Source organism: Quercus suber, unplaced genomic scaffold (assembly GCF_002906115.3).
Source record: "Quercus suber isolate HL8 unplaced genomic scaffold, Cork oak 2.0 scaffold_379, whole genome shotgun sequence".
In the NCBI taxonomy this organism is placed as follows: domain Eukaryota; kingdom Viridiplantae; phylum Streptophyta; class Magnoliopsida; order Fagales; family Fagaceae; genus Quercus; species Quercus suber.
This window is the reverse complement of record NW_027069831.1, coordinates 311,976-384,064: the sequence shown is the minus strand read 5'-3', so window position 1 is coordinate 384,064 and position 72,089 is coordinate 311,976. Positions and strand designations below refer to the sequence as shown.

Here is a 72,089-nt window from a genome sequence, read left to right as displayed (position 1 = left end):
GCATCCACATCTCTGATGTTTGTCAGGGGTTTAGCTTCAACCCACTTAGTGAAGTAGTCCGTGCTGACCAGCAGGTATCTCTTGTTTCCTGCTGCCTTGGGAAAAGGGCCCACAATGTCTAAGCCCCATTGAGCAAATGGCCAAGAGCTAGACAGAGGATTAAGGACTCCCCCTGGTTGGTTATCATGTGGTGTTTCCGCTACATGTAGCATCTCACTCACATTATGTGGGTCCTACAATGAATGAGGCCCACACAAGTTGAGTGAGATATATAATTTACCCTTTCAACTAAGGGACCAGCAGTGTGGGATTTCCCCAACCTAAATTGGGGGCAGATGCGAGTATTGATCTATTGCCTTGAACCCATCCTTATCTTAGGAAGAAAAACATAAATTTTCTAAAAATTTAAAAGTATATATGTTATTTTCCCCAGCCCTATGTTTTACCTTTCACCCTATATATCTCTCTCTCTCGCTCATTAAAACCATCACTGCCGGAACCATCAATTGTCATTGGATTCTTAAGAGTTTTGTCAAATGAGAAATGGGTAATGAAATCATTTGTAGAAATTGTTTCAAATTCATACTTTGACTAGGTTTGGGTTTTCTTGGTAGAAAGAAAGTCTATTAGTTATCAAAAGTTTGCATTAACACCTTGAGGAGTAACTTTGTAAAGATTTCATATAGCATGTTCAAAACACCACTTAACCTAAAAGTTTAAACCAATAAATTTGGATCTAACAATGTTATAATAACCATTCACATTTATTATTATAACTTAGGGTTTGATTGCATAACGCTTATTGTTGAAAACTGAAAACTAAAAACATTGTAGCAAAATAATTTTTAAATGTGTGAATAATGTTGTGGAACCCAGTTTTAAAGTTATTTTTACCAAAAAAAATACTTATGGGTCCCGTGAACAGTGCACGGGACCCACTAAAAAAAAGGCACCGCTGGAAAGCGCAAAACACGCTTCCCAAACGGAGGCTCAATATGGGAATTTACATTTAATCACACATTAATATTTCAAAACCACTTAATCCAAAACCCAATCACCAAGTAAAATAATTCAATGAAAAAACTCAATGAAGTAATAAGTTGTTTTATATTAACAAGTAAAATAATCCTACAATAGGATGGTCGCTAGTTCCATTAAGTAAAAAACAAAAGGAGCAAAAATACACTTTAGCCCATTATACTAGGGGTAATATAATTTGCCTCACAAACTTGTTCTTCTTCTTCTTCTTCTTTTTTTTTTTTTTTTTTTTTTTTTTTTTTTGGGAACTGCCAAACTTTTCAATGTTACCCTATTGTGTATTTTTTTTTATAGATACAATAGAATTTCAACTTATGACTTTTGCTTTATGATGATTGCTCTTTATCATTAGGCCAAAACATCAATTAGTTTTTGGTGTAAACCAAGTTTGAATCACATCTCTTTTTCGTTGACAAGATACTTTACTAGTTAAACTAATTAAAACTTAGTAGAAGTTTTTCCAACATAGTCAATATCCAATAACGCAATAAGTGATTCTTTTGCACAATATGTAATAACGTATGGTGTTGATGAATCCAAATTTCTTTTATCTAAAAATAATGTTGAATTACCGATTGTCCGAAAAGTTTAAGTTATTGGGATATGATAAATTTAATCATTTAACTACATACTTCTAACACTCTCCCTCACGTGTGGACTGAAACTACCTTTTAATAGGTGAGGCCCAACATGTGGGAATTTAATGAGAGGTAGAGTGAAAGAAATAAGGATTAAACTCAAGATCTCCTACTTTGATACCATGTTAAATTACTGATTGTTCTAACTTTCAAAAGCTTAAACTATTAGGATATGGTAAATTTAATCATTTAACCACATACTGGGCATCAAAAATATTTGGTGGTTAGACAGAAAAGTCTAGAGGATCAGGAGCAACTATAGAAGGAATATGTGGCTCATCTGGAAAAACTTCTAAGACAAAGGAGGTAGTCAAGGAGGCACTGAAGTGAGAGAGCTCAACAAAGGAGCATTGTTCCCAAAAGACAAAATTTCGGGATACACGAAGACAATGAGAGACGGGATCATAACTCCGATACCCCTTTTGAGTTTCGCCATAGCCAAGAAAACAACAAAACCTAGATCAAGGCTTAAGTTTATTGTGATCAGGTCGAAAAAGAATGAAACAAGTAGAGCTGAAGAAGCATAAGTGGTGATAGTCAGGAGGTGATCCAAAAAGGTGCTCATATGGAGTTTGATTTTGGACGACAGTGCTAGGAGTGCGATTAATAGCATGAACAACATGAAGAGCGGTCTCGCCCTAAAAAGAAGTATGAACTTTGGCAGAGAAAATGAGAACATGAACAGTGTCAAGAATATGACGAAGTTTTCATTCGGCTTTACCATTTTGCTAAGAAGTACCTAGACAAGTTAGGTGATGAATAGTGCCATAGGAATGCAAAATAGCTTGGAAAGCATGTTGAGTGTATTCAAGAGCATTGTCAGATAAAAAAATTTTAATGCGTTTAGAAAATTGAGTTTTAACAATTTTTGCAAAGTTACAATAAAATATACATGAATACTTTTATATAAGAGGCAGAACGTGTAGTATAAGTATGTGTTTATATAAGATAAATAATGTGGGCCTAATTCTCACAGCCTATTACGCGTTAACCCAAAAAAAAGGGTACTCACCAATCGATCAACCTTCTATGAGTTACAGGAGGGTGACAGATTTCCAAAAGATTACTTGACCAAACCAGTTTTTACTTTACTTTTTAGTTATAGGGTAGGGAGGTGGAGGGTTTATTAATTAATTAACACACACATGACCAAAACTAGTTTTTACGGCAAGAGGTTTCCAAAAAGATTTCCTGAAAATTCAATATATGTACGAGTAATGTTAGGAACATATAAAAATGCATAATTTTGTGCCACAACTCACCACGTGATGAGTTGTGAGTGGTAAAAGTGTGTCCCCTTATAATCCACCATCACACATCTATCAATCATAACTCACCACGTGACGAGTTGTGGCACAAAATTGTCCATTTTTATGTGTCCACAACATTACTTTATATGTATATATGCCACCCACGTCATCATTTTATTGACGCTACCTAACTAACGGTCATAGCTTAATTAAATCCTCAAGACAAAGGTTTTGTACTAGATCTGAAACTTCTCTTTTCTATAGTGGATTGCTTTTCGGGAAGGTTTCCCCCCAGGTTTTTTACTGTGAAACTGGTTGGTTTCATTGGTTTTCCTGGGTCATCATATCTTGTCTTATTTACTTTTCCGCTGCATTCATTATTGACATGATATTGATGTTTGTTTGTTTTAACAAGGTTTGTTCATAATAAATCTAATTAACAACTTGGGTTTAAAACTTGTTAATTCTATCAACCGGGGTCTATATTTCCCAACAAATACAAGTGCATATGGCTTAAAATGATCTTGTTTAATTTTAAATCAATAAACTTAAACTTGCTGAAATTTCAGATCAGTCAAAAGATATGCTTGCTAGTTGCTACTAACAAAATTACATATTTTACAAGCTAAATTAGTCATAAGATATGCTTTCTAGATGTTCCAGGTCTGTTGGTGAGAATGTCAAACTAGGATTGATGATGATAATAATAATAATAATAATAATAAAAACTGTCAGACTAGATTGATGACAGCAAGCATGACTAAAAGTTCACCATGAAGTTTGATATTTCTATTGCTTTGTTGTGTAGTTGTGCCCTTCGTTTTGTAATGACTTCTCAAGATTCAAATGGGTTTTTAAGTGTTTTTATTGTCCAGATATTTCTGCTAATGTTTGCTGCAGCTTATTCTCAAAGTTTTTTCCACAGATAAATGGTTTTGAATACTTAAAAGAAAAACTGCACTACCATCTTGACTGAATTCTTGGGAGTATGTGGCCAGAGTTGGTGAACAATCTGTCATTGTTTGCCAACATGGAAATGAAGCCTAAAAATCCTGTATTTTGGAGAACAACTGAATTATGAACAAGGCAGTTTTTATGGCAAGGTGAAGGGTTTCCAAAAGAAGTTTTTAAGAGAAGTTATTGCCTTAATCTGTAGAACAAAATGATAAGCATCAGCATCAAGTCTAATTTCGTAGTCATTCCAAGCGAGCCTAGTCCAAATGGCATATTGCAGTTATCTGAGAGTGATCAAGTAGCGCAGTGGACTCATGCACCAGCCATATACATTTACAAACCCAACAACAACATCCCATTTTCATTCGAGAAGATGAAAAATGCCTTAAGTCGTGCATTGGTTCACTTCTACCCCCTAGCTGGGCGGCTACGCTGGATAGAAGGTGGCCGGCTAGAACTTGATTGCAATGCAATGGGAGTGCAAATATCGAAAGCTTATGCTGACGCGAAATTGGATGAACTTGGTGATTTTGCACCAACTGGTGTAGTCGAAGATCTTGTCCCCAAGATTGATTATACTACTCCAATTGAGGAGTGGCCTCTGTTCCTGGCACAATTGACAAGATTTAGCTGTGGTGGCATTTGTGTTGGAACAGCCGTATCTCATACCATGGCCGATGGACTATCTGCAACTAACTTCATCAGATCATGGGCAAAGTTGGCTCGAGGATGCGATTTGGAGGACGATGAGATACCATTTCTTGATCGAACTGTGCTGAGATCAAGTAAACCGCTTATGAAGCCGCGCTTTGATGACATAACATACCACAAAGTCACCACTCGTGATCGGGAGCTTGGATGCCAAGGAAGGGCAAAAGAAGGAAACTAGTGTGACCTTATTAAAACTTACAAGAGAGCAAGTTGAGGGACTAAAGAACAGAGCCAATAATGAAACCCCATATCAAGAAAATGGGGTGTCGACAATAAGGCTCTATTCTAGATACGAGGCTATTTCTGGCCACATGTGGAGGTGTGCTTGTAAGGTACGTCGTGTACCTGACCATAACAATCAACCTACAAGGCTTCGCATTTTAGTTGACGTTCGCAACCGGTTAAATCCACCTCTCCCTCAACAATATTTTGGAAACGCAATTTGTGCTACAGTGACATCAACATGTCTCTACGGCGACCTCTTGTCCAAGCCACTGAGTTATTCTGCTGGAAAACTAAGGGAAGCCATTGAGACAGTGACAAATGAGTATATAAGGTCTAATCTTGATTTTATAGCAAGTCAGAAACATGTTGGTGGTCTGAGGAACAGCTTTCACATTCGAGGACTCGGTACCGAAGCACCTTTCTTAGGGAATCCTAACCTTTCTCTTGGTAGCTGGATGAATCTACCAGTCTATGACACAGATTTTGGATGGGAAAAGCCTACATACGTGGGTCCAGGGTTGTTAAATATGGATGGTAAATCATTTATTTTGCCAAGTCCCCTTAATGATGGATCTCTCATCATATCATTTCGTTTACAAACACAACATATGGATTCTTTCAAGAAATTCTTCTATGAGGATCTTGCTATATGAACCGAAATATCTGTCAGGACAACACAGGACCAGCTGTGGATGTGCAAAGTTGCATGAGTGCTTGGACTCAACAAAGGATAAAAGCTGATGAAGTGGAGTTGGATGTGCTGGACTAGTTCTTAGTTATTTCGCAAGGATTGGTAGCAGTTGATTAGTTGATAGGATTTGTCAATAATGCTTCCTATCTTCTAGGAAGAAATGGTAGCAGAAGATTTAACACTAGTTGTTAATCTGTTGCTATTTTAAATTATTAGATAGAACGGTTCCTTTAATTTAGAAGTAGCTGGATGGGATACATCCTATCTTTGTAGTTCTGCTATTTATGTAAGTTGATGTGCAAAATAATGGCAAGCAAATTTAAACCAAAATTTCTCTCTTTTGGAGGCCAATTGATGATTCAAGATTTAGTTCTGCTATTTATGTAAGTTGATATACTTTGTCATTTGATATTTAAAAATATTTACTTATAGCGTTATACAAGCAAGAATAATGTTCATATTTTGGAAGTCTTTAACTCTTGACACCTAGCTATAATCTATAGAATTTATTACAAACTAATCGCAAACTCACGCGATGCGTAGGAATAGATAATTTTATTTTAGTTATGGTATAATATATAATTTTTTCTCTAAATTTTGAGGAAAATAATTTGTTCTCTCAAAATCTCAAACAATTTCTAAAATTATTTTTCATTTATCTATCCCAAAAAATATATCATAATTTTATTATTTGGATTTATTTTTCCTGTACAACTAAACTGTTTGAGTTTCAAATATATTATTCAAAAATTTTATTGTCTTAAAAAGAGATTATTATAATTATAATTTTTCTCATCTTAGGAGTAGCTTCAAACTATCAATTGAATTTTGTTTACTAATATAGATGCATGAGATTGGAACTGAATATTTCTTAGACATTTCTAAGAGACTATACCATATTATAAATTTAATATTTAAAATAATATGTAGGAAAAAAGTAGAATTTATGTCTAAAATTGAACACTTCCCCTATCGAAATGAAAGAAAATAATATGTATAACAACATAAAGAGAACATGATCTAAATTCTTTTTTTAATGCATACACATTTATTTATTAAGATTTAATTGTCTTTAACTAGATTTTCATATCGCATTTTTGTTGCTACGCTCCTGTTGAGTGTTCTCATTCGTTACATCATTGGCTGCATCACTATTCTTTTTATTATTTATTTTTTACTTTTAATTTTTTGACAATATTAAATATATAAATATATTAGCTTTACAAATTCCTCTTAGGCAGTTTTAATTTTACATATTCATTCACTTTAATTTTGATGTTATAACTAAATAATAAATCAATGAAAAATAAAAATAAAAATATTGTCTATACATATTCATCTTGGGCGGTTTAATTTTAATAGTTGATAGACACATTCAAATACATAGCCAACATTGTACATGTATTTTGATATAAATTCAAAATCTCACTTCCAAAATATCTAAGTATTATGTCAAAAAAAAAAATCAAACAAAAGCTAAAAGAGGGAGAGAGAAGACTTTTGGCGAAAAACTTAAAAAATCAAACATACTACCAAATCGTATTCACCAATAATATTATATAAAAAATACAATGATTCATCAATCTAAAGTAATGTTGCAAAAAAGAATAAATAATATATATATATATATAGAGAGAGAGAGAGAGAGAGAGAGAGAGAGAAAGGAGGAGAGAGAGAGAGAGAGAGAGAGAGTAATCACCTTTTTTGGGAGAGAAATAGAAAATAAATTGAGAAAAAGAATCATAAATATATATATATATATACTCATAAGTCAAACACCAAATTATCCAAGCCATGATATATAATAGAATAACATTATGTTCTTGTAAACTATATTTATATGCAATAAAATAACATTTAACAATCATAAAAAAGAAAAAAAAAAGATAATAACTTAAAAATACAAAACCAAATTGCAACCCAAAGTAAAATTCCAAAGAACACATAAATAATCAATATAAAGTAGAGATACCAAAAATAAAATAGCAAAAGCATATATATATATATATAGATATATATATATATATTGTTTTATGTCAAGTCAATTCATCAACTTGCTTGTACTACATGCCAAATGTTAGGACATATGTGGTTCACTTGTTAAGAACATATGTCATTCTTTTATGTAATTAGCTAATATTTTGACAAAACGCACTTTACTTATAATTAGGTAGTTCTAGGTGTTTTTAATACTTCAAGAAACTGTGTTTCAAGATCAAGTGTTGAAGTCATCAAGTCTGTCCAAGAAACAAGCAGAAGAAGTGCAAGTTCATTAAAGCTCGACAGCTAACATATGTTGAGGTTTAGAAAGCTACTCAAGCCCGTGTGCTTGACACCTGCTTGACAACTGCTCGACACCTCTTATCTATCAAGGTTTATGAATTTCAGAATTTTGATATGACTTTCTTGGAATCCATGAATGTGTCTTTGAGCCTTCTTTTCTCCTAACCCTAGACATATAAAATGATTGTTTTAAGGGTTGTCAAAGAGTACACAAGTTGCACAAGTATTAAGCAAAGTTTGTTTAAGCAATTTGTGACCAGAGACAAATTTTGCCCTAGTTCATCATTCTTGAAGAAGTTGCTGTGTATGTACACCTTTAGGTTTTGTGACTAAACATCTTCCTGATCTTCATCATGGATGAACTGAAGAATTTTATAGCCAACAACTCTCTCTAGTTGGTGATTGAAGTCGCGTACTGGAATCCGCACAATTGATTAGTCACGTACTTGGAAGCCGTGCATCAAAAGGGAAAATTGTCAGTACAGAACAAATCCAATTGGGTATTGGGGTAAGGGTTCAACTGTAGGTTAGTATAAAGTACTTAAATTCCTTTACTTATAACCGCTTGTTGTGATAATAGTGGAATTTCAAGAGTGGTGACCTAAAAATCACCCAGTGGGGTTTTTGCCATTAGGTTTTCCCCATTTGTAAACAAATCACCATGTTATTTATTTTTTGTTGCATTATTAGTTATTGATGATTTGTTTGTGTTACTACATGTTTGCATATTAATTAACTAATAAATTCACTTGACTAAAATTTGATTGTCCTTCACCTCCTCCTCGTGTCAAGCTCTCCATTCTCTTTATGCCAATAAAGGCACGAGTTGACACTTCCTCCTTCCTGTTCTCCCCGGGGCGGCTTCACCTGGCCTTCTGATTTGTAGGGTAGCTAGGAATAGCAGGTGGCTATTAGCTTGTAATTTCCTTGTACACAGGCTTACCTGAGCCTCTGATTGTAGTATGTAATTTGTTTTATGTTTGAATCAATAATATCAGATCTTTTGTTTTCTCTTTCGTTTTTTTTTTTTTTTTTTTTTTTTTTTTTTTTTTTTGTTTTTTTTTTTTTTGGCGCAATAAATACTTAAAATGAACTCTTATCTTATTCAATCTATGTAGTAAAACAAATACTTAGAACTTACAACTTTATCTCATTCAGTCTACTGTAAATCAAGTCTTACAACTTGGAACATTTACCTTTTCCAATCTATCGTAAAGCAAACACTTAGAAATTAAAACTTAGAACTTTATCTCATTCAGTCTACTGTAAGTCAAAGTCTTACAAATTTGAAATTTACCTTCCAATCTATCGTAAACAAACACTTAGAAATTAAAATTAGACTTTATCTCATTCAGTCTACTGTAAATCAAAGTCTTACAACTTGGAACATTTACCTTTTCCAATCTATCGTAAGCAAACACTTAGAAATTAAACTTAGAACTTATCTCATTCAGTCTACTGTAATCAAGTCTTACAACTTGGAACATTTCCTTGTGCACCGGCCAGCACCCTAATCCTTCCCCAGACGGCGCCAATTGTAGGACTCAATTTGAGTTGAATGTTAGTTCCCGGCCCAACAAGCCCAAACAATACATTTATAGAGAGTGGGTTGAAAGGCTTAGGTGCTGGCCGTTGATCACCATGGCCAACTTATATTAGAAAAGGCTATGTGTGTTTCTTACAACTGAGGGATTGCTCCTCGGACTGTGGCCGAGGAGGCCTTTTCTTTCCCTCCCCTTTTTTGGGGTTACTAACTCTTCTTTTATAGTTTTCATCTTCCTATCTTCTGCTGCCATTTGTTGGTCATCTATTCGCTTTTCTTCTGGTTGTCCGTCCCATCAGAGGCCTTATCGGTACTCAAGTGGCTCGCTCTACCCAACGTTATCCTGTCAAAGGGTTACCTCCCCATTAATGCGGCCAGGGGGGGGTTAGTTGAGTGCATTCAATGCGATGGTGACAACCTACTTTGGGGTTAGACTCTCCCCGAAACCACCCTTGTCAGGCCGAGGACAAGGTATCCTCGGCCTGGTCCTAGGAAAGTAGGCTTCCCCCCCTTCTCCTCAGAAATAGTTTGCACTCCTCGGCATGGGCCTCGGGCTTGCTATATGATGGGCCGAGGTTATCAGGCCCACGGGCCCCACAAAGGGTTATAACCTTTCAATAAGTACCTTTTGGTATATCCAATTTAAAGGGTTATAACATTTCAATAGACACGTTTTGGTGTGTGTGTATGTATATATATTAATCTATCTTTTTTTTTAGAGATAATTACAACATACTATTAACCCCGTAACTTGAATTCTTTCCCCCCGTGACCCCCAAGCACTTTGTGCATGTGTGTATTAATCTATCTTGTATATACTTATATATACAACATAAACTAAACTATAGACACAACATTCTGTCTCTTATTTCTTTCTAAAAAAAAACTAATAAATAAAACAACATTACTTTCTTATTTCTTTCAATATTAATTTTTTATTTATTAATTTCATGCATTTTTGCTTACTACTCTAACTCAAAAATAATACTTTTTTTATTTATTTATTCTTGAAACTCATTTATTACTTGTTTTATACTTTTTACTAACGTCTTTATCATGGTTTCTTCTTACGTTGATCCCAAAAGGAAACCAAGTCCTCCAATTCTCCTCTTCTACCCAATCAAAATAGGCATCAATCCTTCTTTTTCCTTGCTTCTCAAATCCTTTTCTATTCTTTCCTTCCAACCAACCAATCACATTCGCATGTACGGTTTCGTGTGTAAAGTGTCATGGCATTGTTGTGGAGGATAATCCTATTGATTACCCTATAAATAATGCAAATTAGATGGTAGTTTTTAAGAAAGTGATTTCTAGACAACAAACACCAAAATTTCAAGTCATGGCCCCTGAAATCGTGGACCCCAAGGCCAACCTTGCCGATGAGCTCGGTATGATCTCTTTCCTTTCCCAAGATTATTTGACTCTATTATTTTTGTTTCTTATTTATTTCATTTAAATATTCTAATAAAACAAGATCAAGATTGTCATACTCCCTAAACCCTATGCAAACACATCAAACAAATGAATAATATTTCAAATTTGCTCTTGAAAAAAAAAAAAGGATTGATATCTCAACTACAGCTAGCCCTTCGTTTATTTCGACATCAAATTTTTCCTAGATTTTTACACATTAATTTTTAAAATATTTTAAAACACCACTTTAAAATGTTTAATGTAGAACAAAAATCAACCTAAACATAAGCACAATCAAACACAACACAGCTACAAACACCACACCCCAACCGTAGCCAACCACCACACCCAACCTCCACTGCCACCACAATCACAATCAATCTCATAGGAAAAAGAAAAAAGAAAAAACTCAACCACAGCGCAGCAGCCACCACCACCACCACCACCTAAAAACCGACACCGCCACCAATGCCAAATCCATACCCACAAACCCAAACAGACCGGACTCCACCACCAAACAGACCAGACTCCACCACCTAATGACCCACCAAAACCCAAACCCACACAACCCAGCCACCGATTCCCACAACCCAGTCACCGATTTCCATAACCCAACCACCGATTCATCAATTCCACAGCCCAGCAACCACCGTGACCCACACCTCAACCTCGACCACAAACGCCGATGTCCACCACAGACGCCGATCCCCACAAACCCACACCCTCAACCACGCCGATCTGAGAGAGATGGACCGAGAAAGAGAAAGGAGAGAACAAAACAGAGAGTGGGGAGAGAGGAAGAGACGAGAGAAAAACAGAAAGGGAGAGAGAGTAAACTGAGATGTGGGCCCGGGTGAAAAAATAAAAAATATTAAACAAGTTTGCAACTCAGCTACAAATTTTTTAGAAATAGGAACCGGATGAAGGGGAAAAAAACCTATTTGAAAGTTTTTTTCCCCAAAAAAAAAAAAAAAAAAAAAAAAAAAAAAAAAAAAAAAAAAAATNACATTATTACTGGCCAAATTGATAAAAATAGAAGCGTGATCCCACCAACCTAATATTTTTTATACACATACCTAATCACATCTACCTCTTTCCTTTTATTACCTTTCCATGTCAACGGGTGCAAAGACTTTTCCCATTTGAATAAAGCTCGTTGAATTGCCAATTTTGCTCTTCTTTTGGGACTCAATATCATCAAAATCTTCTCCTTCTTGTTCCTCTTCTTTTATCAATGAAGCATACTCCACCTTCTCTCCATAAGCTTTAACCAAAAATACATAGAAGAGCACTGCTAAACTGGTGACTCCAACAACGTACCAGCTAAATTGAAGGACTATCAATGATTTAGCACGATAAAGTGCTTCATCCCCTGAACATCTAGCCACCTTGTGACCCTCTTCTAGGTGCAAAAAGCAACCTTTAGGTAACAATTCTGGTATCCACAACATGAAGCCCATGACCATAAGCCACACACCTTGAAAAGCTATACTGACTGACCTTACAAAGCTGATTATGAAACTCTTTGGGCTACCAATTCCCATAAGAGTGGTGGCTAGAGAAATAACAATAACAAATTGTAGAAGTAAGTGGTATTGGCCTTCTGGGCCCATGTGGTCAGTTGAGTGAAAGCGAAAAAGAAGAAACATTTGTGCAAAGGCTACGGCACCAATCAATTGTGTTAGCCCATGTTGAGCTTTGGTGCCAACTTTGTCAAGAGCTATAGCAATAGCAGCATAGACAAAGAAAGCCAGTGAGATGTTGGAGTGTTCAAAGTTGTGGAGATGGTTGGAAGGGATGGTTCCATCAGAGTCAAAGGGTTGGTGTCTATCAGGGCTTATGAAGAGTTCCATGGCTATGGAGGCAACACAGCCTCCCATGATCAAGAAGAGCTCAAAGTACCTGATTTTTGAGGTGGGAAACCATGGTAAAGAGGTATAAGAATTTGGGTACTGAGCATAGAGCTTGATGTGGTTATAGAGGTGCCATAAGCCAATGATGAAAAACCCAAAGCCTGGTGCCACATGTCCCACCAAAGTGCCCATGTTTTTGTGAGACAAAGTTTTCACTTCTTGCTTGGTTGTCTCAGAAAGGGGGTGTGGTTTTGTTGTTGGGAGAAGAGGGGGGAAATCACAAAAGCAAGTGAGAGGGAAAGAGAGAGAGAGAGAGTGTGGTGAAGAAGAATTGGGGGGGAGAGGTGGGGGGTTTAAAGAGAATGGATGTGGGGTTGAAATTCCAATGGGTCTAGAGGCTTCTAAGGGGGGTTTCAAGTTTGAACTTGTTTTCTGTGACTTGGGGAATACGGCTTAACATGACCAAAAAAAAAATGTGACCGAGAATAACATTAACTACAATTGACCGATTGATTCCTTCAGCAATGAGGTGAGCTTAGCCAGCCTGGTTTCTAGAATTATAAAAACAACTTCTATTTTCACCAATATTAGAGTAAGATCTTAGGGTAATTTTGGTAATGAAGATTACTAAGGAGTGATAATCTTTGTTACTGCGAATAAAAGTTGTAATGATATAGCTAAATCTTTTAACTATTCACACGTATGTTTATCAGATTCACTTCCAAGTGCTAAACTTAAAATAGGCCTAAAATAGATAAGTAATCTAGAGATACCTCTATTATCACATCCAAATAGACACCCTATTTGTTTGTCAATTTCTGATTGGATTTCAGCACTTTTACATGGGTCTACCATATATACTTGAAGATGCTGAAATCTAACCTAAAGTTTAATTTCTTTTTCTTCTAAAAAAAAAAAAGTAAAATTTCTTTTTAGCAACAAGAATAGGCTATGCAAATATAGCCGGCTGCCCCCATCAAAAAACCTCCTACTATATTATGCAAGGAGATCATAACATTTTGATAGTAACTTTTTATCATTATATTAATTTTTTTTTTTTGAGAATGTTATCATTATATTATTAGTTGTTAGAACTATCTATAAATTAAATGATTTTTTTTCCCTTTCTTACCATGGGAGTTTGCGGATTTAGACCTCACGTTCTCCATCATAAGAGTTTGTCAATATCATTGAATTATAAAAGAATTTTAACATCTTTAAATTAAATGTTACTTTCACTTTTATTGAGCATCTTTAGCTTGACTTGAAAAGTATCAATTGGCTTTTCGGATTATTAGAACCTCTTTTCTCTTCTTTTTTCTTTTTTCTTTTTTTTTTTTATGTAGGAGTTTTTGGGGTTAAATCTATAAGAATAAGACTCATCTCATTTTTATTAAAAATACATCTATCTTAAGTTCGCTAAACCTGGAAACTTGTAGGTTGGTGTAAAGATGCGGAGAGGAAATTTCTATTGTCAATTTTTATTAACTGTTGAGAGTTATTGAGTGTTGAGCCCACTAAATAAGAAGTTTCCCTTTGTTATTTTTATAAACATACCAAATGTTGGGTTACGTTTTGTGCATTAACAAACACATGGTACAATAAGTCTCTTACTTCTCTCAATTAAAGTAAGCTAGTTAGTACTGATATATACTTCCCATACCTTTTGTTTATTTGGAAAGATAAGAGGTAAAGCATGAGTTTATGTAAAATTATTGATATCCGAGTATATTAATTTAGTCTTGTAAAATAAGAATGACTAGTTTATTGAACATGCTCATTTAATGGACATATTTTCATCCAAAAATAAAAGTAAATATTTTTCTCATAATTTTATCACTTTGGTTACGAAGAGTTATGGTCATAACTAAAGCGGTCCACATTCAATGGGCCGTCATTGACGGCGTACGGCGAGTGGAGCTTGACTCATAAAAAGTTAAAAACTGAGGCTCGTGGGCCATCCCTATGAGTCTCTTTTTTTGTCTCTTTATGATATAATTAGTTAGTAATTATTATAATTTTAAAACTACTTTTTTATTCAGCTAAAAAAAAATACTAATTTTTAAAGGTTTGTGTTTTATTCCAAATGGTCATGATTTGATTTCTTATAGTTAGCTACAGTGGTTTTTCGAGTTATCATATTTTAAATTAGACTTTTAAAAAATTAGACTTTTATATTGTTTTTTCACATGTTTATTTCTAAATATTTGATACTTGCACGACATCTCCTCCACATCACATGTGATCAGCTTATACGACTTCTTATGGTTGTTAAATGACGTTTTACACTCCCAATACTCACGTGCAAGGGAGATAAAACAGTTTTTTTTTGGGTGGGGGGTGGGGAGTTGCATAATTAAAATTATCAAAAACATATTATTTGAAAATTTTGACCATTGATGGAATATGAAAATTTATGTTTTGTAATTTTAATTTATTTTTATCTTATCTCGATAATATGTGGAAAACTTAAGAGTTAATATTTAATTTTCAAAGTAAAATATTATTCCAGTCCTGAATACTCTTAAGATAATTGTTAATAAGGAAATATTAATAAATGTTTTAAGAACATTGGTTTAGGAATTATTTTTTGAAACAATTTATAAGAAAATTATAAATCAATTAATTTTTTTTACATCTTTTTATATTTCCAATAAACACTTCGTTTGTTTCGATGGAAAAATTTATGTAAATATAGTTTTCTATATTTTTCAGTATTTAGTAGTATCAGAAAAAATGAATCAAAGGAAAACTATTTTTAATCAACAAAAAAAAGTATGACTTAGTTTTAAAAATTGTTTTCCACTAATTTTTTTGAGAAAACAATCGTACCTCACAGCAAACTAAATAAGGGAAGTTTGAAAATTGTTTTTTTAACTCATTCAAAGTTGCTACCAAACATAGGAAAATGAGATAGTTTTATTGAAAATGCTTTTTGGAAAATAATTCATTTTCTAGAAAATATTATTGCTGAAACAATTGTCATAAAGACATTTGTTAATATGATCCTTGTTAATAGATAATTTTAGCAAATTTTTGACTTCATTTTCATGAAAAATATAAAAAAATTGTCAAAAAAATTATTTATTTTTTACTTTTTTCATAAAAAATTTCTAAAAATATTTTCTAAACCAATGCCCTTTTTATATCCGTTAACTTTTTCCTTTTTGATTTTATGCCTTAAGCATGATTGCATATTTTATATGTCAATTTGTATGGAAAGAATTATACACTGTTACAGTATATATTCTCAAATCTATTTTTTTAAAATACAATTAAAATTATTTTCTTTTAAGGAGATTAGGTATTCGAATCAGACCTTTGTTTAAAAAGTACCTCTCTTTAGCAACGTGCTTAACGGGGTCAATTACTCAATTATTGTTAAACACATAATTACTAAAAGTGAAAATAAATATTGATTTGGATGCTCCCTGTTGTTGATCGATTCGGATGGTTACGGTACGTGACGTGCTACATAATAGAGTTGTTTTATTAATCATAATAAAGTTATTGTTAAAGGGTCCATCCAAAAAACAACTTGATTAAATGATTGATTGGATTGCTCTACCTTTGTTTAAAAAGTACCTCTCTTTAGCAACGTGCTTAACGGGGTCAATTACTCAATTATTGTTAAACACATAATTACTAAAAGTGAAAATAAATATTGATTTGGATGCTCCCTGTTGTTGATCGATTCGGATGGTTACGGTACGTGACGTGCTACATAATAGAGTTGTTTTATTAATCATAATAAAGTTATTGTTAAAGGGTCCATCCAAAAAACAACTTGATTAAATGATTGATTGGATTGCTCTTCTACTAATAAATTTTTGTAAATAATAATCCCTTTTTAGAGATAAATATCGATTTTGATGTCTTCATTCTTTTTCCTGTTTTTTCTTGGTTTAGTCCCTGCTGAAATCATAATCCAACAATCATAATTAGTAGTTTAAAGTTCGTTAAGACAACAATTATTGGATGCTTAAACAAATAAAATTAAGTAACTAATTATAATTTTTGTCAAATTAATAATAACTTATTATATTTATAAGTTATATCAATTAAATAAAAAAATATAGAATACATAAGAACAATAACACTCCTAGGAGAAAGACTGGAAGTAAACGTGAAATTAAGAAAAGAAAAATAGTAATAAGTTTTTGAATGTGATAAGTTTTTTCACATTCTCAAGAAATCATTTTGTTTGCTCCAATTCCAAGATAGTGATCACATGTATGGTTAAAACTTATTGCTAGAGAATGTGAAAAAGACTTTGAAGAGCTACTAATTGTACATCTAGAGTTCTTGTGCCATTTATGGTGTAGAAGTTGCTGCTTTATCTAAAAGATTAAGGCCCTGTTTGGTACACCCATTCAAACACATGTTTTCAATTTTTAGACAACATTACACATATTTCTACACATTTTTTCAATTTTTAAGTGTATATACCAAATACTCCCTAGTTATGGGAACAAAATCTTTAAAGTTGGTAATTGAAGTCATGAATGGGAGGTTAAAGTACAACTAGAATAAAGTTAACATTATTAAGTACTAGCACTAGGTTGTAGCAAACTGAATAAGGGTATTAAGTTTGTAAAAATTTCAACTCCATTAGTAGATTTGTTTTGCCTATGGGGTTGGTGGTGTAGGCCCTATAGTGGTTTTTTCATTTGCATAATTTTTCATTGGTTTTTCCTCGATTCACTATATTGTGCTTTAGATATTTCCCCCATTATTTTCTTTACTAGTATATAACTCATGTAAATGCATGAATGTATTTAAAACTAAACACAATTTTTATTATAAAAATATTGTGGGGCCTGAGAATTTGGCAACCCTGGCTCACTTTGTACTCGGCCTAAGGCCCGTGCCGAGGAGGAGGAAATGTCTGAGGATGAAGTATGAAGACCTAAATTGCCCAAGAGATTTGCCGAGGACGACCCTGTCCTCGGCTAGCCAAGACCGTAGGAGGCAGAAGTAACGAGTCACCAAAAGCAGCCCTCCAGGGCATTTAAGGAAAAAGATCAAGTACAACACATCGGCTGTGGAGGGGTGGTCGAGGAACAAAACCAAGATTGAATTGTCACTTCTACATTAAATGCGCATGACTGAACTTCAAGCAGCATTAATGGAGAAATGACTCTTGAGCAGTGCTTCTTCGATTGCTGCAACTCATTGGGAGTTTTGGTAAGGTGGCTGATAAGACGGGTTGTCAGAAAGAAGCATAGATGATCAACAAGTGGAGGAAATGGATCATTGAAAGAGGACTATATAAAGAGAAGAAATAGATTAAAAAGGGGGGATTTCGGAGAAAAGAAGGACTATCACCAAGTTCCTCGGACCGGGCCGATGATAAACCTTTGAGGATAATTTCTATTCGTCTATGTCAAATGGTAGCGAATGCTGCATTGGGCGTTGTTCGCTTGCTAGGGCCTAGTTTTTGAACCCGCTCTCTACAAATTCATTGTATTGGGCTAGCTGGGCTTGAGTCCACTTACTCAACAGTAGAAGTGCTCAAACTCAGTCCCTACAATTGGCGCCGTCTGTGGGGAGAACTTGTGCGCTAGCAAGCGCAGAAGGAAATTGTTCCTACGATGCTAACTTACACAAGGTTAGGTAGTTTTTCGTCACTGCCAACGGCACCAATTCTGGATCCCATAAAAAAAAAAAAAAAAAAAAAAAAAACAACAACAACAACAACAACAACAACAACAACAACAAACAACGACACATTTGCTCAAGAAATGATTATCACAGAAAAGTGTAAAGATTCAAAGAAAAAAAANAGGAAAAGTACATTACACAAACAGGGTCCCATACGGACTTGTTCAAAAAGCTAACCCCAGAAGGGAAGGTTGAGGCAGGCCTGTTTTAAGGCTACCAACAACCCTCGGGCCGGTATGGATGGTACCGGCAAGAAGAGAAGAGCAGATGCAAAAGCGCCTGATGGCACCATCCCATGATGTTCCCTTGATGCTCTCCCAGCCTTATGATAATTAAACATTGGAGGCGGTAACACCTGGGTACCGAACGTGACGTAATCTTGTGAATCTCCATCGGCGGGCAAGCTGGGCGCGAGTCACTACCAGCTTGAAGGGCAGGCATGGACGCGTACCGGAGGAAATCATTATGTTCTTCATAGACCTCCCTCCTGACTGCCAAACACACTACCATCAAGATGACGCCCAAGCCTTGCCGCACTGAAAGTCTGATGTGACCTACAACCGCTACGGCTTTCGGTTAAGGAAGGAGGACCACCCTTTTTGCTCGGTCGAAAGGTAGGAACACCTTTGGCTTCCTTGCCCTTGCCTTCTTCCAGGGCCGTACCATTCCCCCAGGCCCTGATCACAATCCTGGCGAGGTTATCGAAGGTGCTTAGAAGGTTGAGGGGCTCAGAATTCTTGTTTAATTGAAGGAGTCGTGAAATGTGGAAGGACGATTCCCCCACGAAACCTTATATAGAGGGCGAAGGTTAGTGGGAATTGGTCCGCACAGAGTTTAAAGGAAGAATTATCAGCGACATAAATCCTGACCAAATTTCAAAAAAGCCATCAATCGCTGGATCTGCATTAATCCACGAGAATATTAATGAGGGCATGCCTCACACACCGAAGCGTCAAGCGCATAACTTGAATAGCCAAAAGACGCCTCGTAATCGGAAGTGAAGAAAAATTGGAGCGGAGGGGCTACTGTCACACATGAGGGTAGAAACCTGGGCCGCCCCTGTCCAGGTCAGTGTTGGGCCAAGGGCCCAGTCTGAGGAATAACCCATTTCCAGCGAGGCAAGGCCGAGACCGTTATCACCCGAGAAGCAAACATTCCAAAGTTAAGGACAAGTTCCTTCACCCTGAACAGAAGAACAAAAGCGTTAGACTGAACCAAGGTCTTGCATGGTCCTCGAACTCAAACCTATGGGGAAACTAACCACTCCAAGAAATTCCTGAGTGCTAGACTGAACCAAGGTATTACATGGTCCTCGGACTCAAACCTATGGGGAAACTAGTTACTTACAGAAGAACAAAAGTGTTAGACTGAACCAAGGTCTTGCATAGTCCTCGGACTCAAACTTATGGGGAAACTAACCACTTCAAGAAATACCTGAGTGCTAGACTGAACTAAGGTATTGTATGGTTCTCGAACTCAAATCTATAGGGAAATTAGTTAATTATAAAAGAACAAAAGTGTTAGACTGAACCAAGGTCTTGCATGGTCCTCGGACTCAAACCTATGGGGAAACTAACCACTTCAAGAAATACTTGAGTGCTAGACTGAACCAAGGTATTACATGGTCCTCAGACTCAAACATATGAGGAAGCTAGTTACTTACAGGAGAACAAAAGTGTTAGACAGAACCAAGATACTACATGGTCCTCGGACTCAAACCTATGGGGAAATTAGTTACTTCGCAAGACCAAATGCTGGACAGATCCAAGGTATTGAGCAAAGCATTAACATACGACAAGTAAAAAGAAGTATCATTCAAAGAACTAAAAACAAACGATTGGATATATTACACGAAAAATAGTTTCATTACAATGTCACAAAGACAAAAAGCAAAATAAAATGAAAAAGAAAACAAGATTAGAGTGGCCCAAGCCGTCTAAATAGGATAACCCGTCGTGATGGTCTACTTCCTCAACTCGGTAGACAGCTTGTCTTGGGTGGTCTGCCGAGGGGTTTTGACTGTTGCCTCGGGATCCTGACTCGAAGGGGCTACTTCGGAGGACCCTTTCTCAGCAGGAGGGGCCTAAGGGATAACAAGTGTGGCTTGGGAGTCAACAGGAGGCTTCACCATATCCTGGGGCGCTTCTTGGTCACCGGTTCCTGCCCCCTCCAATGCTCCTTGGTGCTCAGTCTCCTCGACAAGCTTATCAATTGAAGATGGGTCCTTGACAGCACTGGCCTGGCCTTCATCCATCGCTCGTAAGGCTAGCCCGCTTCAGAGGTGACAGAGGCAGCCTCGCAAATTATGGGGGGGTAGTACACCCTCTCGGCCCTCTTAAGCTCGGACGAGGTCTCGACCCCCGCTTGGTTAAGAGCCTCACTCCAAGTCTGGGAGTAGTAGCGCCTACATACCTTAGAGACTTGAGCCTTGAGCCTTGAGGGTAGCCTTAATCTTAACTACCCCCTCAGTAAAGGCCTCTTTCTCCGCTTGCTCTTTGGAGCGCTCAGCATCTGTCCTTGCAAACTCAGCTTCTACTTTTGACCTCAAGGCCTCGTCCCTGGTGTACTTGGCGATGCCTCGGGCCCCTACTGCCTTAGCCAACTTCTACTTTAGGTCGGTGATTTGCTCTTTGGCAACCTACAGCTGACCCTCGACATCCCGCAAGTGCCCTATTTGGTCCTCGGCCTGTTTCATAATGTCAGCTAGGTCAAATGTCACGCTGTCTCTGGCCTTCGTCATCTCCTCCAAGTTCTCCCTTGCCTTCTTGAGATCAGCCTCAGATCTCTTAAGGGTATTCGTAACATTCAAGTATTTGTCGCGCTCCTGACCCAGAGCTTTATCTTGGTTGTCAGCCTTCTCTTCTAGCCTGAAAATGGCCTGGATAGCTTGCCAACCCAAAATAAGTGCACCGTAAGTTGGGTACTGAGGAATAAATTCAGATAAAGGAACAAGTATCAGAAGTCTTACGGGCAACTTCTTGCCTCCTCATGCCCCCTAGCTCGGCTATGTCAGTGGGGAGAACCAGGGACCTTTTTAGGGCATCGGCTACGCGAGCCCCCTCACCCCCTCGGAAGTCCCTGAGGGTGGAGTCGTCCATTAACGGCTTCCCATGACACATAGCGGCAGGCAGCCAGGCCCGGGGCTCGGACTGCTGAACGACCTTTTTCCCCTTGTCCTGACCACCAATCCTCAGCTGCTTGGAAGGTTGTCAAGCTTTATCTTCCTCTTGGGAAGAACGAGATTTTCCTCTATCTGCTGGGTCTTTGCCCTTAGAAGGCCTCCTCCTCTTTGGATTGGTAGACTCGGGTTGAGGGTTCGAGATTGATAGAGTGAAGGACGACCTGGTCTGCGCAGGCAAAGACTTAGGTGGGGGAGGAGGAAGCTTAGGTAGAGGAGAAGGAGGCTTGGATTGTGACCTCCCCGGCGTGTTCTTCCCCAGCTGGCCCTCAAGCAAATCAAATAGGCTGGTTTGGGGTTGTCTCTTGAAACCCATCTCGGCTTGAGTACCAACCCTTGGAGATAGGAGATCTGCTTCAGATAAGTGGGGATCACCCAAGTCACTAAAGGGATCCTTGGACAGATAGGCTTGGTCGAATACACCAAATCCATCCTCAGACGAACCCATATCAACTACTTCTCCCTCCTTTTCCAAACTTTCTCCCTCGACCTCCGCAGCTTGATGGGACGAGGAAGAACCTACCAACAGGACGCCCTCTGGGATTGAGGACCCTTCAGAAAACGAGAACCCGTGCTCTACCATAGTAATTTGGTGAAGCCGAGGATCACGAGCCCTGATCACGTACTTCAGGGCCGGGAACGACTTTTGGGTCGGATTGTACCCAAAGATTTTGTGAGCAGCCCTAACTTGATCGTCGACCTCGTTCACGAAAATCTCCGCCCTAAGAACAGATTGCAAGTCTTCCTTATTGACCAAATAGAAATGCCGTTCAAAGGTGTGTGGATCTGCAAAAGAAAAAGCATGTGCTAATCAGCAACCAAACGATGCAAACTATGAAAACATAGCTTATCAATCCTCCTCTACTCCGAGTACCCTACCTGGCTCTTCCTCTACTGTCGGGCAATGAAGACCGTTGTGCCACTCCCTTGACACAATGAGAAAATCCTAATTTAACCCCTTGCTGGATTCAGGGAGGCACTGGATAAGCCGAACCCTATCGTCCTTCGTCTTCATGTAATAAGACTTACCCTTTAGGTATTGGAGATTATAGCACCAGTTTACATCATGGTGGGTTAACCTCAACCCCATCTTCTCATTCAAGGTGTCTACGCACCCTAGTATCTTAAACACATTGACGGCGCACTGGGTGGGTGTTAGTCGGAAATGCCTGAGGCAGTCGCGCATCACCGGCCCCATAGGGATTCGCATACCCCTTCTAAGAAGGCAATTATGGGAATCACAACTTCACCCTCTCTCCTCCTAATATACCATTCCTCTTCCTCACAATACCTCAGGCCCATGTTATTGGGTATCCTATAATCGGCAATGAATTTCTCCATCGCCTCTTCAGACTCAACTAACTTCTTGAATCTACCTATCCCTAACAACGGCTAAGAGACTTGAGAAAGGGCGAAGTAAAGAAAGGACTCAGAGAGAAAATTCGAGCTGGAGAGAGAGAAGAAGACTTACAGAAATGAGGAAAAGTTTCTCGGATAGGCTTTTTATGCTGGAGAGGGACGCTGGTTGGGTTGGAGGTTTGACCAGATTCAGAGTATGTACGCCAGAGTTTTTGAATACAAAATTAAGGAGGGAAATCGGTTCAAATGAGTATTTATATCCTCAATTAAAGACAACCAGGTGGAGTTTCCCGCCTATAAAGGCAAAAAATCCCTACCGACTAATTACCATCACACTGTTGAACGTGGGGAGTATGGAGTCGCCAGAATTTAATATGGGTACACATCGTATATCGAGGCGCCAGAAAGGTGCATTGGGCAGGCGAAAAGACTCCAACGCTGATGTAGGCCAAGATTGGGCAAGCCATGACGAAGGCCTGAGGATATCAAAATCCTCCTCCCCGTCTGAGGATACAGACAGCAGGATTTTGAGGGGCTATTGTGAGGCTTGAGAATTTGGCAACCCCGGCTCTTTTTGTACCTGGCCCAAGGTCTATGCCGAGGAGGAGGAAATGCCCTAGGATGAAGTGTGAAGACCTAAATTGCCTAAGAGCCTTGCCAAGGACGACCCTATCCTCGGCCAGCCAAGACCGTAGTAGGCAGAAGTAACAAGTCACCAAAAGCAGCTCTCCAGGGCATCTAAGGAGAAAGATCAAGTACAACACATCGGCTGTGAAGGGGTGGCCGAGGAGCAAAGCCAGGATTGAATTGTCACTTCCACATTAAATGCGCACGACTGATGTTTAGGCAACATTAATGGGGAAATGACCCATGAATAGTGCTTCTTCGGTTGCTGCAACTCACTAGGAGTTTTGGTAAGGTGGCTGATGGAATGGGTTGTCAGAAAGAAGCATGGATGATCAACAAGTGAATGAAATGGATCATTGGAAGAGGACTATATAAAGAGAAGAAACAAATTAAAGAGGGGGGATTTCGGAGAAAAGAAGGACTATCACTAAGTTCCTCAGATCGGGTCGAGGACAAACCTTTGAGGATAATTTTCATTCGTCTATGTCGAATGGTGGCGAATGCTGCATTGGGCATTGTTCACTTGCTAGGGCTTAGTTCTTGAATCCCTTCTCTACAAATTTATTGTATTGGGCTAACTGAGCTTGAGTCCACTCACTCAATAGTAGAAGTGCTCAAACCCAATCCCTACAAATATAAATAATTAGTCAAATTATTAAAAATAGCATATAACACATGCATACTTATAGATGCATTTAAAATTAAACACAATTTTTATTATAAAAATATAAATAATTAGTCAAAATTTTTTTTAAAAAGTAAACGTAATTAGTCACATATTAAAATTCTTATCTAAATTTAATACTAACTATGATAATGTTTTTCTAATTTTAATAAAATAGAGCGTGTGATGATCTTTATTGAGTATATGTAGTTGGTTTTTTTTTTTTTTTTTTTTTTAGTTCATTAATATTAGATTCTTAGTATTTTGCACTCATTAATTCACTTGGTACAAAGATTAAAAAACTTAAGTGGACACATGACACAAATTTAAGTGAATAATTATGGTGTGGTCCCCACATAAATTTAGACACATGGCGCAAAATTGAATTCTAATTTCAAATTCTAATTAAACTTTCTCTAAGTTTTACACACACACACACGCGCGCGATTTAGAATTTAATTGGATCTAGATTTTTCGGTTTTTGCACCCAATAATTCACTTTTCACAAAAATTAAAAAAATAGATTGGACACATGGCATGAAATTGAACTTCAATTAAAATTTAATTTAGAATCTAATTGAATTTAGACTTTTTGATTTTTGCACATAATATTAATTCACTTGACACATAAATTTAAAAATTAGATGAGACACGTGGCACAAAATTAGACATGATTTAGAATCTAATTGGATCTAGATTCTTCATTTTTTTCACCTAATAATTCATTTGTCACAAATTTTTTTTTAAAAATTAGATAAGACACATGGCACAAAATTAAACTTTAATTAAAATTCAATTAAGAATCTAATTGAATTTAGAGTCTTTGATTTTTGCACCTAAAAATTCACTTGACACAAATTTAAAAATTAAATGAGACACGTGGTGCAAAATTAGACTTCAATTTATAATTTAATTAGATTTTCTCTCAACTTTACCTATTAATATATAATAGGATCATGCTAATAAGTGCACTTAGGGCATTGGTTAACAATATATTTTTGGAAAGTTTTGACATTACTTTTATGGGAAATGAAAAAAATTGTCAAAACATTAATTGTTTTTTTTTTTCTTTTCCTATAAAAACTTTCTTTAAATGGATTATTAACCAATATTCTAAGAGTATTCGTTATCATTTTCCTATATGATAATAGTATGTAACCCATGCAAATATATAGATGCATTTGAAATTAAACACAATTTTTATTATGAAAAAAATATAATCAGTCAAATTATTTAAAAAAAAAAAAAAACATGTAACATGTGCATATGTGTGGATACATTTAAATTAAACACAATTTCTATTATAAAAATAAAAATAAAGATAAAAATATATATATACACACACTACACAACATTGATACTGTTCACATTAACCAAATCCTATGCATAATTTGATTAATTAATTACTCAACTTAAAATGGGTTAATTTGCTTATCCGGAGTCTAAACGAACTAACATATGCCATATGGTATAGGGGCATTGATCACTAAATTTGGGTTATAACTTTTTTTTAATGTATTCAAATTGCAAGTTATATAACTCTTTCCTTTAGTGTATTATCAATTTCATATATAATATGCCTAATGAAAAATAAGTGATTATTTATTACTCACAATTTACCATCTTAACAAGTTATTAAAAAAAAAATCTTAGAACCAAAAACCTACATTTTGTATAACAAATTAGCTATCACCTTATTTATAGTCTTACAAGGTGATAATACCTGGGACCAAAAACCTAACCCTTATTTAATTTTTTTGAGGATAAGATTATAGACTGTGGAAGAAGGTATGTACATCATGAATACACATTATCTATCCCCTTTTTTATATTTCACCAATCATAGCATTTTATGTGTTTGATTTTTTTTTTTCATTATTAACTTTAATTAAATTATAAGAAAAATCAAATAAATACGTAATAAATTGTGATCAATGGAATAAAAAAAGGGTCATGCTAACGAGTGCCCTTAGGGCACTCGTTAATAATTCATTTAAATAAAGTTTTGATATAACTTTTATGGAAAATGAAAAAAGTTGTCAAAATATTAATTACTTTTTTTCATTTCTCATAAATTTTTTTTTTTAAATGGATTATTAACGAGTGCCGCATTTCCCATAAAAAAATATGACAAAGATTTGTATTTCATGCTACATCTTATGATGGCTTAAGCGCGAGCAGACATCTCTTAAATTGAGTGGCTATTAATAAACAATCAACACACGGAGATGACCATTTTATTAGTCATTTTCCATTCTATTCAGTGCTTGTTATTATCATTTACTTTCGTTTGCTTTTCCGTTATCATCCACCAATTAATGTCGCTTTGGATGCCCTATTTTCCATGTACATAATCATCCAACTATTTGATTATTTGTGTCTATAGATCTTGAAAATGTCACTATAGGTCCTTAAAAACGCCGCTATAGGGCTCCAGAATTTTTTTTTTTTATAACTCGATTTTGAGAAAATCGAGTTACAAAAGAGGGGCATTTCCCTATATAGTTTGAAGAAAAGGGCATTATGCTGCTATTTTTACCCAAATGGGGCATTTGCCAATTTTGTCCCCTCATTCATAAATTAATTAAAAACAATAAAAATAAATTAAGTACTTTTCATCTAACAACCGAATAATAAACTCCCCCAACTAGTACTGAAATACAAAAGCCAATATGATTTTTTTTTTTTTTTTAAATGGCCTAGCTATTTTCTACCAAATTTAGCTATCTGCCGCCACTGGAAGAAAATTAGTGTCTAACCGATTACAAATTTTATATGTAGCAAAGTTCTTTTATAATTTCTATCTTCTTCTTCTTCTTCTTTTTAATTTATTTATAACATTAAATTTCAAATCATGACATCAGCTTCCAGTTCCACCCTACTCTTCCAAATGAGAAAATATGCATTAGATGCATGTTTCCTCTCTCTCACATGGAGATGGAAGGAAGAAACATGCATCTAATACATGGTAATACCACCTCATTCCAAAGGAAGGTTTCATTTGAACTATAAATATTCCACATCAATATTTTATGGGGAAAAAAACTATTTGTCTTTTAACGAATTTTTACATTTTCCATAAAAGTAATGTCAAATGGCTTATTCACAATTGTCCTAAAAGCACTCATTAACAAGACCCATATTTTATTCAAAGTTATATGAGAAAAACCTTCAATCATTAATTAGAAAAGATTTGTGGAACAATTAACAATTTGGAAGAAGGCATTCAACAATAAATAAAAAAACTATTAAAGAAAAAAACAGGAATAGAGGCCAATGTGAAATGCAGTCCTACATCAGTAGTGCTCCTTATTACAACATTAACATGATTCAAGGCCTAGATAAGGTTCAACCAATAAACGGTAAATATATATTGACTATTCACAACTACTTCGACCTTCAAGGATTTCCATTTGGATTAGAAACAAGGGCCACTTCAGGAACTCCTTCAATTCATTGCTCACTTCCTTATTTTGTATAACCATTGGAGATCCTTATTCTTACTAATCGTTTCTTTGGCAGCTCTAGTTGCAGGCTACACCAAGCTGTGTCTCTAACATGTTGGGTTTTGTGGAGTTTAGATATGTTTAATCTAGATTATGATCCGATCCAATATAAAATTGCTATAGTTTTTAATGAGAGTTTTTTTAAGGCTTAGTTCATGGAGCAGAGACTTGGGCCAAAGACCCAAGCTGGAGTGCTCATAGAGAAGCCTTATTGGGGGTCTAAGGACAACACCCGAAATTTTTTTTGACCCATCTAGAGCCCAATGTGAATCCTGTGGGTAGGAAAGAAAAAATATTGGTTTTGGAGATTAGAGTTTTGTTTTGTTTTTTGAGAGAAAGAACAGTATTGTTGTATCTTGTATTTTTTTTCTTGTGAAAAGTGAAATTCCTATAACTTTGTAGATATAAGTAAATTGCCGAACCACATATATATTGTCTTGTGTGATTGTTTTATTTTGGGGCATATTTTTTCTCTATTTTTGCATCTCACAAATCTGATAATTTCGTGTTTACTCCCTTTGTAACAAGGAGATTGTATTATCTTATGTCCTGTGAACATAGACATACACATAAGGAACTCATTGAAGAAAGGAATAATAAAATTCTGGAAAAGAATCAACCTTAGCTACAAATTCAAGAAGTTTAGTTAGATTCACAATGAAGAAAATAGACCAGCATATAAAGGAAATGTTGAGATTCTAATGTCTTACCAACTTGAAGTAGAGAAATAGGACCCTTATGACCACAAAGATGACAAATTATTAACACTGAAACAAACATAAAGGAAGTCCTATGATGAGTCAAACCACATGATAACTCGTTACCATGCTTTATGTCCCGGGGCAAAATGATGCTTATTTCCACCTACAAAAGTGGGGGTTAATGAAGAATTGTTTGCAACCTGTCTTAATAATGCTATCTCACCTATCGATAGTAGACTGACTTATCGATAGTAGACTGACTTAGGTGGAGTTTGGATACACATTGTGTTTACTGCGTTTTCCCTTTTTTTTTCTTTTTTTTTTCCTGCTGCAGCACGCGTTTCAGGGGGACAAACAGCTACTGTTCTTGACTTTTCAGCCATTTTTTATCAGTTTGTGGGTCCGTGTACTGTTTATGAGACCCACAAACTTTACTTTTCAGCAACTTTTTTATTAAAAATGGTTCCCACGACACTATTCACACATTTTAAAATTATTTTGTTACAATGTTTTCAGTTTTCAGTTTCAACAAAATAAGTTTTATCCAAACGGACTTTTAATGCCCATTTTTTCAAATTGAATAAATGGGTCATCTTTTGTGCAACCTACGTTTGGTTAATTAGGATAATACGATGATGATTTCAGCAGTTTAAACTTTAAACACCAGCCCTGGAATAGTTCCAATATTTTTTGTGTCTGCCATCAGTCCATCATAATTATCAGCTTTTGACAAATTCTCAACTGCATTGCAATCGATCACAATCAAATATCAGTAATTCCACTAACTAATGTACTTTTTGATTAAGAAGGTTAACTAATCTTAATGACCAATTACACAATGAAAGACCCTCCTTTTTCATTGAAAGGAAAAAAAACTATGGGACAAACTCCAAACTAATTCACTATTATCAAATCAATTATAATAATTTTTGTGTATATCTTACAACTAAGAAAAATCTATCTTGTTTTTCTTTACTCTCACACACACTAAATATTTCTCTCAAATGCAGCAACACTTTGCTCTTTCCTCTCTATTTTCTTCTTCACACATAGCTCTCTTTTGGCTATCTTCTTTTTTTCTAAGCAACTCCCTCTTGCGGCCGCTCTCTCTTTTCTCTTGTGCAGCTTCCTCTTTCTCTATTTTCTATTCCATATGCAGCACACCTCAAAACCATCAAAACCTAGCCGTACACCATAATCCCAATATAAGTCAAATAAGGAGTCTTTCAAACCATTAACCATGGTCTCCTATTTCAAATAGGATTAGTTCTTTTGCTTTCCTAGGAATTTACTGACTCCTAAGAGTATTAGCATCCGATATCTACAAATTATCCTATTTTGTCATCTTAAAAATTATTTTATCTAATATACCATACCATTTTACAACACGTCCAACATCCCAAACTTTTTTTTTTTTTTNCCCTTCTTTGTGTTTTCAATCTCCACCTACTAGTCATGAAGCCTATCTCAAATTTAATTGATTATATCCAAGACAAAAGGATGTGGATTCTGCTTAAGATACAAGTGTACATGCATCTTATCCCTGTGTGATTCAAGAAGATCATCCCAATGATGAATGAATCTTGTTTCTTATTTCCTTCACAAACTTCCGACAGAATGAAGTATATTTTCTCCATTTGAGATTATCTATATGAGAGTATAATCTAAACATTGGCATATATAAGAGAGATGTATTAGGAAAAAATTATGAAGTTCAAAAGAACTTGGAGATCATAGCAAACATGCTATACAGAATACTGCTTTTAAAACATGCATTGCATATTCTCAGTCAAACAGACTTCTATGCAGTTACAGAAAAGATTTATTTTCAACGACTTGAGGAACTTTGGTACATGGAGATACACTGGACACTAGACCTTGGCAGCTGATATATATATATATATAGAGAGAGAGAGAGAGAGAGAGAGAGAGAGAGAGAGAACAGAAAGATGAATGAAGTAAAAAGGCAGGTGATATATACCACTATTAGTGGTTGCACAGAATAAAAGTTATGCAATTTCAGAAACTTTTCTGGTTCAAAGAGGCGCCTGAGGAGATTGAAAACACAAAGAAGGGAAAGCGATTTGCTTTTGTTCTGATGATGTGGCATGCACACTTGGAATGGGTTGATATTGTTTCTCATTATTATTGAATTGATTTAATCAACTGAATGTATTTTTCTTTTTTCATTTAAAAAATTTGTGATGAGCCATTCTTAAGAAGTCAAGCAGATGGGATATCCCATAAGCCAATAAGTAGATGTCAGAATAATTTTTAAGTGATTAAATTCACTATTTTCCTATTAGCTTAAGCTTCTAGAACAAATGGTAGTTAATCATGATATTAGGTTTAGTGCTGGTAGTCTTGAATTCAAACCATGCCTCCTCACTACCTCCCAATCAAAATTAAAAATTCCATGTGGGCCCCACTACTTGAGGGCATATGGGCTTACACATGAGGGGAGTGTTAGAATTATTGTTAACTAATTAAATTTATCATTTCCCATCAGCTTAAGCTTTTGGGACAAATGGTAGTTTATAAATTGATACACAAAGTATTGCAATTATTGAAAAGAACAGTTTCTCCAATGAATTGAAGGAAACTAAATGACTTCTCTAATTGATTATTTGATTGTCATTTGGAAAAAAATTCAGTTGATATAAGCTTCAGGTTATATATATATATATATATATATATATAAGCTTCACTGCTTCTTTTGATTGTTAGAACTCTTATTGTGTGGTCTTGAGAAAATTTAGGCTTAACATACTGGTGACAAGGATATAAAGACACCAGGAGTATATGCAGCTTAATTATTATGTAATTTTATTGTAGATACTCATGTCAACATTAAATTGGAGGTGGCTACTGGCATTCTCTTCTTTACCAGCATTTGATGTACTTGTCTTTTATAGTCTTGCACCAGAGTCTCCAAGGAATCTGTGAATGAAAGGTAAAACTACTGATGCACTTCGTATTCTGGAGAAAATGGCTCAACTCAATCAAAGAAAACTGCCTTCTGGCCTTCTTGTTTCTACTAAAATAGACAGAAAAGATGAAGAATTTGCTCCAACAGAAGGAGTTCCTTTACTCTCATCAACTATAAAGAATACTGAGGTAGTAAAAAACTGCCTGTCAACAGTTTGTATGCTTTTCTCACCAAACTTAATTCGAACAACCCTTCTCCTATGGATGTTCTATTTTGGAAATGTATTCTCATATTATGGTATCTATTGCTGACATCTGAACTAAGTAGTAGAGAAAGCGAATGTGGTTCAACCAAGTTGCATCCAAAAAATCTCCGGGATGCTAGCTTCTACATAGATGTATTTATTACAAGTTTGGCAGGTACTCTATGTCTGGTATCTAATTTCTTCTAGATAACTTCGAAGTTTTATCAAGAACTATTTCAGATTTTTCTAATCTAATTATTGATGAGGTGTAACACAATGTTATCTTCCAGAGCTTCCTGGACATCTGTTATCAGCCATAATTGTGGATAGAGTTGGCCGCAAGCTTTCCTTCATTATTATGCTCACCCTATCTTGTATATTCCTTCGTTTCCATCAGTCTGCAGTTTTAACAACAGGATTAATGTTTGGAGCTGGCATGTGTTCCATGGGATCCATCACAGTTGCCTATATATATGGCCCAGATGTATCTTTCATGATTCCTTTCGAAAGAGCTTTTGTTTTGGACTTGATTAATAGTCAAATTATTTAATGAAATTGACATGGAAAGATATATCTTAAACATAGGAAAATGAGATAAAACACATCCACATAAACACATCTCATTTATTATGCTAGGAAAACGATCTGAGAGAGAGAGAGAGAGCTGACCAATATTGAGACGAACCAGAGAAGAGGAATCAGAGCCCTTCGTCATTTCTCTTCTCTCTGAAGAAAGAGAGAGAAATTAAAGAATAGTATCGGTATTGGGCTTTGCTTTACTGCTTCACCTTTCAATGAGTTTGGTACTTTGGTACACCACCATGTTCTAGTTCCACCTTTTTTCTTTTTTCTTTTTTTAATATATTAAATAGTTTGCTGTTCTTTTCATATTTTGATAATTTCAATAAACTATTTTTTTTCACATTATTTTCTTACCTCTATTGTCTATTTTAATTACTAATTTCACCATATATAATATATTTTGCTGTCTATATTAACAAAAATTTTGAATTTCAAATATTTTAGACTTAAGTATTTTATGAATTAGTTAAATATTAATGGTGAGATATTTGGGCCATATACATAACATAAGATATCGAGATAGATCAAAAACCTTGTAATAAGTGAAACGTCAAGAAATTAAATCCCCCAAACTATCTAATTAAAATAAATAAATGGTCTTCCCCAAAAAAAAAAAAAAAAAAAAAAAAAAGGTCAGACTGACTTTTCCTTTTTTAATAAAGAAATCATATGTATGCCAACTGAAGAAAAATTCATTTATATATAAAAGGTAGATTTAACTTTCATTGGTAACCCAACACAGAATATAAGTACAAGCCTTTGGGGAAACTTTTGCCGTTGGCGCCTTCGACTAAACCTTCCAACCAGAGGTAGTTATTGAACAACAACAACAACAGAAATGTGTATGAGAGAGAGAGAGCATAATGATAAATCCATAACCAATCTTGTGAATTTGCTACATCTGGTAAATGCATTCTTATAAAATTCTAAATTCTTGCTGCTTTGCTTTTGGTTGATGAGTTTTTGTATTTTTCACAGATCCACTTTGGATTGATATGTTTTAGACTTTTAGTACTTTATGTTTCTTAATTCTCCATCACAGATCCTCACTGTCCCTCTTATAACTATGGCAAAGTGAAATTTGTCTATTGTTAAAATGCATTGAAGTGAATATATTTCTTTTAAAACCAGTAGGAAGATAATCAAAATATTGCAAATGTTGACAAGGTTAGTTTCGCTGACTTGGAAGAGACTTAATGACTTAAAGGCGACATGACTTATGTACTTAATCCTTTGATTGCCATGGGGAAAACAGTTCAGTTGAAATAAACTTAAGATTCTTCTTTTTGAGTGTTAAAATTCTGTCATGTGGTCTTGAGACAATTGGCCAAACACAGCGTAACATACTAGCGAGTAAAGACCATAATACAAAGGGACGAGAGCTATTTGCAACGTAATTATTATGTCATTTGTATTGCTGATAGTCATGACAAGATTGAATTGGAGGTGGCTATTGGCTTTCTCCTCTATACCAGCATTTGCTTTGCTTTTCTTTTATACTCTTGTACCAGAGTCTGCAAGGTTTCTGTGTATGAAAGGTAATACCATTGATGCACATTACATTCTGGAAAAAATTGCTCGTCTCAACCGGACAGAGATACCTTCTGGCATGCTTGTTTCCAATGCAAAAGAGAGACAAGATGAAGAGTTTGATCCAACTGAGGAAACTCATTTACTCTCCTCAACTAAAAAGAAGCCTGAGGAATTGAAAAAAGGCCTCTCATTGTTTTTTATACTTTTCTATCAAGCTTAGCTCGAACAACCCTTCTCCTATGGTTGTCATATTTTGGAATTGCTTTCTTATATTATGTATTACATTTCTGACCACTGAGCTAAGTAGTGTGGAAAGCAAATGTGGCTCAACCATATTCCATCTAGAAAATCTCCAGGATAATAGCCCTAACATAAATGCATTTATCACAAGTTTGGCAGGTAATCTATGTCTAGTGTATACTTTCTTCTAAACTATTTCAGATTCCTTTTTAAGTCCAATTACAGATGAGGTAAAACTCAATTTTATTTTCCAGAGTTTCCAGGGCTTCTATTATCAGCAATAATTGTAGATAAGAGTTGGACGCAAGCTTTCAGTGATAATTATGTCCATCTTTAGCTTTCATAATCCTTCTTCCACTGGTTTTCCATCAGTCTGCTATTTTAACAACAGGGTTATTTTTTGGAGTTCGCATGTGCGCCATGGGAATCTTGACAGTCGCACATATATATGCCCCCGAGGTATCTCCCACAATTTCCTTTGAAAGAGTTTTTCTTTAGGACTTCGGCATTATTGCAATTAATGAAGAGAATTTGAGCATATTCTATTCTATATAGAATCTGAACTATATATACACACACATGGAATCCTACAACTACTAGGATTAGGGTTGCTAACCCTAAAGCGATTAGTACAAGTAACAGTGCAATGGGCCTAAGGCCCCACATGGCCTCTGGTCAATATAAAGCAAGTTAATTCTAAGAAAAAATAAAGTGGATTTGTAAAGTTCAGTGAATAAGATGGTGTCAAATAAAATTATAGTCAATCTCAATATGTTGAATAATGCTAGGACCACAACTTTTATCACAACTTTTGTTACAACTTGTTCACATGGCAAGTCATGAGTGGTGAAATTGTAGACCCACCACTTTTACTCCACCACTCCCAACTTGCCACGTGAGCAAATTGTGGAAAAAGTTGTGGTCCTGACATTTTCTTAATATGTTTGATATGCTTGTGAAAAGAAAAAATCATTTGGGCAATGCAATTGGGTGTCTCATGTACTTGATAGTAATTTAGTGAGCACTAGGCCTAGTATTTCTCATGCAGCCAATGTAATCAATAGGTTCATGGTAGATCTAGTTGAAGAGCATTGGAATGCAGAAAAGTAGACCATCAGATATCTTGTAGGTACTCGTGACTACAGTATGCTATTTGATCAAAGAGACTCCACAGATTCTATGAGTTATATGGATGCTAGTTATGCAAGGGATATTGATTTTGGAAGATCCATGACAGGCTTTGTGTTTATGCCGGCTTGTGGCCCAATTTGTTGGAAGTCTACTCTACAAGATATGGTTGCTCTATCCATTATAAAGGCAGAATATATGATCATTACAAAGGCAACAAAAGTAGCATTGTTTAAGGGGGCCAATTAACGAACTTGGTTTCAAGCAATATAGCATGGTGCTACATTGTGATAGTCATAGCACAATTACTTGGCAAAGAACCAAGTATATTGTGCTAGGATGAAGCATATTGATATGCGCTATAACAAAATTAGAGAATGGATTTCTTTCGGGGATATTTCTCTTTCAAAAATTCACACTAATAAGAATGACACGTTAACAATGTCAGTTACAGACAAGTTCAAACGCTGCTTGAACTTGATCAATGTTTGTAGTTTGTGATATGCCTTTAGGGGCTAAGGTGTAGGCAATGGAGGAATTTAGCTAATGTAGCTTGATCCCATTCAAGCTAAGGCAGAGATTTGTTACGTGGCTTTATTTATGTGGTTCAAATTGCCTCAAGCCACCCAAGTTGGTCACAATAGCGACCAACTATAGAAATGAACAAATTTTTAACCTAGCTGACTTAATTTGTGTAGAAGAAAACCTTTTGGTTTCCTGTCTTGTGTGTAACACCCCAAAAATTTTGACACCAATTTAATTATTATACATAAATTATTAGGAGGCCTACAATTAAATGGATTACATTGAATTGGGCCTATGATATTAAAAATAAGATAAAGGCTATGGAATATGAAGCCCAAGTGAGGTGGCATAAGTAAATATATGGGCTTTGATAAGCTTTAAAAATAAAATAAAACCCTAACCTTCTTCCTCTTTAGTCACACGTGTATTTTACTGATGGAGCTTCCTTTTGCTTCAGCCGCTTCACACTACTAACCTTGCTGTGCTTCACTGTGGCTGTGAGTGGAGACTAAAGGTACGGTTCTCTTCTGCTCTAAACTTAGGGAAATTGTAATACTCAATGGCTAGCTTTTCTTTCCACTCTTATAGGAAGAATCTGTTAGTGGCGTACCTAATAGAAAAAAAAAATAAAATAAAAATAGGGGCTGCTGTTATGGACTTAAGGCTATGATTATGTTGATAGAAAAAGGGTGTTTTGTGGACATTATATGACCGTATATGGCCTCACTAAATATCACCACCCATCTGCCATGTATCTTCACGTTGTCCTTGTTCAATACGTGTCCAGCAACTTCTTTGTGTCTTGGTGGCATCAAGGGAATTCTATGCAATTGGATGGATAAATTAAGGTATATATTAGGTTGATCACATGTCCACCTTCCTGCCATATTAAAGTTTCATGCATAGCTAGGATTATATTAATGGATAAAGGCTGCACTATGTTATTAGATACCTACCTTTGCATCATTCTAGTGACACTAATTATCACCTCCAAGCCATTGAGTATGCAGCAACATTTTAAGCCCGTAAATTTGATTATGCAGAAATGTTTTTAAGCCAATATCTGATTTGGTAGAGCCAAAAAGATATGATTATGCAGCGGTAATTGTAAGCCCAAAATCTGACATGGTTGAAGAGTATTTCAAAGAAACTAAACACCTCCATAGGCTTTAATGTTGATAGATTAAACTATTTAAGTGTGAAAACAGATTGTTAAGTGGGAAAATTTTGTATTGATGGACCTATTTTTGGTGTTCCTAGGTCCTAATTCTACTGATTTATTGTGACTGAAGGGAGGTTGGTTTCATATTTTTGCAATTAATTAAGAGGTAAGTGGTGTTTACTAATTTTGGGGGTTTTCCCAAAATAGTGTTGATTATTAAACTATTTTATATTAAAGAAACATGCTGATATTTTATATATGAATTGATATTTTATAAATGTTTGATGTGCACATTGACTATTCGTTTTATGAAAAACTTGTGGGACAACCTGAATTTATTTAAACTTGTATGCGTGAATATATCTTTATATTTTTGAGAATTATGAATGGATTATTTTTGTGAGCATATTGAAATGTGTTTGGAAACCTATGGCAAGTCGTGAATAGAAGCTCAGTATGGTATCTAGTCCTTAGCAAGGGACAATCATACAACAGCTAGTCCTTAGCAAGGGACGGTCCCAGAAAAGGGGACAGTGCACATTTGATAGCTCCTTAGCAAGGGAGTATATTATTGGGGATCCAAAAAGGAAGCTCTTTAGCAAGGGAGTGCACCTTAGGGTTCCCAAGGAACCGTCCTTAAGAAAGGGGATGAAAAGGAGGTTCCAGTCCCAAAAAGGGGGACAGCACAACCCTGTCAACGGGGCGTAAACGTTGACCACGAGTAAAGCCTAGGAAATTGTTTATGTGATGATATTGATATATATATATATATATTATGATGGCTCACAATATAAAGATATTTGTTTTTATATATATGAAGTATTTGATGATAAATATTGATGAGTTACAAATTATGCAATTGTTGTAAGTATTGTTTATTTGAAAGGTTTATTCCCACACCCCAATGTTAGTGAATTCCACTTATTGAGTCATCTCACCCCCCCTTTTTATTTCCCATTACAGATACATTAGAGGAATTATTGGAGTAAAGATTTTTTGGGAGACAGCAGTTACAAACTATTTTGTGGAATTGAGGATTTTATTGTTATTTTTTTTATGGCATTAAATATTGTATTGGAGAATTATTTTGGGGATGTTTGTATTTGGTGAATTAGAGCTCTGACATTTGTGATGAGATTTAAGATTATTGGTTTCTTTTATTTAATATTTTTATGGATTATTCAGATTAAATAGATTTTATTGCTTCTGATTTTGGGGCGTTACATTGTGCCTTCTGTGAGAAAATGCCAAAGTGTACTAGAGTTTGGGTTTCTTAAGTCATTGTGCTACCATTAGTTTATTATAATCTCTCTATCTTTGTAGTGAAATTTTCTCCTGTCATCACCCATGGACATATAGACATATTCCTTTTTGCGTACTTGTTATTTATATTTGTTTTTACTATTATTAATTTGAATCTTGGAAAGCTATTTGCACAAATACTATTCATTTGGTGTTTGGATATCCATTTGCGACAAACAAGTTCATAGTAAACTATGAAGATGAGTTTTTTTTGAAATTTTATGTTTTTCTAAGGGTTAAAGATCCTGTTGAGTTTAATCTATGTCTCCAATGGTATGGTGGATGTTTAGATGCACCTTCATAATCTGAAGTATATCTTCAAAGTATTTCATTCCTTAAGAAATTAGTTACTCATTTTTCTGTCCCCAGCATCTTTGACATTAACCTTTCTACAGATCATGTAGAAAACTATTGTTGAATTCAAGGTATAGAGTTTGCAACTAAATTGGTTTTTTTTTTTTTTTTTTTTTTTTTTTTAAGTTATACCCAACTTCTGTGAGAACAACTGGGGCTGGAGTTGCAAACGCTATGGGAAGAATTGGTGGAATGATATGCCCCTTAGTAGCAATTGGATTAGTAACTGATTGCCACCAAACAGCTACCATTATTCTATTTGAGGCTGTCATTGTTCTTTCAGCCATCTCTGCTCTTCTGCTTCCATTTGAAACCAAGGGCCGGGAATTAAGTGACAAGTTAGCTGTATCAAAGTCTACAGAAGTTCCAGAATTTGGTGATTAGTTTATACCCTCACACCTCTATAATGACAGTTATCATCCCCATAATACTTCTATTTGTTCCAAAAAAAAAAAAAAGGTTTTTATTTTGTTCATAATGAATGTGTATTACTTGATCATTATCCTAATAAAATCAGTTAAGCTGAAATGTTTCCGTTCTCCCTGCAAATGTCTCATTTTATTTATTTATTTATTTTTGTATATAAAAGAGTCCACAGATACCTATGCCCATCTGAATTCCAGATGAACCATATTTTTGTACGAAAACTGATTCTAATGGATATCCACATTTTCATAGCTTGGGTTGTAGGAAAACTAATTCCGATGAATATCCACATATCCATCGCTTGGGAAATTTTATAATCGTTTAAAAAAGTAGATATCATCCATCCAATTTAATAAAATATTTTAACTAACAAAAATATAATTTCTAGTACAACACAAAATTTCCTCTAGCATCACTCTCAATCAAACATCTTTGTTTGGGTGTTTATAAACCTAAATCACGTAAAAGTGATACAGGGGTAATATACATTACATTGCACAAGAACATTATATTCCTAAAGGATGGAGAAACTAAACTAGAATCTCATATTCCTAATAATCTTATTAGATTCTTAATCAATCCAAACGTGGGTGTTCCTATATCTCAAGACATCCAGATTCTCAGGCATTACATTCCTGAGAGTTTGGATGCTTGGAGCATATATTAGACTCCCCACCAACTGCGCTGCATTACATGACAATTATTCCGATAAAAGAATTGGAACAAGAAAATTATTCCAAGCAGTAATAATTTGTCGTGTTATAGGGTGTTTATATAAACATATTAGCTTCTCTAGAATGCCGAAACATGTCTTTTTTCCCCCTTGCAATCACACAAAAACATTGCAATACCCTTTCGTATAATAACAGACGTAAGCATGAATAGTTCAACAATATTAAAAAAGATGAGCACTAAAGATCTCTGAAAGAGAGATTGAATAATCCAGACAGAATACATGTGTGTTGCAATAGGTCAAGCACTCACAGGGTTTCTACCCTAGCAGAAAGCCAATGAGCTCTGAACTCTAGCACATATTTCAGTGAACTTAGAGAAAATGATGGCAGAGTTCAAACTTTTTGAATAAATCTATCGTACAATTATCTAACACTAGCTATGTAGCTAGAAGGCACTAGGAAGGAAAGGTCTAAATCAGGAAGCAATTATGAACAATAAACTGTAAGAGTTTTTTTTTTTTAAATGAATGATTTGTCAATATTTTGGAGGTGGCTGCCGCCTGCCGGCATGGCAACAAACCAACATACTTCTTCAAGAGAACCCGTTGTAGTTAAAAGAATGGTTTACAAAAATCAATAACATAAGGGGCTGCTAAATATCTTGCATATAACTCGATATTACGCACAAAATAAAGCCCAAAAACTCAAAGGAGAATCTAGCACAGAAAAGCTACTGCAAGAATGATACAGATATTGCAAATAAATCTCGACCTGCTTATCATTTCCATTACAACAAATGTGATTCTCAATTAACATTAAGTATCTACAGCTTTGATTTATCACTAGGTTTAATTATTATATCAAATGCAGTTCTTCTCATATAAATTGTGATAATTCCTTTTGTCCTATACAATGAAACAAAATGGCATGAGTGCAAACCAATTAACCAAGTTATGCAGAAGACTCATGAAATTAAAAAGCAAAATTTCAGCTTTCCATTGTCGAACTATGAAATGTACAGGTTAGTATGGTTCAAGACTACAAATAAATGTATTTAAACTTTTGCCCGGGTGGCTATTTCACCGCATCCTATTCCTAATTTTCCCTTTGACCAACTATCACTACAGTACAGTTCTTTAGATGAGTAAGTCACACATACACCCAACGGATCTTGAACAACAGCACATTGGCATAATGTGAATATAGTCTTGCTGCCTCAAACAGTGACCATGTATGATAGGGAAAAAACTATGACTTTAGCAGAGGAAACAAATTTCTTCTAGGACCATTCCAGGAAGTCGTAACTGATCAAATTACTGGAAGCCTTGTGTTGATCAATACTACAATGGTCTGTGACAATGAACCTCTTCTCAAAAACTCAATTGATTTTAGGCTTTGGTCGTCTTGGCCTTAACACGATATAGAGAACACCCAAAACAACCAAGAAAGCAGGAATTGTTGTCATATCAAAAACCACATGTACTTTTCTTTCCCTTGTGCAATGAATTGGGTGGAGAAGGGCTATAGTTGCATTTACTTTATCAACAAACCTGTGAGAGATATGAGATTAGAGATTAAGTCAACTTTACATACAAACATGCATGGTCAAATTTTGGCCTTTTATATTGTAGATTTTCTTCCAAGCAAAAAGGTAACATGACAGGGACATTACATGCTATATTACTCCCTAAAAAGACAAATAATAAACCAAATTCTATTGCAATGGCAAATGATGCTCGCAACACATGCATCAAAACAAAACAGGCCAATCACGTAGTAAGCTATGACACAGATCCCAGCCAATCAGAGGAACCGACTCCTCACTCTCAAGGCTCCATTTAAATTCAAAATGAACAAGAGGAAGGAGAGGAAAATGCTCATGAATTGCTCCCTTGATCATTTTCATCATCTTCAAATTTTCCTTCCCATTGTTATATAAAATATACAAACAGTCCCTAAAAGATTTGAACATCTATCATTTTGAAATGATGGAGGTTACAGCAGTGTTCAAAATAAAAGTAAAAAGAAAAAGAAGAGAAAAGCACACACACACTCAATCTCTTGCTTAGTTCAAGTTTTGCATATATAGAAAACATTTGTTGCCAGCCTATTGAATGATTTAAAGAAAACAGGTCTCTTTATATTGATATTTGCTTGCATGTATCTTCTAAAACTGTCCCTTTTCTTCTCTTTTTGATATATTTCTGTTTTCCAATAAAAATTTTCAAAAAGTTTGTCTAAGATACTCAATATGTGAAGCCTAATGATAACATGCAGATACATGAGCAGTTATTGTTGTTCATATTTCTGTTTCACTTGGGCTTCAGAAGCCCATTGGTTTTTATTTTTTAAAATGGCATCTCAGGAGACACATAAATAAACATGCAATATATAAACTATAAAGAATTGTGCATGTAACCCAGTATTAATAGCCAATGGAAACAATAAAGAAATATTCCAAGTGCCTACCCTTTGGATGCTTCCTCTACCGTATACAGCAGTCTTAAGGCATCCAAATAACGCAATTCTCCAGTAACAGTTGAAATCTGAAAAGACACATTTTACTATCCAATTGTAAAATTAAAAGTTTCAACAGACGCAAAATAACCATCTACAAAACAATTCAAGAACAGAAAAAGTTAATTGTATCTAAACAAAGGAGTCATTTGCAATGTCCAACCTGGGCAATAAATTTTTGAGATCAACACCCTAATTTGCGATGAATTTGGAATATTCATCCCACCACCCAAATCAGTGTGAAAATTAAAAATTAATCAGCAGATTGGGTTGTAGGGTACATTATCTACCAATATTAACATATTGGTGCACATTAATTTGCAATGTCAACCCCATTCTAACCCAGTAATTTGTTAATTTTGACATGAATATGGATAGTATGTAGTATCGTGCACATTACAAATTAATCTTAAATTAAAGTGTCGATTAAAAAAATTTAAAGTTGAGGGTGGACATTGCAGATGATCCCACAGTTTAAGGTGAATAACTACAATTAATTTAATAGGAAAAGAAAAAGAGTTACAAGGAAAGGGCATAATAAATATTAAGATAAGATAATGACCAAGTCACTCACCCTTCTCCACAGGCTGACAACGTAGTTATATTGGTTCACAAGCTCACGTTCATGGGACAGAAAGAGTTTATAGGTTTTTTCAGCTGCCTCTTGTTAAGTTTCCATCAATAAAAACTTCAATTCCTATAGCAATAATATTTCAGGACAAAATAGAACCCTAGATGCAGATTTAAATAAAAGGTAGAAGAAAGTTACAAGTAGCAGCATTTGTCAACTACAACTTTTACAGCATTTATACACTAAAATAAGTGGAAACCCCAATAATAATAATAATAATAAGCCATAATTTTTGGTCTTGCAGTTGAGTAATAAAAATATAAAGCTGCTGCCAGACCAAATCTCAAAAGAAATCAGTCACCTCTAACAAGGACTCCATTCCTGGCTTTGCATACTATGCAAAAGTTGCCTATACTGATACCACCATTTTATTGAGTATGTATAAACTTAAAACTGACATTATATTGTTCATTTGTTACAAAACTACAGGAAAGGATACTTGTACGCTCCATGAGTAGAAGATGAACGGCTGAATTAACAAGTTGAATAGACTCTTCAAGTGTTGTGATGATATAGCTCCGGGCAATCGTATCAGACTGAAACTGTGATATATGCCAGCCTTGAGAAGTAATGGAAAACGGATTGCATCCTACCGACCATGCCCAATCCTGTCAAGTTGCAGACAAATGAAAAAATAAATAAATAAAAGAAGAAAAAAAGAAAAAGAAAAAAAGACACCTCTGAGTTTGTGCTTGCATGTGAGAGAGAGGAATAAACTTTCCTTGGTATTTCTTTATTAATAATTTTGAAATTGAACAGAATGCATCAGTATACCTTTTGTCATCACAGCAAATGACATACCTCAATTGCAGTTTCATGGGCCTGACTGTAAACAAGATGAAGAGGAAGCAAACCAGCAAGATGCTCTGAAGCAGCAGCCAATGCAGCTTTTACGGGCCTCCTGGATTTTTTTTTTTTTTTTTTTTTGGGGGGTTGTGGGGGAGCAATAAATAAATTTGTCATGATTGTGCTGCATTTTGTAAATAAATACCATTCTTCTATGCAAAATGTTCTAGGCAAGGGTGAAGCATTGGTAATATATAATGGTAGACCAAAATAGAACATAACTAGCCCCCTCCCCCACACACAAAAAAAAAGGGGCTTATCAGCTAAGAAGCAGAAGAGATTCCAAAATTCCCAGCCTCTGTGTCTGACACTTGTTCATGCCAAACACGCTAAAGACACTCTTGCATACATGTCTCAGTGTGTTGCAAGGAAAAAATTTATTTAAAAAATATCGTTTGATTTTAGATATATTTTTAAAGAATTTGATAGTTGTTATTTACTTTTGAAAAATTAAAATAAACATAAAATATACTTAAAGATATATATTAATTGTCGTATCTCCACCATTTCATGTCCTAAACTTTCAAGAATTGAAGTGTCGTTGTGTCCCATGTTGAGTCCATGTCCATGCTTCTTAGCGTATCAGTATATTGAGGAGCAAGAAGCATTTATCCAAGTTAAGCAACTGAATGCTAGACGCATGTCCAGATGAGCACCAATAACTAAGGCAGCAACTTATCTTGTCTGTTACATTTCAGTTTTAAAAGTCTTCCTTCTTAGAAACAAATTGATTGATTTTATAGCCAATGAGAACTAGCTCAAATGGCACCTCCACTTCATGTAAGAGCAAAATGGAGGATGAGTGGGCATGAATTCAAGACTTCTATGGTGCATGTATAGCTTTCCAAAAAAAATATTGATTGATAAATAGCTCACAAGCAACCATTATGGACAATCATTCAAGTTCCATCAATTGATCCCAACATTTAGAGTTCACCATAGGATTCAAAGGCCACGCAAAAAATTATAATGTTGTAACAGGAGTAACAAATTAGACCTTGGCTATAGTAGGATGAGGTTGTACTAGTCAAAAGAGGGAGTAATGCCATTGTGGAGTATCAAGTCTCTCTACTTATTATGTCTCCTTGGTCACTATTCCTACTAGTGTGGCAAATAGGTTGTAATTGTGGGATGGCATGGGTGACAATTTTAAGCATCATTTGGTAAGATGGGACACAGCGTGTACTCAGACTGCTAATGGGGGTTTGGGGTTTAGGAAGTTAGTCACTTTTAATCAAGCTCTTCAGGGGAAATGGTTGTGACACTTTGGAAGGGAGGAAACGCGTCTTTAGAGGAATGTAGTGGCTACGAAGTATGGTGAGGATTGGGGTGAACAGAGCACAAAATCCATCTGAAGAACTCATAGGCATGGTTTATGGAAGAGCATCACGATGGGGTGGAATAGGTTCTTACAGTATGCTCGTTTTGAGGTTGACATTGTTCCATAGAACGTCCAGTCTTGTTTTATTGTTCCATAGATAGAAAGGAATCCATAAATCCTCGCTGCTAAGGCTGAATGAGGGTGAAAGGAGGAGCTGGGATGTGAGATTCCACTATGACTTAATGATTGGGAATTTGGTTCGATAGGCTCCTTCCTCAATCTCCTTTATTCATATCTTCCACTTTAAGAAGGTGGTGACAGATTGTATTGGAAGTTGAAAGGAGGAATGGAGAGTTTGAGATCCGTTCATTCTACAGGACCTTAAAAGACTTGGGTGTTAGTCCCTTCCCATGGAAGAGCATTTGGTGGATGAAGACCCAAGGCGGGTCTCTTTCTTTGTTTGGACTGCAGCATGGGGGAAGATACTAACATGTGATAATCTCATCAAGCAAGGTTACATGCTGGTTGCATGGTACTGTATGTATCACCAGGGTAGAGAGACAGTGGATCATCTTTTTGTTACATTTGTTCTATTGTGTTCAATCTATGGAGCTTTGATCTTAGATCTTTTGGGGTTCAGTGAGTTTTACTGGAAAAGGCTATTAATCTATCGCTTGAATGGAATGAATAAATAGGCAAGCACTCGTCGGACATCTGGAAGCTAGTTCCATTGTGCTTGAAGTGGAAAATTTGGAGGGGAACAAAACTAACATACGTTTAAGGATGCAGAAAGTGAAGGGACTCTTCTGTCAGCTAGGTTTACAAGCTCTTATTTAATTGGTCTAGCATTTGGAAATTTACTAAGGGTAATCTCATTCTGAAATTTATTTTTTGACAAGTAACATAACTTTATTGAAGGAAAAAGAAACTTCAGTACACAAGGGATATACTATGGGTACAAGACAATCAANGCATGGGGGAAGATACCAACGTGTGATTATCTCATCAAGCAAGGTTACATGCTGGTTGCATGGTACTGTATGTATCACCAGGGTAGAGAACAGTGGATCATCTTTTTGTTACATTTGTTCTATTGTGTTCAATCTATGGAGCTTTGATCTTAGATCTTTTGGGGTTCAGTGAGTTTTACTGGAAAAGGCTATTAATCTATTGCTTGAATGGAATGAATAAATAGCAAGCACTCGTCGACATCTGGAAGCTAGTTCCATTGTGCTTGAAGTGGAAAATTTGGAGGGAACAAAACTAACATACGTTTAAGGATGCAGAAAGTGAAGGGACTCTTCTGTCAGCTAGGTTTACAAGCTCTTATTTAATTGGTCTAGCATTTGGAAATTTACTAAGGGTAATCTCTTCTGAAATTTATTTTTTGACAAGTAACATAACTTTATTGAAGGAAAAAGAAACTTCAGTACACAAGGGATATACTATGGGTACAAGACAATCAACCTCAGGTTACAATGATGAAACATATCTAAGAGAAGAACAAGAAAAAGATTGCAAAGATAGAATCCAATCAAAAAAAGAATGAAAGAAAAACAACTTCAGCTCGAGATTAGAGCATTCACATCCCTCAAAACTTCTAGAATTTCTTTCCCACCAAAGACCCACATTAAAGAATGTGGCACTACCTTCTAAATAGCTATGTTTCAATGAAAGCCAAATTGACCCTACAAAGAAGCTAGCAAATCCAAAATCCTCAGTAGCATAACCCATTGAACCCCAAACGAAAAAACACCATGGTCCGCAACTTATTAGCTATGGGGCAATAAAGAAGTTAATGGTCCACAGATTCCCCACTCCATTTACACATATAGCACCAATTAAAACAAAAATGCCTCTCTTCCATAAATTATCTGTAGAAGAATTTCCCTCATGCAAGTGTCCACGAAAAGAAAGCAACTCTAGGAGGTACCTTCAATTTAAATATTTTTCCAGGAAAAGGCATGGCATTAATCGTCAATAAAGAACAATAGTAACCTCCTACCTCAAAGCCCCAACCCTTTGTTGGCCTCCAACACAGTTTGTCTTCTCCACTTCTTCTCACAGAAGTAAGAATAAAATAGATCCATAAAAACCTACAAAGGATCCAACTCCCAATCCTGCACCAGTCATGAGAACTGAACATCCCAATGAAGAACACCATTACAAAATTGCAAAGATCAGCTACGGAAGAGTCCCTATCTTGACTCAAACCAGATAACTCCGGACAGGCCTATTTATGGGAAGGCCAAAATTTATAAAATCATTGTCTTAGATTTTTTTTACTTTCTCTTTTTTTTTTTTTTTTTTTGACTTGTTTATGTCATTTTTTTGAAGAAGTCGCTTTGCAATCAAATATCTATTTAAATTTTTTTATTTCAAAAATAAAATAATATAAAATTAATAATTTATAAAAAAATAAAAAATTAAATTAAAAAAAAGAGGGAAAAGGTTCTCACTTTTTGACCCATTATTAAGTCAGATACGATCGTTCCACAGCTGATCTAATCTATATAAAAAATGAAAGCATTAGATTTGCAGAGATATCTCCTTTTTTTTATGTCATTTGTAGTTAGCTATACACATACTACAAGCACCCAATGGGTTATGAACCCAACACCTTGCCCTTCATCCACACATGTGAGAGGAGCAAGTGCAATTTGAGCCAAGGCTCATTGCATAGATATCTCCATGATGTAATAACTTTCAAATACCTAGGCTTTGCCATTCTCTATACTATTAAATTGCCCCGCCACCCCCCCCCCCCCAAAAAAAAAAAAACACACACACAACAAGGAAAAAAAAAAAAAAACAACAACAACAACAACCAAAAAAAAGACATTTTCCCTGATTCTGTAAGATGTCACCCAAAATTAATCATAATATAGAATATTATACATTAAGACAATGAAAGAATGGAGGATTAAAAACTGGGTAATATATTTTCTAAAATACTAACCTCAAATCCAACAAAAGTGAGTGCCCATTACACTGAAGATGGCTTTCCCAGGATGACTCCTCTGACTGAACAACGATAACCATGTCAGAAAGTGCCTTTGCCTGGTAATACTTGTCAACAAACAATGGCTCACTGTGAAAGAACCAAAAAATGGGTACTTCAAGGGTGGATCTGCTATGGGCATGTGACCCTACATTATTCAAGGGAAAAAAAATGATGATGATTCCAAAAGTTACAAGCAAACAGAAAGCACTATCTCATTTATAAAATGTTTTATTTCTTTATTTTTTTTTTATATAAAAAAACACCAAGATCAATCGTTTATATAGATTGGATGCTAAATGATATCCAATTTAAGTAGAATTTGACACATAAGCACGAGAAGGATATGTAATCCAAAGGTGGAAGTGGTAAAATGTTATCCAATTTAAAGTTATTGAGATATCTAAGATTAACATTAACTAAGCATTAGATTAGGTAACTTGATCCTAACTCTAGTGTGCATTTGGCACACCAAGGTCATCCAAACAAACACACTAGATGTGTGTCAACCATCAACATTCTTATCTTTTTTACTCTTCTATGTGTTTTAATGCCATTCAACATAACCCCAAAAAAAAAAAAAAAGTTAAACCTAGTATTATCCTACTAATTTCCTCTTTAAATGTGAGGACAACTAGGGCTCTTGGACCAATAAAGGTTCTTTTCCTAATTGTCCCACATCTTAATCTACAATGCTCATAAAAATCAGTATTTCAACCTTTTTTTATTTCAGTCACAGTCATTGTACCACGTTTAAACCTTTACATAACACTTTGAATATCATATTAAATTATATTGTCTGGCTAACAGTTCCCACCCATTAGTAGAATCTTATATAAGGGCATAATTTAGGTACAACTCTTTAGATGTTGTACCTTACGTTCCCTCATTAAATTCCAACACATGGCTGAATTGAATTGAATTTAATTGTCCTTAAAAAGAAAATATTATCCATACTGCATTGGTCAATGCAACCATGTGTTTGAATTTAATTGAAAAACTTAAGGTACAACACCTAAGGTTCTATATATAAGTTTGGCTCCTAATACAAATGTAGACAGAATACACCAGGTTGCGCTAAATGAACAGCAAGACAAAATTATGTTGGTTTAGTGAATGAAAGAAAAGAGTTATGGTATCAATAAGACAAAACCCAGCCTATAAATAATCTATTTTCATGAACATATGTGCATTTTGCAGCAGAGATAACCTTTCAAAGAGCCATGATCATTCAGCCTCTGCAACTGGTACTGGAGAATGGAAGAATCAAGATAGGAATTTGATGTTTTCCTATAAGTTCCATTAACAAGCAATAGAGGGACAGCTGCTGCTCTTCGTGCCACCGAAAATGCCATCGCCAAAGCAGGATCATCAGACAGAGGTAACCTACAAATCTTATCCAGATCAATAAAGCAAGCAGAAATATACAAGCTGAAAGAAGAAATAAATCTAGCATCTAATTTTCAAAAGGGAAAAGAAAAAAAAAATATATCTATATATATATATATATAAATAAATAAGATCAAGCAAAAGCTAATCTAGCATCTAATTTTCAAAAGGGAAAAGAAAAAAAAAATATATCTATATATATATATATATAAATAAATAAGATCAAGCAAAAGCTTCCACAATGATATCCTTAATATTAGCTCAAAAGACCAGTAATATACAATCAAACATAAAAGAACTACTTAAAACAAAAACTAAAGAAATCAAACAACAATGATGGATGCATACATATGCTGACTGAACATAGCTTTCTGAGAGGGTAATAACAGAGAGGAAAGTCCATCATTGATAGCCTTGAGATCCACAGGCAATAGTTTAATATTTCTGACTTTCTGCAACGAAAAAAAAAAGAAAAAAGAAAAAAAAAAAGGCCGTTCAGGGGTAAAATTTCAGTTTCATTGAAGCTTGTTTGAATTTTGTAATGCGCATCATACCTCCTGTGTGATGAAATATAACTGAAAGGATATCTTCTCATAATGATGAAAAGCACCATCAGCAATGGAAGGTGATATAATGTGTCTCATGGATCCCCACAACGTTGAACCTAAATGTGCGAGAAAAGCATCACGCGCAACTGTGTAGTTTTGGAACTCCTGCCCATGAGGAAAAATAAATATATGATGACAGAAATTCATATATCTGATTGAAAAGGCAGAATCATCAGAAGAAAAATAATCTAAACATATTGATAAGCCTTACAAATCTCACAAGGAAAATATCAGAGTAATTACTCAAAGACAGACCAACAAGCATACCTCATAAGTATCACTGAACAAATTCCAACTCTCCATTCGCTTTAACGCCTCTATGGCCTTTTGCTTATGACTTTCGTCATATTCATCACCTTCAAAAGACTGGAGCTCATTTTTCAAATCCCGCATTCTCTCATCAAGTTCTGGAATCATAATATTGAAATGTATGATTCACAAGCCATATTTCAAAAGAATAAGAAAGAAAACGGTCATGTCACACCATAATTGTTATATTCAATCACCACCAACATTATATCAAGAGGTATACTAAAAAGCATTTGGATCACCAAGCTGTCAAACCTGCAATGTTTTGACAAGTGAAGTAAAAGAAATACATGCTTTTGTCGTTCCCATATGTCATGTATCAGAGATATTAAAACCACACATGATTTTTGCTTTCCAAAACTACTTCTCAGAAGTGCTAAAATTGCATGTATATATATATATATATATATTTGTGTGTGCCACACACACACACACCCACCCACCCACGGTGGGTTCATGCCACCCTAAACCATTCTATCTCAAAGAACAAGACTACCTTCACAGAGAGCAAGCTTAGTCTTTCTTCCCTTGCAATGCTTAAAAGCAAAAAGCTCATATATGTCAATCTCTGCCAGAAGAATATCAATGGCCTGGTGTTCTTTCTGCAATATTTACATGCACAATCAAAAGAATGAGACTGTGGTAGTCTCACAATTATGTAAAAGTACTGATGTGAAATGCAAGAACAAAAAAATCTTGACATTAATGATTAATTCTTTTATTCACCAAAAAGCACATACATCACCAAATATGGAAAACTTTTCCTGAATAGCGTCTTGTAAGCGATCCTCAGCCTCATCTTCAGAAATTTCTACATACAACAAGAAAAGCCAAAATTAATTATAAATAAAGAACTTGTGTAAAGAGCTAAATATCATTATCCAACTATGCACTAAGGTCAATGCTTAAGAAGTCCGCATAATGTACCCCCCAACTCCTGATTGTTTGAAATGATTTTAAGGGATCCACAAAGCAGTCAAAAAATAATGCGAAACATAACTACACAATATAGCATCTTATTGTGTAGCTATACTAAACACCATTCCAACAGAATAACAGCATGCACAGTAAATATGAAAGTACCTAACAATGCTCCACAAGGTTTCTGCAACATGGTGAAATACCATTTATTTTGCATGGAAAATACATACAAGAAAACAACCCAATATGATCATGGCCACATATAAGCCAACATAAATTAAAACGTCCAAGTGATTGAAAGAGTGCAAAGAAAATTTATTTTAATTTAGGTTTATCTAATTTTTTAGAAGTAAATTGTTTTTTTTAACTATTGGTCCATTGGATTTTGTTTTAGGTCTTTATTAGCTAATTAGGTTACAGGTATTTTCTTTCTCCAAAAAAAAAAAAAAAAAAGATATAGGTATTTTACTTAATTTCCTAGCGTCAAGGTTGTTTTCATGATTTAATAATTAGACTTCGCAACCCAAATTTTTTTTTTTTTTATATAAGTAATGAAAAATTTATTGAACTTGCATAAAAGAGTCACCCAAGTATACAAGAAGTAAACTAGGGACAAGTACAATCAAACACACAAATTACAAGCATCCATCAAAGGATGAACCAAAAATATTTAAAGACTTCCTACAATTGACATCCAAATCCAATTCAATAGCGTCTTGAAATAGAAAACTGTATGGTACTGTCCTTTCAAAATCCTCAAAGCTTTGGTTATTTCTCTCCCGCCAAATGCACCACATCAAACAATGAGGGACAGCCATCCAAATGGCACAATTACGATGATGCCTAAACTTTCCTTGCCAACAAACTAAAAGCTCAACTACCATCTTCGGCATTACTCAATGAATACCAAACAAGGTGAACACCATAGCCCACAATAGCAATAGGACAATGGTTTAGAAGATGGTCTACTGATTCCCCATTTCCATTACACATAAAAGCACCAATCTAAAATCCAAATTCTTTGTTTCTGTAGATTATCAGTTGACAAAATATTCCCCAAAGTTGAAATCTAAACAAAAAAAGCAACTCTAGAAGGAACCTTAGGCTGCCAGTCAAAACCCAGTAATACAAACTAACCTCAAAACCCCTAATCTTAGCAGGCATCCAGCAAACCTTATCCTCCCCAACTCCCCTCAAAGAGAGGATTTGGGTTTAATTCCAGCAGTCTATATAAGTGTCCTATTGTAGTCTAATGGGACAAGATTATGATGAATAAAATATCAGATGGAAGTTGCCCAATGGACTGATGCTGACTCGGGTGCTATTTCCTAGGCTTTCTATCACGTTTGGTTTGGTTCTAAGTAATGCTAGGTGCTGATTTCCTAGGTTTATTTTAGTTTTCTGCTCTTGTTGATTTTGTTCTACATCAGTTTTGGTATCAGGGCTCATTGTTCTACTGTACATCGCCAAGGCTGCCAAAGAACATTTTCATTTTTGCTCAAAACATTCTAACATTGAATTGTGGTATCAACACCATGACTGAGGAACCCACAAAAAATTAAATTAATTAATTAATTAATTAAAATGGAATTCTGTCAAAGCAAAAGGGAAAAGTGCACACATCAGCACATAAAAATGAATAAGCACTGAAAAGATGTATCAGTAGTACCTGAAACTGCACCAATTGTTTTTTCAACATTTGGTAAACTTAATTCAGTGCGCACTCCTTCTCCACCAACAGCAGGTCCCCATGACCAAGGGCCTGCACTTAAATCAATAAACGCCCACCTGATGCAGTTTACATGAATATTATGCATCGGTGTTTCAATTATCTATCTGGGTGCAGGTTAGTGTGAGAGTGAGAGAGATATTGAACCTGTCTTTTCCAATCCATGCATCAGTGAGACATTCCACATGAAGATCACCAAGATTCTCATATTTTAATCCCTTTCCATAAAGGAGCTTCAAGTCTTCATTCTTCCCTTTCAACAACTTGAAATGAAGGAATTGAAAACCATTAGTTAAAGAGTTGACCTTTGACTGCTTTCTTCAGTAACACTTCATTTGTATGCATATATAGAGAGAGAGAGAGAGAGAGAGAGAGAAGCCATATAGTATACCTGTAAAACTTTTCCCTGAATAATATCAGCGGTGTCCTTCCCCTGATTCAGCCTCTCAACATTATTCAGCGCATCTAGGCAAAGGTTGTACCATTCCACCTGAAATTACAAATGAACCCCAGTAGCACCTAAACTATAATAATAGATAAAAAGGAAGCTCAACAAAACTAAATAATAAATAATAATAATTTTGACAGGTAAGAATAATTTTATTGAAAAGATTCTACTTCATGAAAAAAGAAACGAAGTAGCCTAAAGTATTACAAAAGGAGGTTCAAAAATTGCAAGAAATTTATGATTGAAATTTTTTGAAGGAAGCATATCACTGACAATAATTTTACCAGGATTTTTTGACAAATTTGGACATCCACAGGAAATTGTACCTTATAATTCTAATCATCTTTGGAGGCCAACAAGTTATACAAGTATAACCCAAACGGGCCCAATAATATCCCTCTTCTAAACATAGATCTTAACATGTTTACATTGTGGTTTCCTTCATTTTGAAAAGATGCATTTATCTTTCCACCTTTGAATATATCCTAATTTTTCTATTTCAAATACTAACAACATACTAAATGATAGTGCTTCCCAGGAATGTAATTATATTAACATTCACTTTTTCAACATTTTTAAGCAAAAATTATACTAACCGTATCTGTATCTTCAGTTACAGTCCAGGCAAACTTTGCCATTGGATGCTTCTCATACAAAGGTCTCTTAATCTTATCGAGAGCTGTAAATAATTTACTATTTAGAATAATTTGATTATAAGAAAAATATACTAGTAATTGAATAAGAATTTCATTATGTCCTGAAAATTAAAATGGTAGAAATTAGAAAGGAAATTTTCATACCAAGAACAGTTTCTGGAACATTGTCTGACTGAATAATTTTTGTTTGCAAATCCTTGTTCTGTACAATAAAAATTTGGTCAGTGCTGGTTCTATAGACAAAATGAAGGCAGCATAGAAGTTTTTAGCACCAGCAAGAGATGCTTCAAACCTAGCATACTAACTAGAGACAGAGTAATTATATCTTATGAAAAATGTAAAACATGAAAATTTATAACACATATTTGAGGAATAGCAAAGGAACGCAAAAGGCAAACAAAGAAACTAAAAAGAAAAAGAAAATACCTCTTTAAGAAACTCTATTTCTGATTCGGATAAACCTCTCCTGCAGCAATTTAAAAAAAAATTACAATTAAAAGCTAAACCAAATGCAAGATAAAGTTAATTAAATCAAACTAAGGAAAGTACAAGAATGTCTTTATAAGATAAAAGAAGAAAGCACTTTAAGACAAACAGAAAGATTTAATCAAGCTGTAAGATAATGCCAGCAGTTTCCAGAAGTTCAACATCAACACTATTACAATATTACATACAATCAGACAAGTATAATAACAGGGATGAAATGTGGCAAAAAGATGGTGAATTTGTGGATGATGTTTTATTACACTGCCAAATTGTAAAGGATGTAAGATGCATCATGTGTTCAGAGTGATCTGGGAACTGCTTGATGGTTCCTGAGCTACTTGTCAGCTGTACTAAAGTTCAAGAAACTAAGCAAGTTCAAGAAACTAAGGACAGCTTCATGCATGGCAAACTGCCTTGTAATTTTTCACTGTTATGACTGACTATATTGATTGGACCTCTGTTTTCCCATTTTTTTTTTAATTTTCTATCTCCTTCGTGGTCACACCACACAAAAACATTTGAAATTTGTAGAGCTCACTAAATTTCTTCTAAAGTATACATTTTGAGATTTGAAAAATAAAAAAGACTATATTTTTAATCTATTTCTTCAAATTAAAAAATGTTCCCTTCAATTTTCAACATTGTTTCAAATTTTCAATCCATCTTTCTGTCCAAATCTGTCTAAATTAAAGTGACAGTGTCAATCATGTGCAAATCACAAGTCTAACCTCACTGACACTAGCTATTTAATCAAAAGAATTTTAAGTTCAATCAATTAGCCAACAACTTCACAAGCAATTTATATACTTAACAATTGCTTTTAGGAAATTAACATGAATGTGGTAAGCATATTTTTTAGCACTAGAGGACAAGTTATATCTAAGAATAATAATTTTAATTAAATACAAAATAAGTGGGAAAAAAAATAATGAATCTTACCAACATACTCACCGGTATCCATATTTAGCTCTTTTTACATCACGTTTAGGATTAAAAATGAATATGTTATACGCATTTTGAAGTTGAAGATATTCAACAAGGCTACTGAAAAGAACATCCATCATGTCCACATCAACTTGCCAAAGAGCACCCTCATCAGTCCTGTAAGCAATGAGTTAAGAGAATTACTATAGGGAGAAAAATAGATGAATCATAAATGCCAGACAAACAAGATATATATGATCATGTAAGTTTGCTTTCGGTGATTAAAGTAAATAATGAATTAAAAAAAAATGTAGAAGTAAGAAGTTGCTAATTATACCCAAATGTGGCACTTGATTAACTAATTAAGCTTATATCAATGAAGATAATTAATAAGTGATTTACCTATTACCAGAAACATCATCTCTGCGGCTGAAAACATTGATGGCATGCTCAAAAATGGAGGTAACCTTTTCACCCATTTGTATTGCATGCACAGAAAAACTGCAAAAGCACATTCTTCATCGTTACCATCATATAATAGAAACATTTATTGTTATAATTTCCAATGAAATCGAGGAAGGAAATTAATAAATAAAAATGCCAAGCCCATATTCCTAAAATGATCAAGCAGACAAAATTACAAAGGAACTTACTTGTAGTTTATGTTACTGACAAGAGGAAGATGATGACGTTGCCCTTTATCTACACTAATTTTGTAAAATGGAGAGAGAACTGCTCCAATTTTTGGAATGCGTGTAAGTTCAAAGATGTGATCAATTTTTGTGAACCACCGCTCAAGTTCTTCAGGGTGAAGCTTGAAATCTAAAGAATATTGGCATAAAGAAACAAATAAGGAAACCATCAAACCAAATTTCTAAAAATTCAAGCCAAAAATTCGGCCAGTGTATGAATATAACACAGTATATTTATATACCTTGGTTCCCTCTTCCTTCAAATCCAACAAAAATGAAATTCACAGGAACTGGAAGATACATGGAATCAACTTGCAAAAGCTTTAGATAATTGGCAATATTACCTGTAAAACAAGCCAGAAAATATTGTAACAGCTCAGTACTTATCATTATCAAATTGATGCTAGAGACATAGCTTTGTTTGGAAACAAGGAGACTAGAATTAAAAAAATGAAATCTAAGGGTACAAAGACTTGTTCAGCTTCATGTGCAGAGCAAACAAAATAAGCTGCAGAGGCCATGAGCATCCTATATAATATTTTTAACAACCCCAAGTTATGATATGCTGCTTTTAAATGAGCAAAGGAAGCACAAGGGAAATCAACTTTTGACACCATAAAATTTGCAATTTGCAGTTTTCACTTAAATTCTTTTATGAGGGATCAAGTCAAACTAACATATCATCATTCCAACATTGATCATTTAATTTGAAATTTGAAATTTTCCAGCAGAAAGATGTCATAATCTTCATAAATACATCCAAACCAATTATTTGAGCGAGAACCATAGCACCAAACTAAGACCAATTAAAAGAACATTTGACACTTAAGTTATATATGAAAAGGTCAAAGCCGAATAGGCAGGCACAAAAGCATTAGATATGGAATTAACAAATGGATTTTTTCAGTATACAAATACAAAAAATCATATAACTTAAGACATTTTTTTTTATAAGTAAAAATCAATAGCTAAAGATATGCCTTAGTAAACTAGTATTTGCTATCAACGTAAGACTAGAAGGGCATTTAACCTCCTGGCTATCAAGCACTAATACATTAAAGAAAATGCTGACACACTTCAGGATGATGACATATGTACAACAAGACTTGACGTGTATGTACATGTCTACCATTAGATATATTGGACCTTTATAATGGGCACAGCTGGGACACCTAGAGGGTACTCAGAGGGTGCAGTAAAGGCACCTGACAAGACATGACATCTGCAGCCAAGTTCTTTTATATCATTGCCAAATTTTGACCTTTGACTTGGAAATTACTCTATTCAAAATTGTATTAATCATACAAGTGGCAATTTGTGTTCGAGTGTCAGGTTTGTGTCGTGTCGATTCATGAGTATTTGACTATATGGGTTAACCTTAACCCAACATGTTTATTAAACGAGTCAAGATTCCTTAACCCTAATACAACCCATTTATTAAACGGGTCAGTCGTGTTAACCTGTTTATCAGATTTTATCAAAACGAAAAAAATAAAATAAAAAAATAATTGCATCACAAACAAATAAATATTTTTTTAATTTAAAATTCAGAACTAACGAGTAACTGCATCACAAATAATAATTCAAAATTAACGCTTATCTCAATATCACAAATAATCAATGGGTTGGGTTTGAAGGGTATATTGGTAAAACCTTATTTAATTAAACGAGTCAGACAGGTCAAACGGATTCCATATAATGAACACTAACCCAACTCATTTATTAAATGGGTCAGTTGTGTCAACCCAAATATGACACGAATCCATTAAACCTCAACTCATAACCTACTAGTTTCGTGTCATGTCGTGTTGGGTTTACAGGTCATGTCAAATTTTGCCACACATAATTAATCAAATTTAAAATGTGAACTAGGCAAATTTATATCATTTTGAAATTTACCAGTTAAAAAAAAAAAAAATCATTTAATGAATAAAATATTGCTTTTAGGAAATTAACATGAATGTGGTAAGCATATTTTTTAGCACTAGAGGACAAGTTATATCTAAGAATAATAATTTTAATTAAATACAAAATAAGTGGGAAAAAAAATAATGAATCTTACCAACATACTCACCGGTATCCATATTTAGCTCTTTTTACATCACGTTTAGGATTAAAAATGAATATGTTATACGCATTTTGAAGTTGAAGATATTCAACAAGGCTACTGAAAAGAACATCCATCATGTCCACATCAACTTGCCAAAGAGCACCCTCATCAGTCCTGAAAGCAAGGAGTTAAGAGAATTACTATAGGGAGAAAAATAGATGAATCATAAATGCCAGACAAACAAGATATATATGATCGTGTAAGTTTCCTTTCGGTGATTAAAGTAAATAATGAATTAAAAAAAAAATGTAGAAGTAAGAAGTTGCTAATTATACCCAAATGTGGCACTTGATTAACTAATTAAGCTTATATCAGTGAAGATAATTAATAAGTGATTTACCTATTACCAGAAACATCATCTCTGCGGCTGAAAACATTGATGGCATGCTCAAAAATGGAGGTAACCTTTTCACCCATTTGTATTGCATGCACAGAAAAACTGCAAAAGCACATTCTTCATCGTTACCATCATATAATAGAAACATTTATTGTTATAATTTCCAATGAAATCGAGGAAGGAAATTAATAAATAAAAATGCCAAGCCCATATTCCTAAAATGATCAAGCAGACAAAATTACAAAGGAACTTACTGCAAAAGCACATTCTTCATCGTTACCATCATATAATAGAAACATTTATTGTTATAATTTCCAATGAAATCGAGGAAGGAAATTAATAAATAAAAATGCCAAGCCCATATTCCTAAAATGATCAAGCAGACAAAATTACAAAGGAACTTACTTGTAGTTTATGTTACTGACAAGAGGAAGATGATGACGTTGCCCTTTATCTACACTAATTTTGTAAAATGGAGAGAGAACTGCTCCAATTTTTGGAATACGTGTATGTTCAAAGATGTGATCAATTTTTGTGAAACACCGCTCAAGTTCTTCAGGGTGAAGCTTGAAATCTAAAGAATATTGGCATAAAGAAACAAATAAGGAAACCATCAAACCAAATTTCTAAAAATTAAAGCCAAAAATTCAGCCAGTGTATGAATATAACACAGAATATTTATATACCTTGGTTCCCTTTTCCTTCAAATCCAACAAAAATGAAATTCACAGGAACTGGAAGATACATGGAATCAACTTGCAAAAGCTTTAGATAATTGGCAATATTACCTGTAAAACAAGCCAGAAAATATTGTAACAGCTCAGTACTTATCATTATCAAATTGATGCTAGAGACATAGCTTTGTTTGGAAACAAGGAGACTAGAATTAAAAAAATGAAATCTAAGGGTACAAAGACTTGTTCAGCTTCATGTGCAGAGCAAACAAAATAAGCTGCAGAGGCCATGAGCATCCTATATAATATTTTTAACAACCCCAAGTTATGCTACGCTGCTTTTAAATGAGCAAAGGAAGCACAAGGGAAATCAACTTTTGACACCATAAAATTTGCAATTTGCAGTTTTCACTTAAATTCTTTTATGAGGGATCAAGTCAAACTAACATATCATCATTCCAACATTGATCATTTGATTTGAAATTTTCAATTTTCCAGCAGAAAGACGTCATAATCTTCATAAATACATCCAAACCAATTATTTGAGCGAGAACCATAGCACCAAACTAAGACCAATTAAAAGAACATTTGACACTTAAGTTATATATGAAAAGTTCAAAGCCTAATAGGCAGGCACAAAAGCATTAGATATGGAATTAACAAATGGATTTTTTCAGTATACAAATACAAAAAATCATATAACTTAAGACATTTTTTTTATAAGTAAAAATCAATAGCTTAAGATATGCCTTAGTAAACTAGTATTTGCTATCAACGTGAGACTAGAAGGGCATGGAGACTATCACAATGTGAAGATAAAGAAAGCATTTAACCTCCTGGCTATCAGGCGCTAATACATTAAAGAAAATGCTGACACACTTCAGGATGATGACATATGTACAACAAGACTTGACGTGTATGTACATGTCTGCCATTAGATATATTGGACCTTTATAATGGGCACAGCTGGGACACCTAGAGGGTACTCAGAGGGTGCAGTAAAGACACCTGACAAGACATGACATCTGCAGCCAAGTTCTTTTATATCATTGCCAAATTTTGACCTTTGACTTGGAAATTACTTTATTCAAAATTGTATTAATCATACAGGTGGCAATTTGTGTTCGAGTGTCGGGTTTGTGTCGTGTCGATTCATGAGTATTTAACTATATGGGTCAACCTTAACCCAACATGTTTATTAAACGAGTCAGGATTCCTCAACCCTAATACAACCCATTTATTAAACGGGTCAATCGTATTAACCTGTTTATCAGATTTTATCAAAATGAAAAAAATAAAATAAAAAAATAATTGCATCACAAACAAATAAATATTTTTTTAATTTAAATTTCAGAACTAACGAGTAACTGCATCTCAAATAATAATTCAAAACTAAAACTTATCTCAATATCACAAATAATCAATGGGTTGGGTTTGAAGAGTATATTGGTAAAATCTCATTTAATTAAACGGGTCAGACAGATCAAACGGGTTCCATGTAATGAACACTAACCCAACTCATTTATTAAATGCGTCAGTTATGTCAACCCGAATATGACACGAACCCATTAAACCTCAACTCATAACCTACTAATTTCGTGTCGTGTCGTGTTGGGTTTACAGGTTGTGTCAAATTTTGCCACACATAATTAATCAAATTTAAAATGTGAACTAGGTAAATTTATATCATTTTGAAATTTACTAGTTAAGAAAAAAAAAATTCATTCAATGAATAAAAGTTGTCTTTCCAACTCTCAGGAGACTAGACAAAAGCTGGAAAGTGAAGACAAAGGAAGACCACATATCAAGGAGCAAGGGAGAAAGAAGACAAAGGCCCCCTTTACCCCAATAAACTTCTTGAATCTTACATTTTAAATTAAAGAAATAAACAATTAGGAGATAAGTTAGTAGTTGCGCCCTTTCGGTGTCCTATAAATTCTTAGAATTTGTTGTATTGCAGTGTCCAAGTCTTACCCTAGCCTATTTCCTATGTACATACCAATGCTTTGTAGACTCCTACAGGCCACCTAAATTCAAGCTCAGTAAAAACTACTAGTCTTCACCACCAAACCAAAAGAAATTTGCACCTTTCCTTTTGCCTTCTCCTTATTGTTTCCTTCTTGTTAGAAAAAGGGAGGGATAGTAGAGGGTGAAGCTAAACATGGCATTCAATCTTTGAGAGAATGGAATAGAGCGCCATGCATAACCACTCATAATCTTACCTCTATATCAAAAGATATTCCCACACACTCTTCCTTCTTCTTTTTTAACTTTTCCCTTTCTTTGTGCTGGGATAAAGGACATCATACAACATCCTTCTGAGACATGAATGTCTTGGGACATAGCCAAAATACTCTTTATAAAGCTGTTGATATCACTTCGTACCAGCTGTTAAAGTCAATTTTGGACTTTCCAGGAAAAAAATATATTTTGGTCTAAGAAATTGTTCTTCTATAATTTTATTTATTTTTTAGATAATTCAACTCCCATACAAAATCAATTGTCCATTGACAGTGTCATGGTGGGGAGGAAACCCGTAGGAGGGAGGCGAAATGGCAGCACTGATGCTGGGCTGCATTAATGAGGAAATTTGAGAGAGAGGGATTTGTATCCGTAAGAGTAAAGCCAAAAGAATAAGGAAGAAACAAGAAATGACGAATTAGAAGGGGGGAGGAGGGAGAGAGAGAGAGAGAGAGAGAAAAGATAAATGAAGAAGAAAAAGTGTGGAAGAGCAAAAGGAAAAGGGGAAAACAAAAAAGAAAGAAGATAAAGATGGAGAAAACAGGTGGATGAGAAACAAGAGAAAGAAAAAAGAAAGTGTTGAACTTGGGCTAGTGGGTTGTGTTAAGGTATGGATAAAAATTAAAACAAAACTGTATTGATTGGCCTGGCAATCACTAAATGAAAAGACTAGTCCATCAAAAAAAAAAATTTTGATAATTAACTTAAAAATATATTGAAAAAACACAGCCCCGTACATAGGAAATGTACGAAAGAGGCAAGAACATCAAGAAAGCAAAGTACAATGTTCAAGCAACCTAGAAAGGAAAATACAAGAAAAAGAAGGTAAAACCAAACACCATTCGAGAAGAGTAGAAAACAAAAAAGACTTAAACTCAAGAATGGACCGCTCACGATCGTCAAAGTTTCTCGAATTCTGTTCCCGCTAGATACACCACATCAAACGGTGCGGCACAATCCTCCAAATAACTAAATTACGATGTCGCCTGAAGTTGCAAGACCAGCAATCCAACAAATCCGCTACCCTTTGCGGCATCACCCAACAAATACCAAACAAGCAGAAAATCATACTCCACATTTCAAAAGCAAAAGGACAGTGAAGGAGGAGATGATCTACAGATTCCCCACACTCTTTGCACATAAAGCACCACTCAAGAACAACAAAGTGTCTCTTCCGTAGATTATCAATAGTTAAAATCTTGCCTAAAGCCGCAGTCCAAGAGAAAAAGGCAACCCGAGGAGGAACCTTTGATTGCCAAACCATTTTCCAAGGAAAGGGAAATATTGTAGATGGGGATAGAAAATGATAATACCCACTCACCTTGAAACCTCGGTTGCAAGCAGGCTTCCAACAAAGTTTGTCAGGACCAACACCCCGGACCTTTGCGGAATAAATCAAGACAAAAAACGAATCCAAAGAAAGTGACTCTTGATCATTCACTAAGCGACGGAACTAAATGCCCCAAGAAACTCTCCCATTTGCGAAGCACATAACCTCAGAGACCGACGCCTCCCTTGTCCTACTAATATTATATAAGTCTGGGAACTCCTCCTTAAGAGGACAATCCCTACACCACACATCATCCCAAAACTTCACAAGAGTACCATCACCCACATCATACCGAAGGCACTCGGAAAAAATCAACCAGCCACTTCTAATGCACTTCCACAAACACACACCATAAGCCCCCAACACAGATTTTGTGCGCCAACCACCCCACTCATTCCCATACTTCGCCCCAATGACCCTTCTCCAAAGGGTGGCATCATTCTCCCAACCATAACGCCACAACCATTTGGCTAACAATGCTGAATTAAACCTTCTCAAGCACCGGATGCCTAACCCTCCATTCTTCACTAGCCTACAAACCTTAGTCCAATTAACTAAATGAATTTTACAATCATCCCCAATACCAGCCCAAAGAAAATCTCTTTGTAATTTCTCCATCCTCTTAGCCACCTTAACAGGAATAGGGAGAAGAGAAAGGAAATACATAGGTAAACTAGAGAGCGTACTCTTAATAAGGGTAACTTTACCCCCCTTGGATAAATACAACCTCTTCCAACCAGCTAACCTACGCTCCATCTTTTCCAAGATAGGATTCCAAATAGTCTTATCTTTATAAGAAGCACCCAACGGGAGACCTAAATATTTCAACGGAAGAGCAGACTCCCTACAACCCAAAATCTCCACTAACTCATGAAGATTAGACACATCCCCAACTGGAACCAATGTAGACTTACCTAAATTGATTTTCAGCCCTGACATCTCCTCGAATCTAGAGAGAATCTCACGTAGAGCTGTAATATGAGTGCTATCTGCGTCACAAAAAACAAGAGTATCATCCGCAAACAATAAATGAGACACCGACAACAAGGAACCAGCTTCATACCCAACTGAGAAACCCAAAAACTGACCAGCTGCAGTAGCCACAACCAACATTCGGCTCAAGGCCTCCATGACAATATCAAAGAGAAATGGGGATAAAGGATCACCTTGCCGAAGTCCTCTAGAACTCCCAAAAAAGTCAGAAGGACATCCATTGATCAAAATGGAGAATTTGACAGTTGAAATACAACACCTGATCCACCTTCTCCACTTTTCAGAAAACCCACACTGCTGTAACAAAAACATGAGAAACTCCCAATTCACATGATCGTACGCTTTTTCAATGTCTAGCTTGCACAACACCCCCGGAATCCCTGCCTTCAAACGACTGTCTAGACACTCAGAAGCAACAAGGACAGAGTCTAAAATCTGACGACCTTTCACAAAGGAATTCTGAGATTCTGAAATAAGACCATGAACCACCCTTCGCATTCGATTGGCTAACACTTTAGCGATAATCTTGTACAACCCACCCACCAAGCTAATAGGCCGAAAGTCTTGGACATCCACAGCATCAACTCTATTAGGAATAAGAGCAATAAAAGTAGCATTAAGGCTCTTTTCAAACACAGCATGTTCATGAAACACATTCATAACATCATTTTTCACCGTGCTCCAACAAGACTGAAAAAATGCCGTAGTAAAACCATCCGGACCTGGCGCTTTATCACCTTTGAACTCATGGACCACTAACTTCTTCCTCATCGAAAGGTCTATCCAACCAAGTGGCATCTTCCTTAGAAATTCTAGAAAAAACAACCTCTTCCAAAAGAGGTCGATGTACCACATTCTCCAAGTAAAGCTGTCTATAGAACTAAGTAATACACCCCTCAATTATCCCTTGATCCAAACATAACTCTCCATCCACCATAAGCCTATCGATAGTGTTGCATCTTCTATGAGAATTTGCAATACGATGAAAGAATTTTGTGTTCCTATCTCCCTTTTTAAGAAAAAGAGCCCTAGATTTCTGTCTCCAACAGATCTCTTCCAACAAAATAGACTTCTCTAACTCTCCATGAATACGATCCTTTTTCCTCCTTTCCTCCTCAGTAAGAGCACGAGCTTCCTCAATAACTTCCAAAACATTAAAATCCTTCCACAAGTTTTGCACCCTACGACCTATATTACCAAACTCCTCCACATTCCATCTCTTCAAATCCAATTTCAGCATCTTCAACTTATTAGCCAAAGAAAAACTAGGAGTTCCTTGGAAATGATAGGACTCCCACCAAGAAGTCACCCTTCCCAAAAAGCCCTCATCCTTTAACCACATGTTCTCAAACCTAAAAAGTTTTTTGCCTCTGTGTAAATTTCCACCCTCAAGAAGGATAGGAAAATGATCTGACATTAACCTAGGAAGACGGCGTTGACAAACAGATGGAAAATTCTCCTCCCAATCTGCGGACAAAAGAAACCTGTCCGATCTGGAACTAGCAACAACCTCTCTAGTATTAGACCAAGTGAAATTCCCCCCAACCAAAGGTAGATCAACAAGACTTTGCTCAGAAATAAAATCTGAAAACCGAAGCATAGCTGAAGTGAAACTTGTAGAACCAGACCGTTCAAAAGGAAAACGCACCACATTAAAATCACAACCCACACACCAAGGCACATCCCACCAACTACGCAGGCCAGATAACTCATCCCATAAGAACCTCCTGTTTCTATCACTATTGGGTCCATAAACACCAGTGAAGGCCCAATCGAAATGATCCACCACATTTTTGAATTTACAAGAAATAGAGAAACGACCCACCGCTTCTTCCACCTTGTCCACCACCCTGTTGTCCCACATCAACAAAACCCCACCAGAAGCACCAACCAAGCCTAAATAGAGCCAATCTACATGTTGACCCCCCCACAAGCTACAAATGACACCTCTATTAATAAGCTCCATCTTAGTTTCTTGCAGACAGACAATAACCGCTTTCCACTTTCGGATCAAATTTCTAACCCAAAGCCGCTTGACTTGCTCATTCAACCGTCTCACATTCCAAGAAACAATTCTCAAATTCATTGATGCACAACAATGGCCCGATCCCTACACTCACTCCTGCTCCTTTCTGGCTCCTTTTCCTCACCCCACGAGCTCAACAAACTCTTCAACTCATGATGCCCTTTGAGTCCAGCCTTACCCAACTTCCTCTTAGAGTCTACATCAATCATTCACTGTTTTCTTCGCTCTTCTAAAGCTAAAAGCAAACTTGTCACTTGTTCTTCGAAGCCCTCCAGCGAGGTCCCGACAGATTTCTGGAAAGCTTTAATCAACCTTACCCCCAATCTTCTCAGCTATAGGACACTCCTTGTCTACAATTTTAACCATTGCCAACGGTGCCACTTCAAGTGGATCTCCTAAATGATTCCAATCCAATAACCCCTCAACAGAGTCCCACTCCTCACCCTCTAACCCAAAATCAGAGACAACATAGCCCCCAACCCCCTCAGACTCAGAATCCCAACTAACAATATGTCCCTTATTACCAAGAGAATCCAAACCTGGATTAAGTTCATCCTTCGGAATAGGCTGATCCGACACAGAAACAGGGGCGCGATATGCGGATAGTGGAATAACGATTTTCCTCCCATCCCGAAGTTCTAGCATCCAATCCTTAGAATTGCCCCATGTTTTACTCAAGTCCCCAACATAGTCACTGATTCTAGGACCAAAATCATGAGGCATTATGGTGACCATCGGTTCTGACCCAGGAACTAAACTCTCGGAATTCCCCTCTTCTAACTCCATTCCAACTGTGTCCCTCATCGGATTACTAGAACCCACCCCAAGAGTGGATGGTGGCAGCTGAACAGGAAGCTCCCATGAGAGAGGAGGCCCATATTCAGCGCCAAAAGCAAAGGAAGGAAGAGGCTCCAAAGACCCAGACCCAGGCAATACCTAATGCGACACCGAGAGAGAAGAAACAGCTTCAGAAGCGGACTTACTGGCAAGAGGCGAAGGCCCCAGTCCCGCCTCATGACAACCCGAGAAACATGGCTTAGAGGGAGTAACTTCAAGCACCTGTGTCACTGTATCAGAAGAGACCAAAACACTTGTCTGAGGCGTAACACTTGTCTGAGGCAAAACACATGGCTACGAAGGCATAACTTCAAGCACCTGTGTCGCTCTATCAGAAGAGACCAAAACACTTGTCTGAGTTTCATCCGAAATGTGTTTGGAATGAGACCCAACCTTGTAGCCCAAAGCTTTAAAAGAATGGGCTTTGGGCTTCCAAGCAGCAAGTGGCCGAGGCCCACTTCCATTTAAAAGCACAGTTTTAAAACTATGTGTCTTAACCTCTTCAATGGGCTTGATAGCAACTTGGCCCACCTCCTTAATATCAATGGATATAACAACCCACTTCCCATCATTCCCACGTTCCACATGCAAAGAAATATCCAGGGATAGAGTTGTATTAGCTCTAGGATTCTCAACTTCATTAATAGCCGACGTGACCAATATGACTTCCGCCCCAACCTGATGCTTGTCAGTTCCGAAAATCCCTCCCCAAGAAATACACGATTTCAAATTTTGAAAATCCAAAGCAGCCTCCTTACCTTTGTTTCCAAAACCTCCAGGGATCTGCCGGACTTTCTCCGTCATCTTCACCAGTCTAAAGGTGGCACTCCTTTGCTTCACACCATTGTTCTGAAATTGCAGATGGATTGTCTTCCGCAACTGAACACCAAAACTTTTCCATCCACTCCGCAATTTTCCTTCCGGTATGACAATGGAACCCCTCCGGCAGCCTTTATCTAACTCAGAGACCAGCAGAAAAAAGCCATGGGCATTGGACCCCAACTGGAGAATAATCACGCTATTACCCTCCCTGACCGTTCTCGCAAACTGACCCTGATTTGGCTTAGATATCAACTCCTCAATGTGAAACAGAACTCTTTTAGCGCACTCTTTACCCATACTGACAGAACGAAAGAAACTCCTACTTCTCTCATGAATACATAAAAGGAAAAACGACCCCCCTTCCTCAATAGCAAACTCAAAAGTTTTTGCTTCAATGAAAACAAAAGTAGAACCTCCCATGATCAAGCTCAGCACATTCAAGATTAATCCCATCAAAAATTTACTTTGTACAAGTTCATACTACTAATTATTTGTTTTATATGTCAATGAATATATATTTTAAGTTCATATATATATATATATATATATAGAGAGAGAGAGAGAGAGAGAGAGAGGTTAAAAGTGCACTTTAAAATGGTTCAAAACAAAGTAAAATATTTGCATTGTAGAAATATACATTTTATTCAAACCAAAATAACCTCTTCTACACTTTTAATAATATAACAAGCAAACTGGATATCTGCAGTGACCCCGCCAAAAAAAAACTCTCAGGCCTAATTAATACAATGACATGAGTACAAGACCATCTCGCTTAAGCATAATCTAAAAAATTATTTACACAAGGTAATTTAACAAGAGTAATAAATAATTTATCATATGCATTGCAAACTTATAAAAAAGGGCTAATAAAAAAAAAAGTTCAGGAATATATTGAAGAAAGACAGGTAATTACCTGCCTTGGTGTAATTGAGAGCACCCATCTTGCCAGGGCTCAAAGATTCCAAATCATCAAAATCTGAACATTAGCAGATAACATTACACACACACACACACACACAAAAAAAAAAGACCATTCCTTAGTAATATTTTAAAAATAAATAAAAAATAAAAAACATGTAAAAATTCAAATATACAGTATGTAAACATACCTCCACGTATAACAGACTCACTCCAAAATCTACTCTTCTCCTTGAGATTGAATAAAGAGAACACGGAGGACTTGCCTCTTCTATGAGTGCTGGGGGTAGATCCATGTGACCCGGCTGCTAAGAACTAGTACACATGCCATATATAGATCAGCATATAGTGTTGTCACTCCAGTTTATATTGATTATGAAAGTTAAAATTAAATAAAGAGATGTTCATAAGCAACCTCCAGGAATCCAAAAAAAAAAATACACTAAAATTATTTTCCTTGAAAGCACACCATGGCAAGCCATGAATATCAAGTGAAAACCACAATAATTTGATCCTCGAAATGGTATCACAGAAATGAAAGATTGAACTTTATGCATCCATATACTGAATCCAATTTCGTTAATGCCAAGAAAAGAAAAGGAAACAAAAAATCAATGAAAGCATTCAGTACAGATTTTTCAACTAAGAGGCTTGAACACAGACACTAACACGACAATACAGCAGTTCTTGAAAAATTAGAAACGACAGTGGGGATACAACAATTAATTTATTAACTACCATATATCTTTAAGTATATTTTATGTTTATTTTAAGTTTTCAAAATAAATAACAATAATCAAAATCTTTAAATATATATATATATATATATCTAAAATCAAAGGAAATTTCTTTTTTAAATCTTCTTAACAAATTGAGAACACACACATGCAGAGTTTATTGATATGTCCAACATAGACACACCAGCTTTTGGCGTGTCTGTATTTCTAGTCTTTGAAGCTAAAAAATGTTTTTTTCCAGAATAACAAACGATTTTTAGAGGTCGGAACTTGGTGCGATGTCCACCAAAAGCAATAAGTGGCGGGTTGAGTCCGGGAATCAGCCTCTCCAACAAAAACAATTTGGGAGTATGGCAGCACTGGATACAACCTTTTTAAGGTGCAATTTTTAGACATTTGGGGGTGTTTGGTTTGTGTTTTCAAACAACCATTTTCAGTTTTTAAACAATATTTCACGCATTTTAACATACTTTTTTACTCATGCGTATTTCCACAAATGTTTTTAAACAACAATTTTTAGTTTTTAAATACATATACCAAACGGATCCTCTAAAAAGCTTCTTCTTTTTTTCTCTTTTTCTTGGAAAAATTTTAAACCAAACAGAGTTATTTTGAAAAATAAAAAAGGGTAATACTATTTCAATATTCAATTTTTGTCGAAAATTTTGGATTTTTTTTTTTTGGCAAAAGCTATAACCAAACTAACCTAATTTAAAATAAGAATAATAATAAATAGCAATACCAGCCTTTTTCTGTAACACAATCAATCAAAATGCACAAACATAAGCAAATATAATATAAATTCAAATGATCATAAACCTTAATTTAAATTAGAATATTTGAATGAAATGTTGAAAGTTGTATTTATTGATAGAGCAGTGCTTGTTCGTTTGGCTAATTTTACACTAATTTTTCTTTATATAGTGAAAGACCAATTCCTAAATTCAAAACACAGAATCTGCTTAAACCTCTCCTTCACATTTCACTATTGTTTAATCTTCTGTTTGGCAGCCGAGAAAAAAAAACTAAGTAGAAAATGAAAGAAACGGATTAAACAGTTCTAGGTTTTCATTGATTCGAGGAATTTGCTTAGTCCACATGAAGATCACAGTGAGCGGGACTCAAAATTCAAAGACAAAACCAAACAAATTTTGACGGCGATCAACAACAACAACAACAACAACAAAAATTGTACACAACGAATCCAAAGAGAGAAGTGATTGGAATTATACCAGTAGAAGAGTGAGGACAACGAGGAATTGAAGACGGAACGATTTGACGAAGAACGCAGACGCAGTAGATCTACTACTACTACGTTCAGATTCCATTTTCTTCTTCGTCTGTGATTCTACGATTCTCACAGAGATTTGGCTATTTTATGATATATGTGAAAGAAATGAAATTTCATCGAAGGGACTGAGTTCGAGGGACTGAGTGAGAGAAATATTGGTCTTTTTTTCTTTCTTCTTTTTTTTTCCTAATTTTTTAGAAAGAGAAATAAAACTGATGGAAGTAAAAAGGAAAACAAAGAGGAAATATTTTTGGGGCTTTTGGGTTTGGGAGTCAAAACGTCATACGTGCTGACATGTCACAAAATTGTTTGTTGGGCATGCCATTGCCGAATTGCCCCTCAACAAATTTCAAATTTCAATTACAAGAGTATCATTTTTTTTTTCAGTTTTTTTTTTTTCAAATAATCTAATTTTTAGAAATAAGGTTTTTTTATTGCTTTTCTAACTTCTTTAACATAATTAAAAATTACCAAAAATTATATGTTTAGATAAACACTACACAAATAAACTATGTATTTAAAAAAATGATAAATATAGGGGGGACAACTAATTTTAAACCAAATTTCACAATATACTAAAATGGATGACTGTTGATTACATGAACCGAATACTTTTTGTCAATCACTTGTAGTCAACCAAATTAGAAAGGTGTGAAATTGGGTATGAAAATGAGTGTGTTTGTATTATTGTTTGATTTAAGAAATTAAAATATACACAAGAACACAATCATGATATATACACTATAAATTTTACAACTTTTCTTATAATTTCTTGAGGTGACAAATGATGATTAGTGTTACATCACTTTCACAAGGAACCAACATTGACATTAGTTTTATTCTACACTAATCGCAATATATCATCTAGACAATTATGAAATTTGTCGTGATTTTAGACTTATTAATCCCAAAAATGACAACGCACCCTTAAATGAGAAAAAAAAATACATCCTGAAAATGTCTTAAAAAATATCACAAGATCTATGGAGGGTATGATATTGTACTAAACCTAAAAGGCCTTAAGGATTTTAATTATATTTATACGTCTTAGTAAATCTAATATCTTAAATCTAATGGGACAAGATTTACCTCCAAACTAGGTTGAAAAAAATTTCCTCCAATCCATTAACTAGTGATTTATAAAATTATTTAAGTATAATATTTAAAAAAGTCATATGACTTATTCAAAATGTCATTTGAACTCCAAGAGGTTGGCTAAATGATTCCTAAACCCTCATGATATCCATGAGATATTGGGTTCGAAATCTCTTGTCAACATCTTAAGAGCCACCCTTAAAGGATTCCTCTATGTAATAACCTGGTGTGTGTGGAATAAAGGGACTGTATACAACTAATAGAATAGTCAGATACTCGTAGAGGTTTGAATACTCTCGTTTGTCAAAAAAAAAAACCGTATACATAAATAGTCCTTTTAATCACCATATAGTGGATTGAAGGAAAATCCCTTCAAATCAAATTTTGAGGTAAACTTTTTTTCAGTCCAATATTTTATAAATCAAAATGCTAAATTTGCAAGCTTTGTTGGAGAGTTCTTGAGTTTCTTACCCTCAAAAACAACATGCAATTTTGCTTTTAAAGGGTTACCCTTAATTTCGATCAACTCCATAAAACTGAACCGAACCGTCAATGGTAGAGCAAACTTTGGCTTCTTTCCCTACATCCATGTCATAGATAATTCTCATTACAAATTTTGCAACGAGACCATAAGGAGATAGTGGCATGGATCCCTAGTAAGTACTTCCTCTCTCAACCAAAAGATTTTCCTCCAAGCCCAAGAGCATTTTCCTAGGATCTTAAAGCCCAAAAGTTTCTATTCCAACAATAATCCAAACTGAATGATCTTTTTCTTTTTTTGGTGAAATGAAAATATCATATAA

The 72,089-nt window shown here is 35.3% G+C and overlaps 2 protein-coding genes and 3 pseudogenes across 2 annotated transcripts; 3 read left to right on the top strand and 2 right to left on the bottom strand.

Moving 5' to 3' along the window:
- The first annotated feature begins 3,796 nt into the window (after positions 1-3,796).
- LOC112001744 (hydroxycinnamoyl-CoA:piscidic acid hydroxycinnamoyltransferase-like) lies at positions 3,797-5,568 on the top strand (annotated as a pseudogene).
- Positions 5,569-11,753: 6,185 nt separating this feature from the next.
- Positions 11,754-12,943, bottom strand: LOC112022450 (uncharacterized). Its single transcript, XM_065760731.1, has one exon. The coding sequence runs from the start codon at positions 12,789-12,791 to the stop codon at positions 11,850-11,852; it is 942 nt and encodes a 313-aa protein (XP_065616803.1). The 5' UTR covers positions 12,792-12,943; the 3' UTR covers positions 11,754-11,849.
- A 17,366-nt stretch (positions 12,944-30,309) lies between these two features.
- LOC136061145 (organic cation/carnitine transporter 7-like) lies at positions 30,310-32,021 on the top strand (annotated as a pseudogene).
- Positions 32,022-33,455: 1,434 nt separating this feature from the next.
- Positions 33,456-38,711, top strand: LOC136061192 (organic cation/carnitine transporter 7-like; annotated as a pseudogene).
- A 1,658-nt stretch (positions 38,712-40,369) lies between these two features.
- LOC112001731 (uncharacterized) lies at positions 40,370-70,389 on the bottom strand. Its single transcript, XM_065760722.1, has 25 exons — positions 70,133-70,389; positions 68,355-68,478; positions 68,159-68,221; positions 59,009-59,110; positions 55,837-56,005; positions 55,586-55,684; positions 55,211-55,360; positions 54,200-54,239; positions 53,918-53,975; positions 53,714-53,796; positions 53,061-53,159; positions 52,817-52,932; positions 52,610-52,728; positions 50,760-50,830; positions 50,516-50,621; positions 49,978-50,117; positions 49,657-49,815; positions 49,451-49,554; positions 48,924-49,099; positions 47,672-47,861; positions 43,347-43,446; positions 42,985-43,153; positions 42,489-42,571; positions 41,867-41,943; positions 40,370-40,947 (listed from the first exon to the last, which is right to left on the bottom strand). Exons 1-25 carry the CDS (start codon positions 70,226-70,228, stop codon positions 40,776-40,778), a joined length of 2,865 nt encoding a protein of 954 aa, XP_065616794.1. The 5' UTR covers positions 70,229-70,389; the 3' UTR covers positions 40,370-40,775.
- Between the last annotated feature and the right edge of the window lie 1,700 nt (positions 70,390-72,089).

Coding starts and splice junctions, on each gene's coding strand:
- LOC112022450 (XM_065760731.1), bottom strand. CDS start 12,791: ATGGGCACTTTGGTGGGACATGTGGCACCAGGCTTTGGGTTTTTCATC.
- LOC112001731 (XM_065760722.1), bottom strand. CDS start 70,228: ATGGAATCTGAACGTAGTAGTAGTAGATCTACTGCGTCTGCGTTCTTC. Junction 53,797..53,917: donor TGTTCCAGAAACTGTTCTTG/GTATGAAAATTT, acceptor AATTATTTACAG/CTCTCGATAAGATTAAGAGA. Junction 43,447..47,671: donor TCACTTTTGTTGGATTTGAG/GTTAGTATTTTA, acceptor AAAAAAATCCAG/GAGGCCCGTAAAAGCTGCAT.